General features: G+C 44.0%; 3 protein-coding genes across 3 annotated transcripts; all 3 read right to left on the bottom strand.

The window, feature by feature from the left end:
• Positions 1 to 6,867: 6,867 nt before the first annotated feature.
• On the bottom strand, positions 6,868 to 13,373 carry LOC132572356 (zinc finger protein 436-like). The gene is made up of 2 exons (XM_060239282.1): positions 13,174 to 13,373; positions 6,868 to 9,666 (listed from the first exon to the last, which is right to left on the bottom strand). Exon 2 carries the CDS (start codon positions 9,654 to 9,656, stop codon positions 8,199 to 8,201), a length of 1,458 nt encoding a protein of 485 aa, XP_060095265.1. The 5' UTR covers positions 9,657 to 9,666; positions 13,174 to 13,373; the 3' UTR covers positions 6,868 to 8,198.
• A 15,832-nt stretch (positions 13,374 to 29,205) lies between these two features.
• Positions 29,206 to 38,533, bottom strand: LOC132572359 (uncharacterized). Its single transcript, XM_060239286.1, has 4 exons — positions 38,431 to 38,533; positions 34,347 to 34,379; positions 33,077 to 33,748; positions 29,206 to 31,858 (listed from the first exon to the last, which is right to left on the bottom strand). The coding sequence occupies exons 1-4, from the start codon at positions 38,462 to 38,464 to the stop codon at positions 31,317 to 31,319; spliced, it is 1,281 nt and encodes a 426-aa protein (XP_060095269.1). The 5' UTR covers positions 38,465 to 38,533; the 3' UTR covers positions 29,206 to 31,316.
• Positions 38,534 to 56,516: 17,983 nt separating this feature from the next.
• Positions 56,517 to 61,667, bottom strand: LOC132572360 (zinc finger protein 501-like). Its single transcript, XM_060239287.1, has 3 exons — positions 61,571 to 61,667; positions 60,768 to 61,025; positions 56,517 to 59,005 (listed from the first exon to the last, which is right to left on the bottom strand). The coding sequence occupies exons 2-3, from the start codon at positions 60,856 to 60,858 to the stop codon at positions 57,828 to 57,830; spliced, it is 1,269 nt and encodes a 422-aa protein (XP_060095270.1). The 5' UTR covers positions 60,859 to 61,025; positions 61,571 to 61,667; the 3' UTR covers positions 56,517 to 57,827.
• Between the last annotated feature and the right edge of the window lie 9,849 nt (positions 61,668 to 71,516).

Raw genomic sequence — 71,516 nt, 5'->3', positions numbered from 1 at the left:
ATGCCCAGAACATTAAGGCCAGTGCCTCTGGAAGAGAAAGTGTCCAAGAAAATGGACTGCACGCCTTGTAATCTTCAAATTTAATCCAAATATTCAGAAATCTCCAGCATGCTGGCATCCCAAAGTTCCACTAACAGCTAATCCTTCTCTGCTAGAGAAAAGGCCCTGCCTGTAAACTGCCCTGAGGCTGAGAGTTCTCCTAGATTATAAATTTTTCCTTTGATAATTTATTTTTTTTTTGCTTTACCTTTTGAGTCCGAAAATATTTTTCTAGTAGCTGTTATCAGTTTTCCTTGTACTTAGATTTTGTAGCTTTAATTTTAAGGGGAACACTTTTAAGATATTCAGCTTGTGATCGCCTTTGTTTTAAAGAAATGGTTCACCTAATAGAAGATCTTTTGTTAAATTTTTTAAATCTGAGACAATGGGTTAAAAGTTTATATTTGCAATTCTGGGTTTACATGGAACATCTATTCTGCTAAAGCAATACAGTATCAAACCTCTGAGTGACCTTCCCACCCACACACATCTTCTCTAGATGGAAAAATACTGGGATGTGCCAGTGTGAATGGATAACCCCATCACTGTCTCTCCTCCTCCCATGACCCATCTTTACCCCATCTCTGTCAATATACTATTTTGTTGCCCCATTGTAGTGTCATTTCAGTCTTTCCTGGGAATGTCGAAACCAAATTGTCACCTAGCTGTGTGACAGGAGGCCAAGAAGGAAATATTGGAAAGAGTATTTTAGAATCAGGGAAAGAGGATGTATTAGGATAGAAGGATCAATAGAAAAGAGGCCTGTCAAGACATGTCTGGACTTGTCTGGCCATTGGCTTATAAATGCTTGCCATGCTAAAAGGCTGTAGCTTAGCTAAGAAAAATAGGAGCAAATAGCTGTGATGCAAACGGAGAAAAAGAGGAACTGAAAAGTTACCACAAGCAAGATCAGCAGTAGCTTGTGGTTAAGCACAGATGTTATGTGGTTTCACGTTGAAGGGAACTGGTGAATGTAAAAGGTTGCGAACCACACTGAAGGCCCCTATCAGACCCCTTGAGCAACACGTTGAAGGTCTACTTCACAGTGCTTCAATGTAACCTATGCAAATATATAAAGGATATAAGGCCTGCGTGCCTCTTTGATTTTGCTCAGACTCTTGGGTCTGAAGCCCGTGTGCAGGGCCCATGTGCACGTTAAATAAAGAAAGCTGTTTTCCTGATTTCGCCTCACGCTGCCTCTGTTATTGATCCGGCTGAAATTGGTAATGTATGAGCTTTTTCCTGCTACAGCTGCCCTTCCTGAGTGATCATGCAGAATTAATTTAATGATGATTATGGTCAGTCTCCTTCAGACCAGATAAGTTTTCAGAAGACTGAAAGGGGGGAATGAAGGAGAGTCCCTGAATAATTAATACCTGCAATAATTATAATATTTGTTATATTGAGTAAAAATATGCTTTGTCTTCAAACTAAAGGGGTCTGAATAAAGCTGTCTGTATATAGAATGATTGTAACTCAGTCATTTTGGGGCCCATGCCCAACTGGGTTGTGCTTATGGTACCATAAAGTAAATCTCGCTTCAAACCAGTAAGTCTGTGCGGACCTCGTTATTTCTCTGCTTCACATGATACTCACAGGCATGGAAGTACCGTAATTCTTCATGATTTGCACAGCTGTCTGACCGTGATCAGACTTAGGACAAACACCAAATGGTTTCAGTTTATCTCCACTTAAGAGGGTTTAGCTATAAAACAGCCTGTAAATTTGAAAATAGGTGACTAATGATCTCTGTGCCTGGGTCCCAATGTTTCCCAACCTGTGGGTTGGGACAGAAAAGTGAATTACAAAGCCTCTGAAAGTGGGTTGTACTTGTGGGCCAGCTCTCCCTGACAGCTGCTCCTGCCCTTTCCATTGCTCTCTTTCATATTTTGGAAACCAAGATCTGACCCTGCAAACTGTATCTTCTATGTCATACCATGTTGGTATATTTTCTTCACTGCATATACATGTTGAGCAAGTAAACTGTGTCCGTAGGGTTACTAGAGTGGGTTTCCTAGAACCTTAGGGGGAGTTAAAGGGACTATGGAGGAGAACATGGTTAAAATCTGGAACATAACCTCCATGTTATGTTGGAATGCCAGTTGCTTAAGGTTCATAGTGGGGGAAGGTGCACCTTTTCTGCAGCGTTGCTGGTTTCTCAAAATCATCTGACGATCCTCTGTAGAAAATGGAATGCTGAACTAGATCATTGCCAAGGTCATAGTTTGCGTAGGGTGGCAAAAAACCTTGGGCCAGTCCTGGATGACTCACCATAGGTTGGGAAGTGCTGCTCTAGGCATCCCAAATCACCACTTTCACAAACAAGTCTTGATAATAGCACTTCTATGGAGAAAAAAGGAAAGGAAAGGTCCCCTGTGCAAGCACCAGTTGTTTCCGACTCTGGGGTGATATTACTTTCACAGTGTTTTCACGGCAGACTTTTTACGGGGTGATTTGCCATTGCCCTCCCCAGTCATCTACACTCCTCCCCCCAGCAAGCTGGGTACTCATTTTACCAACCTCAAAAGGATGAAAGACTGAGTCAATCTCGAGCTGGCTACCTGAAAACCCAGCTTCCGCTGGGGATCGAACTCAGGTTGTGAGCAGAGCTTAGGACTGCAGTACTGCAGCTTGAACATTCTGCGCAACGGGGCTCTTTCTATAGAGAAAGCAGGATATATATTTATATCAGGGGAGGGACGGTGGCTCAGTGGTAGAGCATCTGCTTGGTAAGCAGAAGGTCCCAGGTTCAATCCTCGGCATCTCCAAAAAGGGGTCCAGGCAAATAGGTGTGAAAAACCTCCACTTGAGACCCTGGAGAGCCGCTGCCAGTCTGAGTAGACAATACTGACTTGATGGACCGAGGGTCTGATGCAGTATAAGGCAGCTTCATATGTCCATATAGTGCTGGTTTCTCAAAGCAAACACTACTTAAGGAATGAAAATGTAATCTTACAGGCAGGATGCATGGAATCCTAAAAGAGTTTAAACATTTTGCTTTCTCTTTTATAATAGGTATGGATTGTTGTTTCCAGGTAACAGGTGCCAAAAGAGGTTTTGACAAATTTTTATTGAATATCATAAGGAACTGAAATACAATAAATTCAAATTGGAAAATTCCATGTCTACAAGGATAACAGATGAAGAAATAATAACCATACAGACAGAAAGAACAGTAGATAGATATAAATATAACCAAACTCAACAAATTAAAAACACAGGAAGTTTTAAGGTAACTTCTCTGGATTGTAGAAACTTCCAGTGCAATCCTAAACAAAGTTACAGGACTATCTGTTCAATGAAGCTTAAAGACCATTACATTGCTTAGAACTGCACTGTTTGTCAACTAAATGAGAAATGCTAACTCCTTTTGATAGTGTTGGCCAAGCTAAAGAGAAAGTACAATTCCTACCAAACTAACACTAATTAGACCCTTTTTCACAGAGGGGAAGAAGCCTTATCCTTGGTGAAGGGAACAGACATCTCAGTAACTGCTAGCAGAGGCCCTAATTTGAGAAATCATTAGATAACAAGGACTTTGCCACCATTTAACCATAATTAGACTAACAAAGCTTCCAAATTAACAGGCGTTTGACCACTCTCCTTAACCTGTACAGCAGCCCTGATTTTGCATTTCATCCTTAATTTTGCCCAATTTGAGCATAACTTCAATGAATTCTGTGTTTTCCTTCCAATATGCCTACTGCAGTCACAATGTCTACAAAATGACGTTTGGCCACTACCAATAATTCTAACCTTTGGTGGTGTATTTTATATATATATTTTTAAATGGTGGCAGGTTATTCGCAAGAAGTCAACCTACAGTATTTCTTCACGGCAGTTCAGATTGATCTGTGACTGAAATTTTTCTCGTTCAGGCCAATCAAAGCTGAGTAACATAAAAAACACCTTATTCACATTCTAGTTCAGCACGGGGAATTTACATATTTGCAGTATAAGCGAGTGGTGCTCTCAAAATGCGTAATTTACCAACTTGGAATATGCACATATCTCCAGCTGTGCCAAGGATCGGGCAAAAAATTAACCTCCACTCACAACATTGCTTTTGAGCATACATGATCAGTGTTCCACCAGTGTTCCCTCACAGCTGCGCAACGTGGGCAACTGCTCATTAACACAGGAAGCCCTGCTCAGCAGCAATCTGGAGCCCCATAGGGTCTCACACTGCCCATTTTGAGATTACAGCAGTTATATTCTTGCTCAGGATGTGAACTGCTTCATTCAGCAGGGAAGAAAAACTAAGAGGGAACATTGGTTCCAATTAGATGCCCCAAGCCAACTATTTTGCAGGAGGAACGTTCATCCGTTTCCTCTTGAAGTTCTTGGGGATTTTTGTAAGTCATGCAACCAGACAGTGCAACTGAGCAACTTTTTGTTGGGTCATTATCTCCACTGTTTGGGTTAAGAAATTCTCTTGATGGTTCCTTGCAAGTGTTTTATGTGATCCTGGTTCCTCATCTGGATCTAAACCTTTCCCTTGGTTAGGAGAAGGGTAACTTAGTTTTTAGGTGGCTTTCCCACAGGACTGGGATTATCTACTGGGTAGAGGGCAGGTAAAATGGGGCAATATGGTAAGCTGCATAATATGGCTCCACCTCTGGATATACACCAATGCAAGCTTGTTTCCCAGGCACGCTTATACATTCCAAGCAGATTTTGATGATGGGACCCGAATTAAACCATTACCAATTACAGTGAAGATCTGAATTTGGCAGAGACCATTGATATCATTGTATTCATCTTACTCTTAATACTAGGTGATTACCTACTAGTAGAATTTACAACATCCACAGGAAATTAGAATACACTGGGAAGGAAATACAAAAATGAACCCTGCATGAGGACCCCCGGAGGGTTCCTATCAGGCCCCAAGCAACTGGCTGCCATCTGCTTCCTTCATCCTCTCTCTTGCTTCCTTCTGCATCACAGCTTGTTTTGCCAGGCTTGCTCAATCGTACAGGAGCTACAGAGCAAAACCTGTATTTTCTCCATTGGCTGAGGCTCTTCCCTTGGGAAGGAAGGGACGGGGAGGAAGAGCTTGCTTTGTCAGGCTCTCTCAATCACACAGCAGAGCTACTGAGACAGGTCTCTCTTCCTTCTATTGGCTGAAGCTCCTCCCCCTCCTTATCCCCTGAGGAAGGAAAGAGCCAGAACTTCCTTTGCCCAGTTCCCTGGATCACAAGGGAGAGATACAAAATCTTTAGTTGTATTTGCCTGTGTCCTTTATAAAATTTATATCTCTGCTACCTAATCTTAAATAGATACACCGTCCAGCCAGACATGGCCCGGCCCGACAAGGTCTCATGTCAGATCCAGCCCTGAGTTTGACACCCCTGCTTTAGAACATAAAAGATTTTGATTTTAAAGACTATGCCTTCATTCTTTCTTGACAGACACCCTTTTCTCTCTATGCTCTCACAGCTTTGAACTTCAGTTTGGGCAACTGGAAGGCTACAATACTACCTGAGACCCTGCAGGTCACACCACCACAGATGGGACTATGTAATAGAACTAGATTGAAACACACCCACAATTACGCTTGTATCTTTAAGTAAAGGTTAAAAATAACGAACAGACTTCCACAGTGACCTGAACAGCCAGAGATTCTGACCATGGTGGTAGGGTGGAGGTCCTCTACAGTAGACAGATGTTTTTTCTCCACCAGACTGTTTACCTTTAGAGTTTGCTACAGTGACCCTACAGATGAGACCAGCCTTAAGGAAACAGAACTCTGCCCTACCTGCTGCTTTCCAGTCTCTAAAGAGAAGCCTGGACAACCTGAAGTGTAAGTCTCTTCCTAGATTTGATAATGAATCAGTCTCATAGTCCATCTACTTTTAAAAAGCAAATCCTGTTTCTAAACAGGAAGATGAAGTTGGGACACCCCCCCCCCCCGCCACAAGCATTCCCTCTAAGCTGAGTTAGCTCAGGTTTTTATAGCCTCTGGCTCACACATTTTTGTCCTAGTTCAGGAAGGATGGCTCCAGGGCAAACTTTTTTATGCAGCAGCCAAAGTGCTCTCTCATAACTTGAATGCCAATAGCTCACAAAGTTGAATTTTTGCTCACAAGTCTCCTCAGCCTACAGGAGCGTTGCCCCCACTCATTCCCCAGCACATTCCAGTCTGGGTTCAATAATAATAATAATAATAATAATTCAATGATTAAATTCCAGTTTAGAGGAAAGTAACAATTCAGTGTTGTTTTCTTGCTCCTCTCCCTATGTTATCCCTATCAAAGAAAACAGGACAAACAAACTGCGCTGTCAGCTCGAGATTGCTCTTTCAAGATGTGGGATAATAACCAGTTAAAGCACGAGACAGAGATGGTGTGTTTGGTTTGCTGTCTTATAACTTTTTAAAGCTTAATGAGATGTTGGATAGCAAGGTAGTGGTGACTACAAGCATAGACAGCTTCAAGAGGGGATTAGAGAAACATATAGAGCAGAGCTCCATCAGTGGCCATTAGCTGCAAGGTATAGGTGGAACACTGTGTCTGGGGCAGCGATGCTCTGTATTTTTAGTGCTTGGGGGGGGGGCAACAGGGGGAGGGCTTCTGGAGCTCTGGCCCTGCTGGTGGGTCTCCTGATGACACCTAGGTTTTGGTCAGTGTGTGACACAAAGTGTTCGACTGGATGGGCCAATGGCCTGACCCAACACGGCTTCTCATGTTCTTACTATTGCCTCATCTCTCCCCATGGAAAATGGTGGTGAGCCTTGGAGGCAGCAGGACCATAACATCAAAAAAAGACTACAGTGAATACATATGAAGGGTGGAGGGATCAAAGGAAGATGACTACACTGTGACAGACCGTATCATGCTAGCTTTTTAATATTTTTAAAATTTTGGATTGGAATTCCTTGGAAATTCATTCTTTTTTTAAAAAAAAATGCACTTAAAAAACACAAAACAACAAATGGGCATGATATTTTCCTGCTGGGAACAAGTGTCTGTTGGCAGGCATCCGTGGAAGCATGTGCAGGTGCCTATTCCAGATCCACAAGAAATGGGAAGTCTCCAAATTCCCCAAGCCAGTTGTACCCTCCTTGCTAATTCCACTGTCTATATTCCTTAAGAGGACAGGAAAGAGAGTAATAGAATAGGTGGGACAAAAGCTTTCTGTTCCTCTTGGTGGTTTGCAGCACATGCCCCCTGTATGTGCACACCCAACGGGGTATGGGGGAGGGAAAAAAACAAAACAAAACAAGAAACAAGGCTGTGTGAATTTCTCCAGGCACAGACACTGCACCCATACAGGAAAGGATCATGCTCTATAAATTAAATTAAATAATTTTTATCAGTGACTTTAAAGCTCCACACTATGCAGATATAATACTTTTATCTACCGATAGCAATTTAAAACACACGTAAATTCGGGTGAAAACTCTAGAAGACAACAAAGAATAAAGCGCTGCTTCCGTGAAACGATATCTGTGCTTACAAAGAAAGCCTGCAGGAGCCACATTTATATTACAGACTGCAATATAAACTGGCATAACCACCACTTGGGAATAACCCAAGGGGAGGGAAAAAAGTGTAATGGAAAGTATCTATTTTGAGGGCTATTACAAGCAACAACCAGTTGATTTTTCTTGCACCCCGGGTGATTCCCAAGAGATCTGTATAGGTCCAGCTATTCTTTTCAGCCCCCTCGGGTCCTGCTATGTTTCTTATGACCATACTCCCCAATTTGTGCATATTTCCCCACAAAGAACCCTGGAAAGCATCTAGAAAACCCTAACCAAAATTTCTCTGCACCCACACAACAACTACATTTCCAAGGATTCTTTTTGGGGAAGCGACAACAACCAAAAAATTCTCAAGACTGGTTTTTTGACATAGATGCGGCCGGCAGTTTCATGCCATAGGCCCAGTGGACACCCTTTTGGCTGTGCTTCCAAGTCATTTAACGCTTGCCCTACTACGCACAATACAAGAGATAGCTTGTGGACTCCAATTTGGTCAATTTAAGGCGTACCCAAGCCTCCTCTTTAACTTTCCTCAAAAAGCAGTGCCCAACTGATGTAGCAGGCAGATCCCCAATTCAAATTACTGTTCTGCTGTGACTCAGAAAGCCAGCATTCCCTATCTAGGTACTAGGCCCAGTCCATTTGCCTCCCGATTACCATGCTTCAGGAATCAAGGGCACTCCACTTTGATTTCACCCAAGTGGGTAGCTGTAGCTGCATCACTGAGCTGGTGAGTAGAGTCAGCAGGGTCACCGCTCTGCTTAGGGGAGGGTGTCACCCCCTCCTCCTGGCCCCAGCGGTTATCGGGAGCTTGTGACCAGGTTGTCGGTACAGGTGAGGGATTTGTTTCTGGAACAGTTATTCCCAGGCTCCCGTCCTTCATGTGGACTCTTTGATGGGATACAAGGCGCGAGCTCCGAGCAAAGCACTTCCCACAATCAGGACACGTGTAGGGCTTCTCCCCTGTGTGGATTCTCTGGTGGGTAACCAGGTCAGCATTGATCCGGAAGCTCTTGCCACAGATGTGACATTCATAAGGCTTCTCACCTGTGTGGATTCTCTGGTGCTTAATAAGGTCTGAGCTGTAACTAAAACTCTTCCCACATATGCCACAAGGGTAGGGTTTTTCTCCCGTGTGCACTCTCTGATGGCAAATCAGATGCGAGCTCCGCTTGAATCCCTTCCCACAATCAGGGCATTCGTATGGCTTTTCTCCTGTGTGGTTTCTCTGATGGGTAACTAAGTCATAGTTTACTCGGAAGCTTTTGCCACAAATAGAACATTCGTAGGGTTTCTCACCGGTGTGGACCCTCTGATGCCGAATCAGATGCGAGCAGTCACGGAAACGCTTCCCACAGATGCCGCAGGGATAGGGCCTTTCCCCTGTGTGGACTCTTTGATGGGAGATCAGGTGAGAACTCCGGGTGAAGCTCTTCCCACAGTCGGAGCAGATATAGGGCTTCTCCCCAGTGTGGCTTCTCTGGTGGTTGACCAGGTCGTAGTTGGACCTGAAACTCTTCTCGCAGATGATGCATTCATAGGGCTTCTCACCAGTGTGGACTCTGCGGTGAGACATAAGTTGTGAACTCTGGGAGAAGCCTTTCCCACATTCCAGACAGATGTAGGGCTTCTCTCCTGTGTGGACTCTCTGGTGGGAAACCAGGTCTGAACTGAACAGGAAGTTTTTCCCACATTCCAGGCAAGTGAATGGCTTCTCATCCGTGTGAGTCCGCATGTGCTCAACCAAGTCGATTTGCTGGCTGCAGCCTTTTCCGCACACAGGGCATGTGTATGGTTTCTCTTCTGCATGTCCTTTCTGATGCTCAACAAGACAGGAGCTCCCACTGAAGCATTCCCCACAGACAGGACAAATGTACTGTGTCTGCATTGGATAAACTGCTGCAGTTTCATTCACTGGAACGTCTCCGTTGGTAGGGAAAGATTCATTCTCCTGCAGTTGCATGGAGTTTCCCTGTTCTGTCTCTGAGCTAGCTTCACTGCTGTCTTCTCCTGCTACTTCAAGGTCCAGGGAAATCTCACTCTGGCAACTGCCACGTGGCATCCCAGATGGTTCTGCACGCTTAGATCCTCCCTGCTGAGAAGTCCCCTCTTCATCCTCATTCACCATTTTTCCCCTGCTGGACAGAAAAGAGAATCCAGACATGAATAATTTTCTATTCTGGAGAAATCAAATGGCACTCACTTCGGAAAAACTAACATGCTGCTGGTTGTATTCTTCATCACTGCAACCCAAAGGATACCCCCTGGTGAAGGGCAAAGACCATATCTGTGAATTGCACATATCTGGATGCTTGTTTGTTTTTGCCATCAAATCACAGCTGACTTATGGTGACCCCTGGTGGGGTTTTCAAGGCAAGAGACATTAAGACGAAGACTACATTGGATTTATATTTCGCCCTCCACTCAGAGCGGCTCATAATCTTCTTTATATTCCTCCCCTGTGAGGGAGGTGGGGCTGAGAGGACTCACAGCAGCTGCCCTTTCAAAGACAACCTCTGCAAGAGCTATGGCTGACCCAAGGCCATTTCAGCAGGTGTAAGCGGAGGAGTGGGGAATCAAACCTGGTTCTCTCAGATAAGTGTCTGCACACTTAACCACTACACCAAACTGGCTTTTAGAGGTGGTCTGCCGTTGCCTGCCTCTGTGTCACAATCAATGTTCCCTCTAAGCTGCAAAGTCTTGTGAGCAAAAATTCTACTTTGTGAGCTACTGGCATTAAAGTTGTGAGCTACTGCATAAATTATTGTGCTCTGTGGTCATCCTTCCTGAGCTAAGACAAAAATCTGTGAGCTGGAGGCTAAAAATCTGTGCACTAGCTCACACTAACTCAGTTTAGAGGGAACACTGGTCACAACCCTGGTATTCCTTGGAGGTCTCTCATCCAAATGCTAGTCAGGGCCAATCCTGCTTAGTTACCTGGATCTGATGAGATCCAGAGCTACTTCTATAAATGGATGTAAACATTAACAGGAGTCCTTTGGTATCTTAAAGACAAACCATATTTTATTCCAGAGTACACTTTTGCAAGCTTCTGCACTTTCACTGTCCATTTCTTCAAAGGCAGCAACTGGCTCTTGACTATAGAGATATTCTATTTAAGAAGTATGAAAAGATGATAAGCAGCAGGGGGCTTGAAATGTAACTATGGGGAAAAAATCTAGGAAAATACAAAGATAATTTGATAGTTATGGTAAAATAGTTAACAACAGCTGTACAGGGTGGGGAGTCACCGGTTCCTCTGAGGCAGGGGTGGCCAACGGTAGCTCTCCAGATGTTTTTTGCCTACAACTCCCATCAGCCCCAGCCATTGGCCATGCTGACTGGGGCTGATGGGAGTTGTAGGCAAAAAAAATCTAGAGAGCTACCACTGGCCACCCCTGCTCTAAGGGATTTGAGCTTCCTGCATTTCAGGGCTCCTAGATCCTGATGATTATTTTTTTTTATTTCCATATTCCCTATTTGAGCCAGTTTGGTGTAGTGGTTAAGTGCGCGGACTCTTATCTGGGAGAACCAGGTTGAATGAATGAATGAATGAATGAATGAATGAACCGGGTTTGATTCCCCACTCCTCCACTTGCACCTGCTAGCATGGCCTTGGGTCAGCCTTAGCTCTGGCAGAGGTTGTCCTTGAAAGGGCAGCTGCTGGGAGAGCCCTCTCCAGCCCCACCCACCTCACAGGGTGTCTGTTGTGAGGGGGGGGGAGGTAAAGGAGATTATGAGCCGCTCTGAGACTCTTAGGAGTGGAGGGCGGGATATAAATCCAATATCATCATTATCATCATCATCATATTTAAAGTATCTACAGAGAGGAGCCATGCTGCATTTTTCAGGCTCTAGTTATGTTGGAAGAAAAAATTGTTACTCTTTAAGGGGCCATAATGGGGCTATTCTTCTGGAATTATAAATAGATATTACAATACACACAATTTATTTCACAGATAGTATTTTCAGACCTGGGTGGCCCAGGCTAGCACCATCTCATAAGGTTTTGGAAGCTAAGCAGGATTGGCCTTGGTTAGTGTTTTGGATGGGACACCACCAAAAAAGTCCAGGGTTACTACATAGAAGCAGGCAATGACAAACCACATCTGTAACTCTCTTGCCTTGAAAGCCCCACAGGGTTACCAAAAATTGGCTGCAATTCAATAGCACCTGACACCCACACATGATATTTGGCACATGGATCAGTGGAACTCACCACATATATCTGAATGCCAGGATTAATAAAAGTAGGATTTATTTCAAATTGAAATGTCAGGATTGGGGCAGAATCCAGGACATTGGAGGAAGGGGGACGGGGAGCAGAAGCAGACATATGGTGAAGACAGGAAGGTCCACAGATGCTCAGGTTGCAAGCAAAAAATGAGGCCCCTTTAAATATAGTAGGTCATGTGCTCTTACCCCTCCTCTCTCTAGGACAACCCCTCCCTCAACTGCAGTCCAGTATTATGTTGGCAGCAGCCTTAATCATGGTTAAAGCTATCCAAGGCCAAGGATTTGAAACCCCATTCCTTGTTGAATGGGAGTCCCCGGCTTGCTTTGGCCACATGACTGCAGATATCATGCTGAAAAGCAGCTAAAAGCAGGGGAAGATTCTCTCTGGAGAGGACAAGATAAGGGAGGGAGGAAGCTGAATCTTTGCAGCCCATTCCCCTCTCTCTCAACAGTGATTAGTAAGGCTCCTCCCTTACATCTGCCCAGGGCCAGGTAGCGCCTAGGGCTGCCTGCTCAAGGTCAATCTACATTCTACACATTTAAGCACGTTGTGTACAACTAGCTAGGGTACTTGCAGAACAGCTCTCCCACACTTGTTCAAGATATCTGTGGGGGGCATGCCCCCCCTTGCACGTTAAAGGGGAAAGCCTTGCCTTTCGCTTGTTTCACCCTGCAGTCTCTGTGCATGTTCAAAGTTCTCCCTGCAACCATAAGAGCTAAGAATTTGCTTTTTGTGAAGCTCAACTGGCAGACTGCTTCTCTGCAACTGTAGCTTATGCTCCTTTCTCTAGCACAGGCTATGACAGATAATCCAAGCGCTGGTGCAGCACGGCAGCCAAAGACATGAGCCAGGATATCCCTCACCTCTGCCAAGGACTCCAGAAGTGACCTTGGGGCCAGCCACTGAGACTTTCAATGGTAGCAAAGGAACATACAATATGGAAGTTAAACCCAGGCCTCCCTCAAAGGGAGACTGTGTGTACGATGAAACGCGATAAGCGTTCCCACACATAAATGAACTATATATAGATAATATCGTGGGGAGGAAAAAAATACTTTAAACCTATGCAATAAAGAGATGGTTCCTTAGATCCTTTTGTTTTTATGCACGTATTTTGACCCTTGGCAGTGATCCTTTGCAAACAGGGAAAACAATAGATCGAGGCCGGACAGCAGAAACAATAAGGCTAGCCCAAGGCCGGCCACGACCAGAGCAGAGGCAGCGGAAGCAGGAAACTGAGAAAGAAACCCCCCGTTCCCGAACACAGATTCCGAATCCCAGCAGCGGATAAGTGTATACTGGATCAGGCGACAAGCGGTGAGTGCCGCCGCGGTGCTTAATCATTGCTGACGGCCGCTCGCCCCATAGGCCCAACCAAACCCACCGTTTCTGCTGCAGCCCCACTTACCAGAAATAGGTGAAAGCCGCTGCACCGTGATAAGATTCCCTACCGCGCAGACAGCCACGCGCTCGCACACACCCTGGGCAGGCTCCACGACCCGCCCCGCGGCAGCAGAAGGGCGATTTAGCCAGCCGAAGCGAAGCAGACAATTGGCCCGCTTGCTCACCGTGCGCTTCGGAGTGGCGGGTTGCTCAAGGGTTACTGCCGCCTCGTTGAGGCCGGAGCTTTGCCCTAAGAGGCTTTGGGCCAAGCCCGGCGAGCCAATCACGGCGACTCTTCCCCAAATCTAATGCGAGCTGAGTCAGAAGCAGGAAGCACAACCCCGAAAAGGCTCCTCCGCGCAAGAGAACGGCTTCCCTTCGCCTAATGGTGGAGAAATCACCGGAGACCTCTGGTGGCCAGCCAGCACAGGGACGCGCAGGTAACGCCGAGGGATGTCAAACGACGTTTACTGCCGAGCACGCGGTCTGCTGTTTTATGCCCCCTCCGGTTGCTGCCCTTTAGTGGGCTTTAGTACAAAGATTTATTTTTTTAACAAAAATTGCTGTTGCAGTCACAACAAGCAACTTTGGTAATAAATGGGGCTGTCGCTGTAATAAAAAAAGATAAAATCACGAGTCACGCACGCATGGAATGCGAAGGTAAATGTATCAATTACTTCCACGCTCGAAGCTTGTGTCACACAGTCCATAAAGGCTATAAAAGAATGCATTCATGAAAGAGGATCGTGAAAGGTGATCCTCTTTGCAAAAGGCACAGTGAAAATAATAGCACAAGGAATGTCTGGTTGGGTATATATTGGTGATAAGGTTGCCAAGTCCAATTTAAGAAATATCTGGGGACTTTGGGGGTGGAACCAGGAGGCTTTGGGGGTGAAGCCAGGTTGTGACAAGCATAATTGAACTCCAAGGGGAATTCTGGCCGTCACATTTAAAGGGACTGCACTCCTTTTAAATGCCTTCCCTCCATTGGAAATAAGGATAGGAGCTCACAGAATTGGACCCCTGGGCCAATACTTTTGAAACTTGGAGGATCTTTTCAAAGTTAAAACAATTTTATTTGGTAAGATATAGTAACAAATTATATTTCTTGCATCATTAATAACTTTTATATATCCCATATATTACTTTCTACCCCCCCTTCCCCCCCCCGTTACTTGACCCCCGCCGGTGTTATTTACTTAAAATTCTAATGTTTAAAGGTATCCTTAACTAATAAAAACAAATTAATATTTTTTCTAAGACTAAATCATTATCAAAAATTGTCCAATGTCCTTTTATTTTCCACTCTTTTTCTACATATCTTCTGAACTTTTCCACTCCATCTTAAAAACTTCTAAATCATGGTCTCTTAAAATTCTTGTTAATTTGTCCATTTCACTCCATGTCATAACTTTTACAATCCAATCCCATTTCTCTGGTATTTTTTCTTGCTTCCACAACTGCACATATAATGTCCTAGCAGCTAAAAGCTAGTACCAAATTATATTTCTATCTTCTTTTGGAAATTTTTCCATTTGTAGTCCCAACAGAAAAGTCTCTGCAACTTTCTTAAATTCATATTCCAAGATCCTAGAAATTTCTTGTTGAATCATCTGCCAATACTTTTTTGCTCTTTCACAAGTCCACCACATATGGTAGAAAGAACCTTCATGTTTTTTACATTTCCAACATCTGTCTGGCATCTTATTATTCATCTTTGCCAATTTCTTAGGAGTCATATACCATCTATACATCATTTTAAAACAGTTCTCTTTAATACTATGACACGTGGAAAGCTTCATAGAGTTCTTCCGCAAATATTCCCAAGTTTCCATCTGTATTTCTTTATTTACATTAATTGCCCACTTTATCATTTGAGATTTCACTACTTCATCTTCCGTAGACCATTTTAAAAGTAATTTATATAATTTTGAAATTAATTTTTCGTTGTCTCCAAGCAGAACTTTTTCCATTTCTGTTTGCTCTTTTCTTATTCCTTCAATTTTAATATCATTCTCCACTAAGCTCTTTATTTGTTGCATTTGAAACCAATCGTATTTATTATTCAGCTCTTCAGCAGTTTTCAATTCTGTTTTGCCACTTTGTATTTTTAATAGTTGATTATATGACAACCACTTTTCTTCACCCGTCTCAGCTGTTATTTTTATCACTTCGGCTGGCACTATCCATAACGGTTTTCTCTCATCTCCATATTTCTTATATTTTATCCATGTATTTAGCAAGCTGTTTCTTATATAATGGTGAGAGAAAAAGCCATCTATCTTTCCCCCCCCCCATAATACATATAAGCGTGCCAGCCAAATTTATTTCCATGACCTTCCAACGCTAAGGGTTTTTTGTTTAACAACATTATCCATTCTTTTATCCATACTAAGCAAACTGCTTCATGATATAATTTTAAGTCTGGTAATTGAAATCCACCTTTCTCTTTTGCATCTGTTAAAATTTCCATTTTAATTCTTGGTTTCTTCCCCGCCCACAAAAATTCTCAGATTTTTCTTTGCCATCTATTAAATTGTTTACTGTCTTTCACAATCGGAATAGTTTGAAACAAATACATTATTCTTGGTAGAATATTCATTTTAATTGTGGCTATTCTACCTAACAGTGACAAATGAAGTTTATTCCACTTTAACATATCTTCAACCATTTTATGCCATAGCTTCTCATAATTATTTTTGAACAAATCAATATATTCTTCATTGTTATCTCCACACCCAAATATTTTACCTTGGAGGTAACTTCACAGCCCGTTAGTCTCTGCAATTCTTGTTGCTTATTTATTTGCATATTTTTACATAGAAGTTTTGATTTTTCTTTATTAATACAAAGTCCTGCCAACTCCCCATATTCTTGTATTTTGGCTAACGACAAAGGTGTGACTTGTATGGGGTTTTCATTTATAAACATATCATCTGCAAGTGCTCTGTATTTGTAAGTAAATCCTTTTACTTTTAATCCTTCTATTTCTTTATCTTCTTGAATTTGCATCAGTAATATTTCAAGAGTCATTATAAACAACAGTGGGGAAAGTGGACAACCTTGTCTTGTACCTTTACTAATTATCATGTCTTCTGTGAGATCAGCATTTATACATAGCCTTGCACGTTGTTCAGTATATATTGCTTTTATCATTCTTATAAAGCTTTCTCCCAGCTCCATTTTCTCCATTACTGCAAACATAAAATCCCAATTTAAATTGTCAAATGCTTTCTCTGCGTCCGCAAAGAATAATGCTACTTCCTTTTCTGGATATCTTTAATAATATTCTACAATATTTACAATTGATATTGTCTCTTATTGTCTGATATTGTCTCTTATTTGCCTTTTGGGAAGAAACCCCGCTTGATCTTCCTTTATAAAATTTATCAAATATTGTTTAAACCGTTCTGCCAAGATTCTTGTATATATTTTATAGTCATTATTTAATAATGAAATTGCTCTATAATTTTTTACGTTCATGACCTCTCTATCTTCCTTTGGAATCAACAAAATAACAGCTTCCTTCCATGTGTTTGGTATTTTCCCTTTTCTTCTTATCATATTCATCAATTTCTGAAGTTTCGGGATTAACTCCTCTTTGAGGATTTTAAAAAAATTAGCTGTAAATCCATCTGGCCCAGGTGCTTTTCCATTTTCCATTGCATTAATTGCTGCTTCAATTTCTATTTTTTCAATTGGATCGTTCAAAACTTTTTGCATATTTTCTGCTAAGGGTGCTTTTTTATCTTTTGTAAGTACTCATCCATCTTTTCTTTCCTTATTTTAACACCTTTAAATAACTTGGCACAATACTTAAAGAATTCTCTTTTTATTCCTTCTTGATCTACCACCTCTCTTCCATCCACCACAACTTCCGGGGTTGGAAAATGTCGAGCTGAATTGCTTCTCAGAAGGGAAGAAGGCTGGGGCTTCTGTTTGGGGTAGTGGAGGGCAATTTAATGCCTACTGCCTACTTTTCTCAGTCAGAGATCAGTCCAAGATATGCACAGGAAACTCTGAGGAGATTTACCTTGGCTAAAAGGGAGTCCCGGGGGGGGCTCCTTTGAGGCTTTGAGGGATCTCCGGAGATGAGTTGCATATTCATCATCTGCAGAAGTTTCCAGAGTCATTTATTTGACATAAGCTCGACAGGATGCTAACCTTCTTTGAGACTGCTAAACATCTAAAGCTATACAAGACCAGTGTTGGATCTGGATAACTGCAGAAAAAGGTACTGATGACGATCTTCATTCCAGGACTATTTAAAGTTAAACAAAATAAAATCAGAAGGTGGGAAATAGAAATTCAGAAAGTTTGGAAGAAGGGGAGAAGGGGCGAAATTTGAACGTTGTAAATTTAAAGGATAGTGCTAAAAAGTGGAAAGGAATTTATTGTTTTGTCTACTTGCGGTTTTGGTGAAAAAGCCCCATCATCACAGATTTGCAGCTCTCACAGTCAACACAGGAAATACGTCAAACATCGCGAGATCTTTTTACCAGTGAAAATGGGATTTGGTGGCAAGAAAAGCAGGAAGTGTTGGATGGAAAAGGGAAATCATTGAAGCAGCTAGCCTACTCTAGGACTATAATATAATAGAAAAACATCGGCGGCCATTGCTAGGAGGTCAAAATTTAAACAAAGTTTTTAAAGTGTTCGGGACATTAAAAATTGGTGAAGCTGACAGAGGTGACAATTATAAGGTAAATACTATTGGACATTATCGCTGATAATTATTTTAGAAGGCTTTTGAAGGAAATTTTTGTTAAAGGGAAGCAGAAAGTCGTGACCACCATTTTGGAAGAAATAAAAACTTTAACATTTAATATCTGAGCCCAGGAGGCTCTGAGGACGGCAAAATTAGGCTTATTGAAAAGGGCAAGTCTTACTCTATCAAACCTGATAATTTAAATTTAATTTGGAGAGGTTAAAATTTTTGGTGTTTTTTTAAATGTCAGAGCATAAGTTAACCCATGCAAGGACTGCTTCAATGGAGAAAATACAAGAGTAATTAGAAGCAATGGAAGCCAGGATGATGAAAGGGGTGAGAGACATGATAACTGCTTCTAAAAAAGACATTGAAGAGCTAAGGAAAGATATAGAAGATCTCAGAAACGAGACTGTGGTAACATTGAAGAAAGTGCAAGAGGTGGAAGAGAGAGTGAAAGTACATGATTCCACCTTGCTAAAAATGCAAGAAAAGGTGGCAATTCTTGACTGCAAATTGATGGAAACCCAGATATGTCTGAGAGGAGTACCTGAGGATGAAGAGACTGATTTGAAAGGATATATAATAAGAATAATTGCAGAATTTTTGGAGGAAGATCCTGAAGGAACTAGAAGCATGTATGACTATATGTATAGAGTGAACTCACTATATGCCAAGAAAAATAATCTACCAAGGGATGTGGTTATAAGATATATGACAAAAGAAATGGTGGGAAAAATCTTGAATAAAAATTTTGAAAAGACATTGATAGTGGGAGGCAGCAGAGTAAGAATCATGAAAGAATTGCCAAGACAAGTGATAAATGAGAGAAAAGCATACAAAAAATTGACAGAAAAATTACGTGACAATGAAATGAGGTATAGATGGATAATACCTGAAGGTCTGAGCTTTGAGCTGCAAGGAAAAAGGATTACAATTACAAGCACACAGGAACTGCGTAGGTTTTATGAAGAACATAAAGAATTTGCACCATGATGGATTACAAATTATTATCTTGGAATGTAAGTGGACTAAATTCACCACAAAAAAAGAAAGGCAACGTTTCATTGGATTAAAAAGCAAAATTGTAATACAGTTTGTTTACAAAAAGTGTATATCAAACAAAAGGATTATAAATTTTTATGGAATAAACAATTGGGACTAGAATTTTTTTCATTGGCTGAACAGAAGAAAAGGGGAGTGATTTTCTATATTAAACAAGAATTGGAGCCGAAATTAGTGTTTAAAGATAAAGATGGAAGATTTGTAGCGGTAGAAATAATATTAAATGCAAAAAACACGTTGTTATTGGGACTGTATGCACCAAATGGTGCAAAGGATGCTTTTTTAAAAGACATTATACAACAATTTGATGAACTGACTTATGACCAAGTTTTGATAATGGGGGACTTTAATGGAACAATTAAGAACGCACTGGATAGGTCTGGGAATAAAAAAAAATAATGAAAGAAAATTGCCAAAGTCTTTCTTTGAATTGGTCAAACAAGAAAATTTGGAGGATATATGGAGGAAATTTAATCCTGAAGTGCGGGATTATACCTTTTTTTCAGCAAGACATAAAACTTTTTCCAGAATTGACATGTTGTGGGGCACTAAAGACTTAGGCCTTATAACAAAGAAAATAGAGATTTTACCTAAAATTGGGGCTGACCATAACCCAATAATGCGGATTACAAAATTGTCTAAGAAGTTGAGAAGATGGAGATTGAATGAAGATTTACTACAGAATAAAGAAATAGTGACATCTCTAGAAAATGAAACTAAAGCTTTCTTCCAAATAAACGATAAAGAGGATATAGAATTTCAGACGGTCTGGGATGCAGTAATGAGAGGAATATTGATTACATTGAATAACAAAGATAAGAGGGCAAAAGAAAAACAGATGTTGGACATTCAAAATGAAAAAAAGAAAAGGGGAACTGAGAAAAAGGCCAGAGAAAAAGAAAATTATAAGGGAGATTACAATATTACAAACGCAAATGAGACATTTGTTAAATAAAGAACTGGAATGGAATCTGAAAAGACTGTAGCAAAAATCTTTTGAGGGAGCAAACAAACCCGGAAAATATTTGGCTTGGCAACTGAAGAAAAAGAGAGAAAGTAAAATTATTGATAAAATTGTGGTGGATGGAAGAAACTTGGGAGGATCTTTTGAGGAGACACACTGGATGCTATGCTGAAAATTTGGTGTCTCTACCTCAAAAAACAGGCCCCCCCCCCGAAACTCATGGATCAATTCTTCATTATACCTATGGGAATCAATCTCCATAGGGAATAATGGAGTGCCCAGCAGATATTTCCCTCCCCTGCCACATTTTGATGATCCTGAAATGGGGGGAGGGCCTCCAAACCGGGGGATCCCCTGATGCCACCTTGGGATTGACAACTCTAATTGCTGAAGGGAGTTGGCATAAATTAGCCATTTCTTGCCCTGATCTGAGTAGCCCCCAAGTGACTCCAATGGATCTCATCAGATAAGAGAAGCTAAGTAGGGTCGATGCTAGCTAGTAAATGGATGGGAGGCTTCCAGTGAATATGGTCATGGCATGCAGGAAGGCAATGCCAAACTTTCTGTGAACATTGTTCAATTTTAACTGTTCTATTGTGTTGTAATCTGCCCTGAGCCTATAATGGGAAAGGGTGGACTATAAATTTGCAAAATAAAAATAAACATCTTTTGCCTTTAATGCCCTATTGGGCACCATAAATCTGCTGTGATTGGACAGCAATTTCCACCACTGGCAGCCTCTTATTGGCTGCATAGCTAGTAGGGAACCGGAAGAGCGCTGGGCAGCATTCAACTGAACCTTAGGTGTTGTGGATTGGGGGAGGGATTCTGGTGGGGCTCAGCACCTCTCTGCATAATTTCATGCAGGAAACTTGCTTTTAAAAACCCAGTAATAATCAATAAATGGCACTTCTCTTTAAAAAACCCCAAAAGGTGCGCAGAATCTGATGTTCATGCTTATAGCCACCTTTTTATCCATGCCTTGAAGACAAAAGGAAGAGTATCCCTAATTTTGAACACCAGGACTGTTACATGTTGTAACATATAAATCCTAGTGATATCAAAAGGATTTAATTTCAGGTAAGCATAGGTAAATATGTAGCCCGATCCTTGTTTACTTGGAGCAACCCCCACTGATTTTCAGAAAGACTAAATGCCAAGTAACTTGTAGACTGACAGAGCAATCCAGAGGGGGGTGTGTGTGGAAAGTCTTTTGGAAGCAGACAAGCCGGTACGTGAGCGCAGGAAGGGTTTGCGCCGATGTGCGACCGGCGCCACCACAGCGGAGGGGAGTTACGTGGGTGGGGGGGCCGCCTGAATGCTGCTCTGCCTGAGCGCAGTGGCGCCTGAGGGCTGCACCCGAGCGTGGGCAGAAGTGAGGCGGAGAGTGGCGTTCAGGCAGAGGAGGGGGTGGAGCTGGGGGCGCGGCCAGGCTTAGGCGGCTTCCTGAGCAGTTTGGCCCATGATACGGCCCCCCCGAGAGGTGCAACTGTAAGCCTGCAAAAACGGCAGTGTGTCCCATAGGCACTCGAAACCAAAAACAAAGGTCTACTTCGCTGCTGTGGATGCTTGTAAACCCCTTAGGGAGCGGCACGATTGCCTTGCCAATTCCCTCATGCCTTGGGCTGACGAGCCTCCTCCCCAGCACCCAATCGTGGTCGCCCCCCTCCTAGAAATACTTCCGCTCTGGCCTCACACAACTCAGTTGTTAAGGAGAGGAGCACATGGCGGGAAGCTCTGCCGGCGAGCTCCTGGCCATACGGACTTAGAGTGAGGGACATGTAGGCACGTTGGTGATGGGTTTTGCACCTTGCGGTTGCTTTGACAATATCTTTGCCTTGCGAGGGGGAGAGAGAGGTCATTACCCTGGGGCTAACTGCTCTTGTTTCCAGGTCTCCACAGGTTCTGGGCTCCCGGAGGCTCTGCATGCGAGAACTGTTGCCCATGACTGGGTAAGTTCCACTGTCCCCCCCGCCTCCTCCTCCCCTCGCTCTTGACCACTTGGTGTGCGAGCATCTCTGGCATGTGAAACAGGCAGTGGGCTCTGGCAGGGGGCATCTGCTGACCTCGCTCCCCTGTGCTGCCGCCTATTCCCTTCCCTTGGTCTGCCCTCTGCCGCGTTCCCAAACGCTGGCGGGGCACAGGGCATGTGTGTATGGCAGCTGCCCAGTTGCAGGGAGGTGGGTCAGAGACTGTCCCTTTAAAAGAGCACCCGACTGAAACGCAGCCTGCTCTTCCAGGCGCCGCCCCTGCAGGTGCTCTTGATCTCTGTCTCCGTTTTGCAGGTGGAACTCCAACACAGAGGCTTCCGCATGTGCTGCTCCATTGCCCCCCCACACACTCAGCTGCTTCTGCCCGCCGCTCGGAGTGGAGCCCTGCCAACAGCGAGACTGCCCAGCGCGCACCAGGGAAACTGCTGCACTCTGTTCTGGAAAAATAAAGTCTGAGCTGTGCCCTCTGTTGTCTCTCCTGCTTGGCATATGCAGCACGTTCCCGCGGACCAATGGCGTGCGCCTGGGCGGAATCACCATGGCAACTCGTTCTCTCTTCCTCATCGGCCCCTCTTCCCTCTCCCAGCATGGCGTACCGTCTCCCCTTTGGAAGCCAACGAGCGGCGCCGTAGATCCGCCCACGCCCAAGTGGCCGCCTGCCACGTATGTCTGGATTGAGCTGCCCATTGCAGCCTTGTAGTCTTGCCCAATGCTATATTTATCCAGAATTAAATCCAGTAAAATTTACCTACTCCCAAGTCAGTGTGAACACCATCAGTATTCCCTCAAAGCTGTGGAGTCTTATGAGCAAAAATTCAACTTTGTGCTACTGGCATTAAAGTTGTAAGCTATTGCATAAATTAATTTACTCTGGGGCAATTTTTCCTGAGCTAAGGCAAAAATGTGTGAGCCAGAGGCTTAAAAACAGTGAGCTAGCTCACACTAAATCAGCTTAGAGGGAACACTGAATGAACACCATTACCCTGCAGTTCTATAGATTCAAGTGGGTAGACACTGGTCTGAAGTCGCAGAACAAAGTTTCAGTCCAGTGGCACCTTTAAGACCAACAAAGTTGTATTCTGGGTATATAAGCTTTTGTGTGCAAGCACACATCTTCAAACAATAGAATAAAACCCAAATTTCTACTTACAGGAAAAGAGGGTGGCTGGGGGCAGGTGTGAGGAAGGGCCAAGGTGCATAAACTGAGCTGAAATAGGATCACATGGCACCAACTTCGTTGGCTTAAAGGTGCCACTGGATTCAAAATTTGTTCTACTGAAGTTCTATGTATATAACTTCCTTTAAACACTGTTTAACTTCCTTTTGAGACAGCATCAGAGGTACCAGTTAAGTAGTTTTCTATTCCTGCTCTTCCTCCTGTTGAGTAAGTTCTCTTCATGGTGATAAGATTTAGGTCCTAGAAGCTGAGTATTCCTTCTCTCAGCCTTCTAGATGTAAACAGAAAGTACCTTCCTCTTGCTCCTCCAGACCCAACATATGACCTGACAGCAGTCTTCAGTTAGGTTCCCACTGGAGGGATTGGATCTCTTGCGAGTGGTGCTGTTCTGTACAGAAACTTTTCCTCCTCCCCCCTTATAGATGGCAGAAGGCCCGAACATACCATGCTGGGTGTATTATATTGTAGAAAGAGGCATACAGGAACACCAATACAGTCTACCCTCCCATTGTTCAGGTTTCCACAGGAGCTCTTTTTCCTTACTTTCATTATCCCTTTTCAGCCAGAATGATGAATTGCATGTACATGTACTTTACAAAATCTGATTTGATTCAAAATGTAATACTCTGGCTGCCTGCAAGGGATGATAAAAGGCCATTCTTTCTTAGAAGCCAGTCCCCGGCCATGGCTCCCTGACAAATGTATGTCATTTGCCTAGGTCACCCTGATGCTTTTTTAGATTCCACTCCAGTAGCGCTTCAGAGACCAACAGAAGATTCAGGGCATAAGCTTTCAAGAATCAAAGCTCCCTTCGTAGAAATTGAGATATCCATTTATTCTGGAGTAGATCTCCAAGGCCTTTTATTCTTGAGTAGAAATTGAGATCTCTCAAGTCCATTTATTCTAGAGTAAGACGGCAGGAGGTATGTTTTAAACAGCCTTATGACTAGAATAAAAGGACCTGAGATCTCAATTTCTACTTGCATCTGACAGAGCTTTGACTCTTGTAAATTTATATCCTGAAACTCTGTCTCTAGGATGCTACTGGACTAGTGTATCTTGCATATTGTCCCTGTGCAAACTGCCTGATAAGACAAAGTATCTATTTTCTAAATAAACACCTGAATCTAGAGAGCCAGCATTGTGTAGCGTAATCTGGGAGAACCCGGTTTGATTCCCTGCTCCTCCTCCACATGCAGCCGGCTGAGTGACCTTGGGTCAGTCATAGTTCTCTTAGACCCACCTACCTCACAAGGTGTGTGTTGTGGGGAGAGGAAGGGAAAGAGATTGCAAGCCACTCTGAGTGAAGAGCGGGGTATAAACCCAACTCTTCTTCTTCCAGGATGTGTTGTTCATACCACGAATTTGCAGGTGGAAACACTGATCCAGCACTAGTCTCCTCATGACTGTCAAAGTGTGAGGCAAGCAGAAAGTGAGTTGGAACTAATAAATACAGTGCCTCATATGATGAAAACTGTATCCAGGTTGTGTTGCACAAAAACATCATTGCCAGGTAGAATGTACGGGAGAGTTGGTAATCTAGTCGTGGAGCACTCGCATAGCATGTAAAAAGGGCCAAATCTTGGCATCTCCATTTAAGTAAGCCCAGGTAAGCAGGTGTCAGGAAAGATGCTGGAAAACCATTGGAAGTCAAAATAAGACAGTGCTGAGCTAAATATAAAAGTATAAAACAGCTTGCAATGGTCTGAGGTGTGACCCACAGGAAATAGGGTACCAGGAGGGCAGGCCTAGCCCTACCCAGCTTTATGCACTGGTACAAGCTACAGCTGCTATCCTCTTCCCCACATTGCCCCCAAACATGCCTTTTTGGGACAGGAGACGGTTCTTTTTTTAAACAATAAAAAAATACTTGCCCGTCAGCAGTCATAATAATATTCTGCTCACCACCACACAGAACTGTTTGGGATGGGGGAGGGGAAGGAGTGTTACTGCAAGTATTGCAAGGAGCACCAGTAAGCCAATTCCAGCTGAGATTCAGAAGACAAAGATTTTACCCAGCCTGATATTTCAGTTGTATGAAGAAACAAAGAAACCTTTAAAGCCCGAGAAAGTTGTTGGTGTGATTAGCCAATCAGACTTGCTTGCTGTCTGCAGGGGTGCAATCAACGGGTAAATTCACTGCAATTTTGTAATCTCGTTCTTCTGCTGACTCCTACATTGTACTCAAGGATGTTACGGTTCTGCAAGCAGCAGCAGAGCCTAAGCTGGATTCTCTTAAATTCTGTACAAACTTTTAAAATATACTTTTGTGTGTGCATGTGCGTGATCTCTGGCAATGCCTAGTGGGGCCGCGAGGCAAGGATGTACAGAGAAGTGGCTTGCGGCCTGCCTCTGCTTCCCAGCCCTGATCTTCCAAGGTCTCCCATCCAAGTACTTGCCAGGGTCAGCCCTGCTTAGCTTTCAAGATCTGTATGATTGGGCTTGCCTGGGATATCCAGGTGAGGGCAGCTCCATACAAACTTGTAGATCCTCTTCCCCTACTTACCAAAACAGGTTTCATAAAAAGAAATGTTTTCAGTCTGCTGTAACATAAGTAGACTCTATGGAATAAGCAGCCTGGGCAGGTCTTCCTTGATCCCTCACAAAATATGTCTACTTGCCCTCCCCTGTATTTGGGTCCTAGTAAGGATGCCATATTGCTGTCAACACTAATTAATTTACTAACATACTTCATTTATACCCTGCATTTTCTCTCTGATGAGGCTCAAAATCAGCTTATTTCATCCTCCCCTCCGTTTTATTCTCACAACAACCTTATGGGGTAGATTAAGCTGTGTGACTAGCCCAAGGTCACCCAGCAAGCTGCCACAGCTAAGAGGGAATTCAAACCCATGTCTCCCATGCCCTAGTCCAACGTTGTAATCACTAGACCACACTGGCTCCCAATTAAGCTTCCATTCCCAAGAAAATGTGGGAGAGACTGAAATTCTACAGGAATAGCTTCTATCAGAATGGTGGGAAACAACAGTATAGGTACTCACTGGTGTTCTCCTTCTGCCAGTTCCTGGGTGGAATACAGCACCATTGTTCCCATATCCTGTACAACTTCTTTTTAAAAACAGAAATTAGGGACACACTAGTAGAGCTTCAGAAAGTATTTTAATAAGTATGTCGGATAAGAACATGAGGTTATCATTATTGTTTTGCCCTTCCTTTATGGTGTACTAGCTTAGATCACATACTGCAGCCCAGACCACTTCAAAACATATTTTTGGAAGGTATCCTTCAGCCTTACTGGAGATGCATAGCATGAGACTGTACATACACAAGATCCAGAAGACGACGAATTACCCAATACCTTTGGAAATATCTCCAGAGCGTGCAAACGAGTGCTTCAGTGAAAGCTGACTAATCAAGAGGTCACTAAACAAATGGCTACTTGGTAACACAATTTTAATAGCTTTCCAATACTGATGTAATGCTCAGTACAAAGGATTGCAGATGGAAAGGGGTCCTCTCAAATACCAACCTTTCCTATAAAGTTCTCCATATATATTTGTATATCTACATTCCCCACGCTACTGTTTTTACCTGTGGAAGCAGCCCACATTGAGACTGTACTTAAAAAACCCAAAGATAGATGAGGCACAGGCCACCAGTGTTTTCAACCAGCCCTTTATTATATTCCTCAAGTGCTAGAATATGTACATATATTTATATATAAATATACAAACAAAAATTCCCAGCATGTCAAATTAAGACGTGCTTGAACTTCTCATTACTCTTCTTCCTGAGAGGGAAGTGTGGGTCAGAAGCTACTTCAAATGCCCAACAATAGGCTAGTCATCTCCCTGGTTGGGTCCACAACTCGTTCTAGGTGAATAAAAGTACTGTGTTTTTATTACTTTATAAAGATTTATTTTAAAGAAACTATTCCCTATGGTATAAATAGTTTTATACATGGTTATGATAAGCCCCAAATCACTGAATGGAAGAGAACGAGACCCAGCAAAGTTAGGGTTATTTGTATCCACTCTAATACACAATCTTCTTTATAAAGAATTCAATTTTAAAGAAGCTTTAGACTAGCACTAGGGAGAGAAGTGGCAGGGGGAAGCTGACGGACATCAAGGAATAGTCTGTAGTCTTGCCTGGGGTGACATGTTCAGGTTGGTGCTCTAACCTTAAACACACACCATCTTTTCCACAGAGGACAGAAGAGAAGTAGACAAAACACAGACAAATACACACACACAAACCAATGAGAGGCAACCAAATTCACATCAAATAAAATCTGTGCCAGCTTGGATATTCACATAAACAACGGAATAAAATAATATACAAAATGAGGTTCTATACAAGTAGCAGAAGCCTAAGAGCAAAGATGGGTAAAATACAAAACTGCATTAAGAGGTTCTGTAAGAGGCATATGGAATTATGATCAATGGGACGCAATCATCCCAGAGAACAAACCCCACGGGGGCGGGGGAAGGGGCAGAATATGCCATGTTGGAGGTGGTATAGTGCTTTCACAGAAACAATCCAAATATTGCCATCACTAAATCTCTATGAGCAGAATTTCCGGGGGGGGGGGGGGGGGTGTGGCCCAAACCAACAGCAGGGAATATAGTGTCTATTACTGTACCACTGTTGAGACAATGCAAAAAACAGTCATGGGTCAAAAAAACCCAGAAAGTGTACCAATACTGTGAGCGTTCAACTAGCCTTGGGTTGATTAAATAACTGTCAGATTTGGTTATAAGAAACGAATATTGCTGTTGCTGTTTCTCCCCAAAAGCTGTGCATTGTTATTTATGAAACCAAAGGCAGTGTGGTGTGAAGGCATCCCTAAGAAGTGTTTGGAAAGCAAAGAAAAATAGAGTTTAAATGATAGGTGACACAAAAGGTGTTTTACAAGCATCATAAACAGGAGATGCATTTAATGGCTGGTTGGCTGCAACTGAGCCAGCTGAAGCTTAATCCAACCAAGATGAAGGTCCTGTACGTGAGTCGTGGGTGGCTAAGATCGGGTATCCAGCTCCCCACTCTGGATGGCACATCTCTTGTGCCAGCTCAGAAGGTGAAGAGCTTGGGTGTGATACTGGATGCCACCCTTTCCATGGAGGCCCAGGTCACAGCTGTTGCACAATCTGCCTTCTACCATCTTCGGCAGGCCAAACAACTAGCGCCCTATCTGGTCCCTCGGGACTTAGCTACAGTGATCCATACAGCAGTCATTTCCAGGCTGGACTACTGTAACTCGCTCTATGCAGGCTTGCCCTTGAGGCTGATCCGGAAGCTCCAGCTGGTGCAGAATGCGGCAGCACGATTGCTGACTGAATCGCCTGTACGGGTGAGCAGTTGGCCGATGCTGCGCAGTTTGCACTGGCTACCAATCGAGTACCAGATTCACTTCAAGATTCCGTGGTCTGGGACCAGCATACCTATGGGACCGTCTCTCCCCATAGGTCATTACGATTGGCCAGTCAACATCTGACCATCCCTGGCCCAAGGGATGTCCGGCTTGCCTCGACCAGGGCCAGGACTTTTTTGGCCCTGGCCCCAACCTGGTGGAATCAGCTCCCTATGGAGGGTCGGGCCCTCCTGGATTTGTTACCATTCCAGAGGGTCTGTAAGATGGAGCTGTTCCACCAGGCCTATGGCTGAGGCAGATGGACATCCTTACCCTATTACACCATCTAAACTGGCCTCCCTGCACTGATTGCTTTAAATCGATATACCTGACATCTTAGACATCTAGGTTGGGACAAATATGCCTTAATTGATCTGTCCATACTATCCATGCTGCCTTAAACTAACTTGAGCTGTGGCTTAATGGTTTTAATCTGTTTTAGCTGTTTATTGTTAGTTTTAATTGTTTTTATTATGTTGGAAGCCACCCTGAGCCCACTATGGGAAAGGGCAGCCTATAAATCTTCAAAAATAAATAATAAATAAAAATTAATGAAGTGAGTTCTGGCTCACAAAAGCTTATGCTGGGAGCAGTTTTGTTAGTTTCTATGGTATCTCTGGCAGGCCTTGAATTCAGCAGGAACTCACAGGAGCACAACTCCTGAACCTTTGAGGGTTCCCCCTCCTCCTGCCCACCTTGCCCATTGAATAGAAGGTGCAGCTGCATAACAATCCCTGGATGAGCTCCACCACCTATTTTTCTACAAAACAGTCTGGACTCCTGTTTTATTTTATTTAGGTTAAACCAAGAAAGCAAAGGAATGACACAGGAAATGCCAGATGATTATTTTGAGTTAGCAAGCCTAATGGGACAAGATGAAAATACTGCTTAACTGAACAAGATACTCTCTGACAAATGAAATCATAAGGCAGGCGAAGGAGAGCAAACTGCTAGAAATATACAAATAGATAATAAAAATACCTTACATTTAACTGAAGCGGGAAGCTAGTAAATGCAACAATAAAGCAAACAGCAAAAACCTGCAAAAAGTATTTCCCCCGCAAAGAGGTTGCTGGGCACCTGAACTTTTTACTGCAAGCTGTGCACCAGAAGAACCATGTCAAGCCAAGGTGACAAAGGTAGTTTCAGAAGTAAAACAAAACAGTAACAAATTGCCAAGATCTGAAATGATCAATAGCTCAGTTTAAGAAACACCAGAAAAATAAATAATATTTGTAACTGTACTTTTGTAATAAATAACTGAAAGACAGAGTGGAGAATATATTTTTTTTCCAGTCCAGTAGGAAAGTTCTGAATGCTGATGTGTGTTCCGTTGGGCCCCGTGGAACTGCCTGAGGTTACTACCACATGACTGCAGCTGGGTCTTTCTCAGAAGTGTAGTTTCAGGAAACTGCAGGCTTGTAAAGCCTCACTTCCTTTGGATCTGAACTGGCAGAAACAGCTCACAAAAGTAAGATTAAAACACACAGGTGTGGGTGCAGTGCTGAAGAAGAGGCAACACCACATCTGCAAAAAGCAAGTTACCGAGCTGTCAGAATAGCTTCAAAATGTTAATAAGCACGTGAACGTATAACACTATCATACCATGATGCTACGTCCCCATTCAGATTATCACACATAATGGTGAACCATCTCCTGTCGAGGATACAGAAAAGTTGAGAGACTGTGTGAAAAGCGGCAACTTTGTCTGGGGGGGGGGGGCAAATTAGATGTGACAACAGACCCAATTGCTTTACAAGCCTACCCTAATCCAGTATAAAACAAGGAGTGGATGTTACTTTTTCTTTTTTCGTAAAAGGGATGTTGAGGAAGGGGTTGATGAACCCTTCTTTTGATGGTGCCTTACATTTTATGCAGTTTCTCCTCAGTAGAGCTGCAGTACTAGGAGCAAGCTTGGTTGGGAGAAGCGTGTGTATACATGGAGGTAGGTTACACACAAGGCACCAACAGCTCTTCCCAATCATGTTTTATTTTGGGGTATATTTTTTAAAACAAATGGTTGGGTTTGTTTGTTTACTACCATATCCAGTCTGGCCCTGAAATAAATTTTCAGCACAGAAAACGTGGGTGGGAGGGGACAAGGATAGCATGACAGAGACATAAGGCCTTGCACAGTACTGTGGGCACAACATGGCAGAATTTTAGCACTGCTCGAAATATGTGATATTGATGGGCAGATGAAATGCTTCTGAATACAATGCATACTTATGAATTTTGTTGACAATCATTAGCCTTTTTAGTAGGACGAGATTGATGTGTGAAGGCTAGATCCTTGGGCCATGAGTTATCAGAGTTGGTTTGTCCTTGATTACCAGATCCTGAGGGCTAACAAGGGCAAAAGCTACTCTTGCTCCTCATTTGTGAACTTCTCCATGGCATCTGGCTAACCATTTGTAGAAGGCAGAATGCTGAACTAGCTAGAAACCTGATCTGACCCATTATGGTGAATCTTATATAATATGGTAAAACACAAATTAAATTATTCTGGAACAACAGTGTTGCTTTATTACTTTAAAAAGATTGCCTTTTTACAGGTACCCAGTAATGTGTTAAGTGTACTGAAGTTCCTTTTACAGTTGTACATCAAACACTGCATTCCTCTGGGAAAACAGAGTAGAAGGGAAACTAATGTACGTACACTCCAAATCAAGAGCAAATCTAAATGTACACTGCTGGCAGCTCTTTCAACAACAGAACGTTGTGTAGACGCACATAAGATATGGTGAAAACACACCCTAACTATGCAATAAGAAAGGCGGTAAGAAAAAGGAATATATATGTCATAACAAGAACAAACCATAGCTGGAGGGATGGTTTCAACACGGATACTAAATAAGCAGTACAGAATGCCTCTCCATTTCAAGACTTTCATTTCATTCGCTTCCTGGGAGAGACATCTCCATTGCTGGTAGCAGACTGCTGCGAAGGGAATGCAAGGCCAGAGGGGGAAGGGCACGGCATCTCCTGACCATTTGAGGATGTACCCGCTGTATGCATCATGCTAGGGCCTGAGAAATCATAATACTGTGACGGGTATGGAGGACTGTAAGAAGTTCTACCCCGTATGTCTTTCATGACTTCCAAGATGCCCTGCAGTACGCTTGTCTGGCTACTCAGCTGCTCCTTCAAAGTTTGATCACTGGACTCCAGAGCGCTTACAAGCCTCCCAATGTCCTCTGCGCTCTGCTCCATCTCGTCTTTGCGTGCAGAAAGGTCCTCTTTGTAAGCACGCTCAAAGGAAGCCACCTCTTTGTGTGTGAGGTCGGACAGTGTCCGGACGAGTTCACTGGTGGCCTGGGAAGTGACTTCCATCAGCTCCTTCAACGTATCTCCCCTCCTCTTTCTCTGCCTGCAACGGAGATTGCGCATCCTTTCAGCGGCAGTCAGCGGTCGAGGGCGCAGATTTGGTGCTGGACAAACAAACAGGACAAAGACTTTTAAGCAAGGAACTTCACTGGCCGCAAAGCATTCTGGACTTTAGAGTGGCAATTTGTGGATGAACTAGAAAAGCTAAACCAGTTGACTCAATAGCTAGAGTATGCTCTGAAGTCAATGCCATTGTAACTATACCCATAGGAAGAGAAAAGACCAGGGCTTTTTTTTGGAGCAGGAACGCAGTTCCGGCTGGCTTGGTGTCAGGGAGTGTGGCCTAATAAGCAAATGAATTCCTGCTAGGCTTTTTCTACAAAATGCCCTATGTGAAACAATGGTGGCATAAGGGGTGTGGCCTAATATGCAAATGAGTTTCTGCTGGGCTTTCTCTAGCAAAAGAGCCCTGGAGAAGACCAATTCTGCTAACTGAAGGCATTATTTAAATTATACAGATGTACAGATTTGCTCAATTTACACAATTTATTCTGTTGGCCACAGAAGCAAGGAGAAGCAATATTTGAAGCTGCCCTAGAGTGAGTCAGGCCATCACAGTTGGTACTGTCCGCTTAGACTGGCAGTGGCTTTCCAGGGTCTTACGCAGAACTCTTTCAGATCTCTAGCTCCCTGAGATCCTTTACCTGAGGACTGAACCTGGGACCTCCTTCATGCAAAGCAGAAGCTCTTCAGCTAAGCCACAGCCCTTGTCCCACATGGGGAGTCATCAATACCTGGCTCGGGCCTGGTGCAACCAGTGATATTCCATCACAGTTTGCTCTCACACTCTTATCTGGGAGAACCGGGTTTAATTCCCCACTCCTCCACTTGCGCCTGCTGGAATGGCCTTGGGTCAGCCATAGCTCTCACAGGAGTCCTTGAAAGAGCAGCTGCTGTAAAAGCTCTCTCAGCCCCACCTACATCACAGGGTGTCTGTTGTGTGTGTGGGGGGGGGGGAGGTAAAGGAAGGTATGACAGCTCTGAGATTCACGGTATAGGGTGGAATATAAATCCAATATCATCACTCTCAAATCTTAGCTCTACTGCCAGAAAGAACAGAGACTGGATGCCCTCCTGCCAAAGGAAATCCAACAGTGACAGTTCACTTCTCAGCATTCAGAAATGGAAAGGCCTCATTAAACATCCACTTTCTACTTCAAACCACCCAAAGTTCTCCCTAAATCAACAAAGCACTCAAAAAGAATCCCAGATATTCCCCCCTTCCCTCCCCAGACGCATCCCAAGCACCAACAAAAACTCACCGGAGATTGAGTCATTGGATGGCAGAGGATCAGTGGGAGTGCCAGGGCCAGCGCTCCCATCCATGGATATATCAGAGTTTGCTGCTGGTGATGCCACTTGGTTTTCCATGTTAGCTTCACTCTGCTGTGACCCAGCCGATTCAGGCAACAGTAAGCAGTCCCCATCCGGCTCTTCAAAAGTCCCTTTGTCGCTCTTTCCTACGGAGAGTGGCGGTTCATAGGGATCTTGTGTTTCTCTGTGCTCCCGGCGTCGGCGGTCAACAGGCGGCCTTGCGTTGCTCCCTGAAAGCCGTGGAACGACCAGATTTTGCTTGATGCAAAGAAAGCGATTAAGTTCTTCATAATATGGCCATACACGGCGCCCATGACCAGCATTGCTGTTCCCATCCACTATCTCTTTGAAACCGCGTCGAAGCACCTTTGCACGTTCGCGACACTGCTCCCAGTCCCTGTTGTAGCCCCGGGCGCGCATTTCGTCAGCTATCCACTGAAACTGTGCAACTGTGCGATAATTGGAAGCCAGGGCACTTTGCACAGCATCATCACCCCACACCTGGATGAAGGCCCGCGTCTCCTCGTCGGTCCAAACTGGTTGGCGCCTTGATTTTGTAGCGGAGGAAGACCCCTGGGAAGAAGGCGTCAGCGTGCCATGATTCGGCACTGGCACGGTCTCTGGAAGGGTATCAGACAACATGGTGTGCTCCGAGGATGACACGGTGATATTGGCAGCAGGAAATTTTAAAATGGCAGCAGGAAACTTTTCAATGTTTTGGGCGTAGTAAAAGGAGTGCTAGTGAGGGGGTGGGGGTGTAACAAAGAAGCTCCTAATGATAGAGTGCGGATAGAGAGATGGGATGCTCTGTACAATGCACTCTATGATCACGATGGCAATTCCCCCGCTGAGACATGTGCATCTCACACAAACATTACAAGAGACACACATCTCGCATCTTTGTTCCCGCAAGTTGGCCTGCAAAGAAAACACGTGTAACCTCAAGAAAATGACACGGGAGTCTGCATTCCGACATGCGAAAAAAAAGATACGTGACAACGGTGCAATACACGTGTCTAGCATAACGCCTGAAGCAGCCTTAAGTTCCATCTTTCTTTAACTCTTACTATTCTATGCTCCTGACAAAAATATTGTTTTTTAAAAAGTTGAAAAAAGTCTTGCACCATTTATCCCAAGTACATCATTGTTTAAAGGCACATTTCTAAACACACCTGGTTTCACATGGGCTAATTTACGTGCAAATGAAGAATTACTCACCTGTGTAGCTACCATCCGTTGAAATGTAGGCCGCTCAAGAAGAAAAGGAAAACAGACAAAATTAGAGTTGGAGATGCAAAGAGCAAAATGAACATTCTGATGGGAAAATATGACTGAACTTTACAAGGCAAGGACAACCAGCCATCCAGCGCACTGAACATTCACTCCATGGAATTGTGAGGTCTGGAAACACACTTCAACAACAAAAGAAAAAAATTCTTAGGGATCCTATTACATGCCCTGCTCATAAAAAAACCAAAAAATAAGCCAATGAACCTGAATAGTAGTTCATGGGTCATTTAGAAACTGAATTTTGCAGAAAGAGCACTTAAGTATAAGGGTTGGAGCTTGGTGCAAGCAGTAGAAGACTTTCTAGTATAATATGAACACAGTATACACCTCCATAAGTTTTCTTGGCTCAGCAAACTCTGAAGGGTCAGAGAGCACAAAGACTCCCACCTGTAAAAAGTCTCCCACCTGGTCTCCTCCAGGTAACTAGGCAAGGAATTTCTTCGTTAAAAGGCAGCCTACCTCCTTTGTATGTGGCCATGAACTTTGTCCATACATGGTAACAATGCATGGCCTGACAGGCTAGGAACCAACTTTTGTGGGCTATCGGCCTTTGCAGACTTGCATCCCTTCGTGCACACTCACTCTCAAACCATCTTGTTCTGCACTGCTGGGGAAAGCAGCCTCTTAACTGTTATCTTCACTGGTCAACACCCTCGCCATGTCCCTGCCACTTCTCTTATGTGCTTCAATATAGCTACTTCTCCTCAAGCAAATGGCTTATGAACAGATGTTGACTGAGGGAAAAGGGACCACCCACAAGAAAGCAGTTGCCATTAGAAACAAAGAGAAGAGGACCAAGATGCTGACGCCCTTTTCAAGCATATTCCCACCATTGCAGAATCTGACTTTTAGAAAAACAAGTCTACATGTAATTAATTCTTCCAGATTCTGTGTGGAGGTAATCTTAAAGTACTTACCGGTGTTGCACAGATTTGGTTCAGGGATTAAGTCACTGCACTCCCTGTAACTGTGCAGAAGGTCAGCTCAAGCAAAACTTCAGCCCACACAAAGGTAAGCATTCCCCTCTATGATTGCAGAGTTTGGGGTGTTACCATACTGGGTTTTACTTTGTTTACACATGCAAGTTTTGGCAATGCCTACCTGAAGCCAAGCTAAATATTTCGGATGGAGGGGAGGGAATAAATGTGAATTAGAATGTTATCAGTTCTGAGCTCAATTTACTATGAAAGTTAAGGGAAATAACTAAGGAGGCTGCCACTTACTCCCAATGACAATACGGTGCTAAGAAAATCTTTGAGGATGAGAACAAGAGGGATCAAAGCATCCTGTCCGTCATGTTTAGGCCTTGGTTTCAATCAGTTATGTTCAAAGGCACAGTAGCCGCATGTGGCTCTTTGACCTATGGCTACTCTGAGAACTGTTTCCCGATGCAGCATCTGCCTGGTTTCCAGGAAAGCAGGTAGGGCCACTGGCCTGGTAGTACTTGTGGTTGGCAGATGGTTCATACCATGTCACAGCTGCTGCTGTTGGAGGGACTGGAAGATGGGTAAGCTGCAGGCTTCATGGCTCATTCTCTCCTACAACACCCCACCCTTCCTTGCAGCCTTTGTCCTCTAATTTCAGCTGCCAAGTGGCTACCAGGAAGAGAACAAGTTGGCCCCAGGAGCCACCCAGGAAAAGAGCAAGCTGTCCACAGTGGGGTGGGATGGTTTTACTCTCCACTCGCCAAGGCCAGCTTGTTCTCCACTGGGTGCCTTGGCAATCTCTGTCACCAGACCTGCTATGCTGAGGAGACAGTGGGAAGCTTGAGAAGGAAGCCCACACTCTCGTTATATAAGGTTCAACAGTGACTTGAACAGAGAAAGAAGAAGATACTGGATTTATATCCCGCCCTCCACACCGAATCTCAGAGTGGCTCACAATCTCCTTTATGTTCCTCCCCCACAACAGATACCCTGTGAGGTGGGTGGGGCTGGAGAGGGCTCTCACAGCAGCTGCCCTTTCAAGGACAACCTCTGCCAGAGCTATGGCTGACCCAAGGCCATGCTGGCAGGTGCAAGTGGAGGAGTGGGGAATCAAACCCGGTTCTCCCAGATAAGAGTCCGCACACTTAACCACTACACCAAACTGGCCCTCAGTTTGTAAAAACCTACAAGCTTGTAGAAACCTACAAACTCAGAAGTGCTCTGGTAATCAAAAAGATTACAGGTATATATTTAATATTAAATTATTTTATGCACAGGCCTAAAAGTCATATGGCTCTTTTGGTTGATGGTAACTGAACATGGTTCTCTGTGGGCTGTGGAGTACAGTATCACTAGTTTAAATACACTTCAAATCAATATTCCTGGACAGATGTCATCTACTTTTACAATGTTTTATCTCTTTAAGAATCCCCCCCTCCCCAAATAATATGTAACTACCTCTTATTGGCTGGGATGAACTACAGGGGAAGGGAAAGCAATGTAATTTATCACCAGCTGCCCAGTTAAGCAATACATATTATTATTAAAAGAACCAAAGAAATGTAGGCAGGACTCCAATCTGGCTGGCAAACATAATCTGGAATGAATAATAGCTCAGCATGCCTGACAGCAAGAAACATGGAAGTTGCAAGAATTATCCCAGACCCAGCATCTTTAAAAGTGTAGTTGCCAGTTGATTATTAGTTGTCCCCTTTAAAACCTATCCAGTCTTCCTGGAGGGGAGGTGAAGCCTCAGAACAATATATTTACTGCACAGCTTTATGGATTCTAGCATGAACCTCCCTTCCCAAAGCTATTTCAAGGGGCAAGGCAGATTTCAACTAGTTTAACCATGCTTTCAGCACCCTGCTCATCAGTAGTGCCCCTTTCCTTCCCTAAATCCACCAGCACTTTATGCAGGAATCAGCTTGCAGAATTTGGAAACATCGGGAGACTTATGCTGGCCAATCCATCCCCAAAAGCACAGGCTAGGTGATAGGGGAAAACAACTTTAACTGTGGTCCTTCAAGTGAATAACTGGGTCTGAGCCACAAATACTACAGATCTGCTCCTATTTTGCTGAAGCACTGCTTTGGCCAACTAGTGGTTAAATGGGCACAGCCAAAGTAAACAAGGGTTCACAGGCTAGAACATTTTCCACTTAAAGACAAAGTCCATATTTATACAGTCCAGGAACAGGGCGAAGGTCAAAACTTTCCACATAGGTAACAGATCTGTGAAAAACTCAGGAACTGGCAGGACACAGAATCCAGGGTCCAAGAAAGCAAATGAGGAGTGTTCTGCAGTGGTCAAAGTATCAGCCTAGGACCTGAAGACTCAGGTTCAAATCCCCTCTCATCCAGGAAGCTACACACACCCTCTGCCAGATCTACTGCACAGGGCTGTTATGAGGACAAAAAGGAAGGGAGGTACCATGCATAATGCTCTCAAATTCCCAATTGCAGGGACTGGACACGCACTGGATGTGTACTTTGAAATGATCACCATTGACTCCTAACAACTTAGTACTAGAAATCGGAAAGCTCTCTCCAGCTTTCCAGAATGCATATGTCAAGGAACTGAGTCCTGAAAAGCAGATGGTACACAAACATCCTGAATCAGGGCACATCATGAGCTTCTGGGCACATTCATCAGCAGTGTTGCAGTGCATGCTGTCCCTCACTTCACACTGGCACAGTGTTACAAGCTGTATTGGCCTCCTGCCAGTTCACATGGCTGACTGGGATCATCTAGGAACAATAAGACATTGTGCAGTTCTTGTGATTAGATTCGCCCTTTCAGAAATGGGTTGGCCCTGGGGAACAGTAAGTAATTTTTCTTCCTCCCTCAGGAACATTTTCTGTGCTCCTAGTTGTTTGCTAGAACACTGAAGCAGTATTATGAGATTCTGCCATGTAAAGACCTCTCCTCTGAGTGACCAGCAAACTGGAGCCAGTTACAACAGATAAACTGTGCCTACTGCAATGGAGGCCAGTGCTTACAGCTGGCACTAACAGTCCCACATCCCCTGCAAGAACTGTTCCTAAAACCACCCAGTCATCAGAAAACAAAGAAGAAATTCTTACCCAGTGAACTCACATCCTCACCGTTCTCTTCCATGATCTTTCTTGAAGCCCCTTTCCACTTCTTCCCCCCCAGACCTTGTACCCACTTTTTCAGAAAAAATATCAGCCTCTGCAATGAACAACAGAGAACTCCAGTCAAATGCAACTTCTCCACTCACCATAGTTCAATAAAGCCTGGTAGAAAAGTTAATAGGTAGGAACATGAAACTATCAGATGTGAATTCTGAACGATAAAATGCACCGGAGAACCCAACTGACTTCCTGTGGTAATAGGCATTGCCTATTAAAGATCCAATAAATTAGGTGTCGCTGAGTGTTAAACTGTTGTACTAACTTTCTCCTACTTTCAACCCATAAATTCTTTGTACAATTAGCAATGCATCCATTGAAAAGCTTTAATATTCATCTTTCACAAATGTTTGCAAATGGTTTAAGAGCTGACTATTAAAATTCATACCATTACAAAATGAATTACACACTATACTAAGGATAAACAAATTAAAAGGGGATAAATCAAGATAGGTAAAGGATACAAGGGTACAAAAGCACAAGGTAAGGAATACAGAATGTATAAAAGAGCAAAGTAAGAAGAAAGCAGAGGGCAGCAGCAGTATGTTATTTTAATGAAGCACTTGTCTTCTAACTTCCTGTTTTTACATGTCTGGTTTATGCCTTCAAATGCCTGTGATTGTTTACACATTATCTCTGCCTGTTCCAATGGAACTCAATCCTTTCGAGGGGGTCAACTGTTTTATTTGTATCACCTTCCTCCTTTATATACAAGTGCTTCACCAGCCAGTTTCACTACGCTCAGCACCAGCGCTGCATGTTTCAACCTGCCTGTTATCCACATGTTTTTCTTCTTATTTGCCAAGTCCTACTCATCTAATGCTGGTTACAAGACAATCCAGACATGACCCCATCTTTGCCGACATCAACTGTCTATGTTTACCCAGTTCCTGTACTGTTATGCTAACAAATTCATAGTGGGGGAAAAACTTGTTAATCAATTTTTAATATTAGCCAAATTCTAGGCTTTTCTGTTCCCTTTCTTTCTGTTCCATTTAAATTTTTATTAAATTTTTCAATTATACATAACAAAATCAAAAGAAAAGAAACAGTACTTAACATTTGAAGTATAGAGTATTGCTTTTTAGGAGATCTTATACATATATCATGATTTCTTAAAAGTAAATAAACTTTTCATATAACGGATTATTTGGTATATATTCGTTCTGCAACAAATAATCAGTTACTGAAAACCATGGTCTTATGACTTTATTTTCATAGGTTTCAGGAGAACAGTTTTTCTGTTCCCTTTCAACTGAAGCAATTTCTTCTTTCCCCAAAATGCTCGGCCTTGGTTCCTCCACTTTAATTCTAGCTAGCTCTCAAATTAACTTCTCTAGTAAAGCAGAGGTTTGAAAATGACAGTGTCATGTTCCACTTTGGACTCACTATCTCTAAAGTTCAAGGTTTTAAGTGGCTTCCTTTTATTTTATGTGCAACAGTTTTACTATTGTAAAGGTTGATTTTGAAAGTAGCTTTCAGAACACTTCATTGAGATGCTTTATCTAAAAAAGCAAATTAACCAATATGTTTCCCTTGTAACAGACTGCAGGCTGATTGGCGTTACTTTCTTTAACGCCACGAATTCACCCCAGCAGCCTCGCGCCGCTGGCTCTCAACTTCCTCCTCCACGTGCAAACGCTGGGATAACATTTGACCTATTTACAGGGTTGTTGTAAAAGTTTCTCGAGACACGGATGAGAGAAAAGCAACGAAGTTACCAAATGATGGCAAAGTATCATCACGGTGGGCAAAGTATCATCACCAGTGCGTTAGGAACAGTATCTCAGAGTCTTATCTGCTATTCTGACGTTTATTACTGTTTTTGTTGTTTTAGCCCCGTCTACACAGACTGGCAGTCGCTGGGCCCCAACTTGCGATTCTTTTAATCTGCTAAAAAATATTTCCATGATTTTGCATACTAATTCACCGCCCGTTTTATATTTAGGACTGCTTGCCATTCCGTCCTACTGTCTGATGAAGTATGCTTCTAGCACACGAAAGCTTTACATTCTGAATAAAACTTTGTTGGTCTTGCAACCCGTCATTTTCGAAAGGCCAGCGACTCTTCAGCCATTACCCGGAGGTGGGACAGGGGCGGGCGGGCTCTGATGCCAGGGCATGCAAGCGTTGCAGCGGTTGTTATGACTCATTCCCTCCCCCCCAACCAACTTCCCCCGCGCGATGGGAGGAAAAGCAAATATGTGTCTCCAAAAACCGGAAGTTGCTGCGGCGGTACAAAAGCCTGACCCCCACCTTCTCGTCCCTCCCGCCTTCGCCCCCCTGCTGAATGACTCTCTTCCAGGAGCCGATCTAATCATATAAAAAAGCTCCCTTGTCAATCACGGACCCGGACCCGGACCAAGGTCGCTTCCCCGCCCTTTCAAAACACCTCTCTCCTGGGTTCTCCTTCCCTTCCTGACACTTTCACCCGTCCAATGGGGGCAACTGCAACCCCAAAGAGACAAAGGACGCCCCAGAGCGGGGGCCTCCGGCTGCCCCTGCCTGCGCCCCCCTCCCCATAGCCCCAGACCGCTCCGCCCTCCAACCACACCCATTGCTTACACTTTCCCAAGGAGGGGGTCGGAGCGGACTGCTGCGTTCTCAGCGGGCGGCTCCGCGTCCCGAGGGCGGCCTGGCTGGCGGAGTCTGGAGCCGGATCCAACCCACCCCCCTCCCCTCCTCGGGCGGCCGCAGGGAGAGCTGGAGCCTCGGCCTCCCCGTTTCAGCAGATCCCAATATGGTGGCGGGCAGAGCAGCTGCCGCCGACCGGATGCAGTCGTTGAGTCGGGCCTCGGAACAAAGGGAAAAGAGCGCACGAGGGATCTGCCGGGCTCGAGGATCAGAGCCCTCTGGCGGCCACAGCCCAGGAGACGCCGGCCGCTCGTGTGAAGGAAGGGGGCGCGTCATAATCGTGACACGGGGCAGGCCTTGCAGAGTGCAGAGCCAGCGGCCGCAGAGGAGGGGGTTCCGGTTAGGGAAGGGGCAAGCGTTTGGGTCACCCGAACGTTTATCTTCAGGCCCAAACCTCTTCTAAACCTTGGCTGGAAAACGGTGCGTGCAGAAACAGAAGATAAACACATAAAGGAATATTGTGCTAGAATATTATACTCTTTCTATTACTATTATTGCTAATAGTAATGCTATTATTATTATTATAGTGTTATTAATAGGAATATTATCTTGCCATAGGAAAGTTTATAATCCTAGGCATACCTGTTTGGGTACACATGAGTCATAGAGTTGCCAGCCTCCAAGTGAGGCTTTTACAACTGAACTTCAGCTGGCAAAGATCAGCTCCGCTGGAGGAAATCTCAACACTAATACACTGGATAAACAGCGACACATTCACACATATATAGTATGTATAATCTTTTAACATGCATTCATTATACTTCTTCAATACATTCAACAGATGCCCACTCAAAACCTAAACACTTGGATACAGTTTGTCCCCCCCCCCCCAAAAAAAAAGAGTTGCTTCGCCTAATATGATGTACCCAGGACAAACGCCTCTCCGTTGTAAAGAATGTGTCCAATATCTGGGGTAGAGCTTTCCAGCTTCCAATGTCCAAATAATATCCAATGGCAAAATGATGTATCCAAACAAGAGGATAAGGGACTGTCCATGGTTCCGGTCCTTCCTCAGCCTCTTTCTCTCATAAACTTCTGGAGCCACAGTATGTCTAATGTAAACATGGATCAACGCATGTCAATTACAATCTCTGTTTCCAGCTATCTTTGGCTGCTTTGAAGAGTGGACTCTTTGGAATTGTACCTTGATGAGGCCCCTCCCTTCCCTCCCCAAACCCCGCCCTCTCTCAGCTCCACCCTCAAAGTCTGCAGACGCAGACCTGGCAACCCTAGTCCAGCAGCACCTTGAAGATGAACAAAATTAATTCCCACATAATAAGATTTTGTGGTGCATCTGATGAAATGAGGTCTGACTCGCAGAAGGTTATGCTGGAGTACATTTAGTTTGTTTCTAATATTTCTGGACTCCTCTTTAAACTTGGTACAATGGAGTAATCCTGCCACTGAACACACTGGAACTTATTTCTGCATGAACAGAATGGGACAGTAAAGACCTTTCAAGATGAAGTCAGTATTCAGATGTTGACTTGTCAGATGTTGCCAACTCTGGGTTGAGAAATTCCTGGAGGTTTGGAGACAGCATCTGGGAGGGCGGAGTTAGGGGAGGAACCTCAGGAGTAATATGATGCCATAGAGCAGGGGTCCTCAAACTTTTTAAATAGGGGGCCAGTTCACTGTCCCTCAGACTATTGGAGGGCCGGACTGCCGTTACTGTACAAGGCTGCAGGCCGTCAGTTCTCCATCTTCTTCATCTCTCTCCCTTCCCCACACCACACACCCCGGCCTGGGAACTCACCTCACCTCGGTATCACCTCACACTCTGTCTCGGCCGCCTCAGCCCAGTGCCGGAAGTGTGCGTTACTAACGTGAGTTTAGGTCGAACGTCACTTCCGGTCTGATTTTGCCATAACCCAGTGGGCCGCATAAATGTCCTCAGCGGGCCACATCTGGCCCGCGGGCCATAGTTTGAGGACCCCTGCCATAGAGTCTACTCTCCAAAGCTGCCATTTCCCTCAGGGGAATTGATCTCCATAGTGTGGAAGATTGCAGTGATACTTTGTGTGTATGTATTTTTAACAGGGGTCAAAAAGAAACCTGGCCAATAACAATAAGGCTACTTGTTCCTTGGCATTACCTCGCAGTTTTACAAACATTTTTCTCTCTCTCCTTCCTTGCTTTCTTTTTTGAGAAATGCACATCTAGAAAGAAAAAGACAAAGAAGAGCTGCTAGGCAGTTCTGCCTGCAACAATACAATCACCACAGCAGTTCTGTGGGGATGCCAGCCTCCAGGTGGGGCCTGGGGATCCCCTGAAATTCCAGCTGGTCTCCGGACTAGTTTCCCTGGAGAAAATGGATGCTTTGGAGGGTGGACTCTGTGGCATTGTATCCCACTAAAGTCCCTGTTTTCCCCAGGCTCCACACCTAAATATCATTGCAGGAATTTCCTAAAGTGGATCTGGCAACCTACCCGTCCAGGTGGCCAGGAGGGCTGGCAACCCTATTGTCCTGGCATCTCTCGCCTGGAGACAGAATATTGATGCTTTAAACAGATGGGCAATGCAATCCTTCCCGGGAATAAGCCCCACTGAAGAGACCTACGTAGCATTCTAGGTTGGAGCTTGGAGAGGCAGGGTTTGGGGAGGGGAGGGACCTCAGCACGATCCAATAATAAAGTCCACCCTTCAAAGCAGCCTTTCTCCAAGGGAACTGTCTGATCTCTGTTGCCTGGAGATCAGATGTAACTGCAGCAGATCTCCGGGTCCGACCTTGGGGTTGGCAACCCCCGTTATGTTCTTTACTTCCGTGTCATGAAAAGTGTCACCCTCCCAATTCCAGACATTAAAGCATATATTGGGGCAGGATATTTCCACACACCCCCTCTGTTGGCAGCTCTAGCCATTCCTGGCCAAAGCATAAACCACACTAAACATAGAGCACGCAACACACTCAAATAAAAAGCAGCTCCAATAAAATGGAAGCAAAGAACAATCTCTGCTAAAATCCGTTCGACTTTGTAACGCATGAAACTTAAGAGCAGGGATGGCCAAACTGTGGCTTGGGAGCACATATTGTGTGGCTCTCAAAGCTCCCACTGCACTGTCGACCGGCTTGGAGAAGGCATTTCTCTCTTTAAATCACTTCTCCAAGCCAAGCCACTCGGTAGATTGGGGAATGCATTTAAAGTTGCTTTCTTTCCACCTCCCTCCCGGCTCTCAAATATCTGACGTTCATGACCTGCAGGCTGCAGCTCTCAAATATCTGATGTTTATTCTACGTGCGGCTCTTATGTTAAGCAAAATTGGCCACCCCTGCTTAAGAACGTGATGGTTGCACTAGTGTCCAGCAGATGGCTCTTTATTTCGTCCGCTTTAAATTCGTTAAAGGAGGAGGAGCCGATATTCTCTGACTCCTTGCGCTCTACCGACGAAGGTGGGCTGCGACTTTTATGGTGGGTCGGGCCACGCTGCAGCGGGGGCTTCGCGAAGAGGTTTGTGCCTGCGAAACCCTCTTGGATGCGAGCTTCTTGCCTTCGCACCCTGAAAAATCGAATTCGTCTGCTTCCGACTGGATTCGTTCAGGCTTCTGTAGTTGTAATTCGTGTGAAAAGAGACTCGGGTAAAAGGGAAGGGAAGGACGGAGGGCTTGGAAAAGTATCTACGTCCGATCTTTTAAGGCTCTAGACTGTAGGGTCTTCTTTGTTGTAAATGCCTGAGCAAACTCTGTTTAAGGGGATGGAGGGGTGTTGCCTGGGTAATGAAAGACAGGACTGGAGAATGATGGGGGTGGGGGGCAGGTGAGGTGACACACACTAGGATTTTTTTTGTTCCTTGCTTGCTATTCTTTTAGTGTTGCTTTAGTTATTGCTATTATTCTTTTCCTGGGCTGGCTCTGCAAAGGCTTTCAAACACTAAGAAAATTTCTTGATAACTGAGAGCATAGCTTGCTAATTTTTTTCAGCCACAACCACATGGTAAGGTTAAGTATTTCAAATATCCATGTTGCAGTATGATGGGCCGTAGCTAAGAGAGGTGGTGGTTTGTGTAATCCAGGGGGGGGGGGGTTGGGGGGGGAAGACTTCAGTGTTGCTTTTGTTGGAAGTGAACAGCTTTTGACTCTTTGTTTCTCAGCAACATATAAGGAGAGTGTGATTCTATCTGCTTCTCTTGGACCTCTCAGTAGCTGTGCAGTGATCTGGCCTCTTTGAAAGGTTTTTCAAAAGGAAACTAAGAATGAAGCCTCTCTTGTCATCCACAGGTGCTCTTCTGACCCTGAAAGGCAGCCAAAATGGTGTCACGGTTTCCTATGGAATCCCAGTCCTCTAGGGCCCTGGAGTTTCCTCAGGTATGTAGCTTATTATGATAGTCCTGCTTGGGATGGGGAGGCAGGAAAAAATATGAAAAAATTGGGTCTCAGATTTCACTTTATCCTATAACATGACGAATGTAATGTGGGGCACCAGGCTAAACTTCTGAGGGCTTTAGTATGCTGTAGATTCAGCCTTGGTGTTGATGCTGTTTACCAGTGTCAACATAGATGTGATTAGCTTGCAAATTTAAACCACTTTGAAAGAACTGACTGGGAGGGTTCTTTTCTAGTCGGTAGTGTAACAGGCTACTACTCGGCAGACCAAAGACCCCTCCCGCCCCCCCCCCCCCATTGCAAACAACAAATGAAATTTTTTTGCATTGCTGATGAAATTTGATCTTCGCTTACCAAAACATTGCCAGAGGCTAGAATTTGGGTTACTTAACAGCCATGGAAAGAACCACCCCGGATAGGTATTGAAATGAGATTTGTGTGTGTGTGTAAAATACAGAAATATTGACTAATACCATAACTTTTCCCCTGAACTACTAGTGTTTTTAGTGAGAACAGCAGTGGCATTTTCATTTACTCTGCATGTTTCAGTTGTGTCAGTACCCCCACCAGCTCACTAAGGTATAGAACAAAACTTTTTTAAAAAGTGTTGTGTGTATGTGCTTGTGTGCTTGGAAGCCATGGTGATTTCTGGCAACCCTATTGGGGCCTAGATGTTTTTCAGAGAATTGGCTTGATACAGCTGCCTCTGCCTCCTGGTATTCCTTGGAGGCTTCCCTTTCACGTGCTTTCCAGGATCGGCCCTGCTTAGCTTCTGAGATCTGATGAGATGGGCCTTCCTTGGGTTATCCAGATCAGGGAGCAGAACAAAGGCATTTTGATCATGGCCCCAACCTGGTGGGATGCTCTGTCTAAAGAGGCTCATGCCCTGTGGAGCCTGTTCCACAGGGCTTGTAAGACAGAGTTACTCCTCCAGACATTCTGTTGATGCAGTCTTACTGGCCTACTATCACCTTCTCTAATTGTCATGCCAGAGGGCCAGTGCATTAAATTTCTATAATATTTTTATTTTTGTGTTTCACATTGATGCTGCTAACCGCCCTGAGCCCCAATTGCTGGGGAAGGAGTGTTATAAAAATCTAATGAAGTAAATAATAAAATAAATAAGTTGCTACATCTTTCAGCTGGTCTGTAGTTGTCTTCCCCAAGCTCTGCTGAGATGAGTTAATGGAAGTTGCAAAGGAAAGGGCAAACATGGAAGCAGAACCAGTGGCTATGTGCAGCTGTAATGATTTTACTCACTGCCTGGGCAGCTCCCAGTACCGTTTTTTAGAACCTCAAGGCTGCATTAACCCTTCCTGTCTGCTAGTACTAGATGCAGGAGAGAACAAATCCATTACCGTTTAAGCCACTGCCCTGATTTGTTGGAGTGTCATAGTTCACATACCAAAGCTCCTCCCCATAGTCCTTTGGGGAGGGATGGTGGCTCAGTGGTAGAGCATCAACTTGGTAAGCAGAAGGTCCTAGGTTCAATCCTCAGCATATCCAACTAAAAAGGGTCCAGGCAAATAGGCGTGAAAAACCTCAGCTTGAGACCCTGGAGAGCTGCTGCCAGTCTGAGTAGACAATACTGACTTTGATGGACCAAGGGTCTGATTCAGTATAAGGCAGCTTCATATGTTCATATATACGTTCCTTTTCTTAGGTTCCAGAATTTTTGCCAGAATTGTGATAGTGATTTCCATGATTGTCTAGGACCAAGAATTGTGGCCAAGACATTTAGTTTAGAATTAAATGCATTGGATGTTTGCAGATTGTGTTTCGGGACATGGCTGCATATTTCACTGAGCAAGAGTTGGCCTTGTTGGATGGTCAAGAAAAAGCCCTGTACTGGGATGTTGTGCGAAAGAACTACAAGCTCATGACTTCACTGGGTGAGTATCCTACTTGCCAAAACCTTGTTGACTGAAAGTGTGGGCTTCTTAGATGTTCCCAGACTTTTCTTAACAAATTAATGTGTCCCCTTCTGTCTTTAAAATAAGATGTGGTCTCCTGATCTCTTGGGGTCAGATAATAGCTGTTATTAATCTTGTTCTGTGGCCCCCTTATTTCTGACTGTTTGGCAGGCCTTTTAACCAATGTTGTTTTTTGCTTAGTTCTACCATACGGACTCATCAAGTAATATTCAGGAGGGCATTTTAATGAAGTGAGTAGAACTGGAACAGAATGCAACAGTCCAAGATGGCGCCTTTATAGTGGAGTAGAATTGTTGCCTACGGCAGTGATTACTCTAGGTATTATCCTGCTTTACTGCATTGTCTTCTACCTTTGTAATTCCACTTCCTATGTTGATTATAGTATACCTGAGAGCAGTACAGAGAGAGTGATGTTTATGGACACTGACCAGTGTTCAAAACAGCACCAAGACTGGGAAAAATTTTGTCTCTCAGAAGTGAAAATGTGGTATCTATTTGATATGCTAGTGCAGGGGTGGCTAAACTGTGGCTTGAGAGCCACATGTGGCTTTTTCACACGTATTGTGTGGCCCTCAAAGCCCCCACCAGTCATTGGCTTGGAGAAGGCATTTGTCTCTTTAAAACACTTCTCCAAGCCAGCCAACACCTCATATTTTTCTATGCAGCTCTTAGGTTAAGCAAGTTTGGCCACCCCTGCGCTAGTGCTTCTCAATTGGCTGTGTAGGTTCTGGCAGACTGCTGCTGCCACACCCTCAGACCCAGATTGATTAAGACCATTGTACACATGTAGGAGAGAAGACTGTAAAGGAACTATGCCTTCTGCATATGTGCATGTGACCATGGCAGAAGTGAGACCATCTGAAGGACGGCATCCTCTTTACTCATGCACCAGTTTGAATCTCCCAGCTGAGAAGGCGAGATCAGATGCCAGGATCTATAAGTTCTAAGTCAATTTAGCAACTTTTCTCTGTTTCATTTCTGAGTCTGCACCCTAGTCCTGTAATCTTTATTTACTCTAGAGTTTTGCCAGCATAATAAAAGCTTGTTTTAGTTAAGAGAAAGCAATTGCCTTAGTTCCTACCTATGGACCTTGCTGTGGCTCACATTATAAAAGTAGCACATGCCCCCCCACTCCCCGGCAACACACTAGTGAGGCAGACGGATCAGGAGGTGGTGGTGGTCCGCCAAAGGGAAAGGCTCTGCACACTACTTGAGAGAAGGTTGGGGAGCAGCAAGGGATTCCTGCTGGGGAAAGTGGGTTTCTGTCACCAAAATGTCTTCCTCTCTAGCTTCTGAAGAGGGCTGCACCTCTCTTGCTTGCTGAAGGGCTGTTTGCTTGAGCACAGGGGTGAGGGTGGCTTTTTGGGCGCTGGGGGGTGGAAATGTCATATAAATTCACCTTAGGCAGTATGTTGTTCACGCTATATTTTAGTTCTGTGTTATGCCATTATTCATTGGTGATTGTTTCAGAGGGGAGCCATGTTGATCTGCAGTACAACAGCTGCATTTGAACCCAGTAGCAGCTTAGAGACCAACAAGATTTGGTGGGGATATTGCTTTTATTCTGTCACCTGCCTTGAGCCTCAGTAAGAGCAGCAGGCTATAAATAAAAGGAAATAAGTAGCATAAAATAAATTGTTCTTAAAGCTGGAGACAGGTAAGAAACAATGAGAAAGGGACATCCTGAACTCTTCCACTGAAATCAAAAGGATTTAAATGGGTGTCTCTTTGAAGCTGCCGTATACTGAGTCAGACCCTTGCTTAGGTCAGTATTGTCAGCAATAGCTCTCCATGGTTTCAGGCAGAGGTTTACATGTAACTTACTACTTGATCTTTTTAACTGGAGATACTGTGAATTGAACCTGGGTCCTTCTGCAGGCAGAACAGATGCTCTACCCTTGAGTCTCAGATTCCTCCCCAAACCACATCTTCAAAAACCTCCCTTGTCCATTATAACTAGGTTGCCAGGTCCTACCTGGTCTCCAAGGGGGCTCCTGGGTCCTTCCTGGGATCTTCTGCCATGTGCTCAAAGTGATGACATCACCTAGAAGTGATATCATCACGTCGCCAACATTGGGACTGATGCTCTAGTCTTTGGGCAATCAAAACCATAGAGTTTCCCCAAAAACTAGAATGTCATAATGTTGCCGCTCAGGGGTGACATCACTTGCAGGCGATGTCATTGAGTTGGAGACGTCACCCAATGATGTCCTTGTTCAGGGGTGGGGCTTCCAGATGGCCAGATCAAAGCCCTGAAAATGGAGAGAACCCTTCTGAGACCTAAGGGTTGGGAGTCCTAATGATAACAGTGTTTTGAGATAGCGAATGATTTGCTCCATTTTTTGCAAATACCATTGACCACTCACATACAATAATTCTTTGCCATTCCTTTACAGGCTGTGGACTGTCTGTGGCCGCTCCACCCGCTGCTGATGCCAGCACACAGGTGCAGTTTCTTGATGTGTGTACTCAGACTGTCTCAAGAGAAGAGGTTGCCAAGAGAGTGTAGCAGATGGAATGGGCCCAGTTCCAAGCAAGTAAGTGAACTTTGACCTGTATTGAGTGGTTGCTGGGAGCATGTCCAAGAAACAAAGAATTGCAGAAGAGCAAGCCCATATATAAATGCAAAATACTTTAAAAATATAGAGTAAAATACTCAAACTTATTCCTGGCCTTATGGATTCATCCCTCACCCCCAAGTTTATGTACATTTCGAAAGCAGAAATATTAAAAATCAGAGCTTTTTTTTGAGCAGGAACTCACAGGAACAGAGTTCTGGCTGGCTTGACATCAGGGGGTATGGCCTAATATTGAAACGAGTTCCTGCTGGGCCTTTTCTACCCAAAAAGCCCTGGTAAAAATAGTGCATGTATAAATAAATACAAAATACCCCTTCATTTACAAAGTATGAATAAAAGGCCAAAAGCATTTTGACTATTGTCTTCCACAATGGTTATAAAATATATAACGCACAAAGATAAAACATCACCAAAATGCATAATAAAGAAAGGGCTACAGCAGGCCTGTAGCTATTGTTAAAACCTCATCCTGGAAGCTTACATATTGTAAAGCAAGTTGCCACAACAGGAGAGGGGAAAAAAAGATTGGCAACTGCAAATAAATTGGTATGTAATTCCAAAAAAAGAGAGAAAATTAAAATGTAAACATCATCACATGTATATACATATACGGAAAATGTGTTTGAGAGAGAGATCCCAACTGGCCAATTGACCATATTAGTTCGGCCAAAAAATCCCCCATGTAAACATTTGTTTTCAAACCCCAAGTTTCACAAAAATGCTAAAACAGCCATGTGTTGATATAGCGCTCATAATAACCTCATCACGAACACCTGTGGTAGCTGTAGATAACCACAATACTGAGTAAATTAACAGCGCATACAACGTAAACTAAGAACAATCACATTGTTTTATAATGGCACTGTTTTCATCTTTTATTCACACTTTGTAAATAGAGGGGTATTTTGTATTTATTTATACATGCACTATTTTTACCAGGGCTTTTTGGGTAGAAAAAGCCCAGCAGGAACTCATCTGTATATTAAGCCACACCCCCTGATGCCACCATTTAGCACCACAAAGATATTAGAATGCCACCATCCGATCTAATCCCTCATTCAAACCCATGGGAGCCATAGTCTTGAGGGTAAAAATCTAAAACTCCTCTCTCTTCCTAAGCTGCTGGTAAAGCTGAAATCCTGAGACTGAGGCTTTCTCAATTACCCAGAATTGAAGTTCCTGCCAGTATGTTTTGCAGCAGAGAAGTGTTTCACCAGAGGTGCTGAAATCTTGCCAGTTTTAATGCAGCTTTTAAATTCTATAATCCTCATTCTAACTGATCTTGCAGTCATACATACCTATGTAAGTTTTAGTCTACAAGGAAATTGCATGGCATCTGTTACTTCTCTAATGTTACCATTCTTGAATTTTTTTATATATATCTCCTAGTACACAAAGAGTTTTCAAAGAATTAATCTTCAAACAATTCTGGAAGCATGTAACATGTATGTTGGGAGAACTCATGCATTCCCTTGTCAGATCTCTCATGTTGAGCCAGGGATTTTAACTTGCGCTGAAGCTGAGAGGGTTGTTGGCCATGAATGATGCTAATTCATGCATGTACTCACTGTGATTTTTTTCCTCTCACACAGCAAGGGATTACTTGACCTGAAAAGGAGGTCTGCAAACTGTGATTGTTCAGTTTGTTGAACTGCTGATTCACGGGCACCCATGAAAGGTCTCACTACTTTCCCCCACACACACATAGTGAAGTGGATTATGTACTCGGAAAATGAATCTCATAAGCTTTGGCATGAATTTGGGAGACAACATTGACTCATAAGAACTTCTGCATGCAGGCCGAAGCATAACATTCAACACAGTTCTACATTGTCAATAGTTCCTTGTTCCAGCATTTCGTAGTTAATATTAACAGTAGTATGTAGTTCTTGGTGTTGTATAAAATCTTGAATTTTGTGTTGATACTTTTTTTGCCATTTTAATATTTTCATTTTTCTATTTATAAATTACTGGACAGGACCCTATGTGCTCTGTTTGCCAGCCATAGATAATTTTACTTAGTTTTGTTTTACAGGGGTTCTTCCCCTACACGCTCTGTGGGCTAACCCCCAAAATGGTATCTGGCTGTATTTCCTTCCGGTAAGAAGTGTTTTTAATACACTTCCTCCTGCCCCCCAAGATCTTCCCTTGCTATTTCCTATTCCAAAGAACATTATCTTCAAGAAGGCCTCTTAATTGGCAAATAGTCTGAAGGAGGGGATTTTCTTCAGTCTCCCTGTCTGTGCTGTGTCTACCTTCTTGACTTCTAGAGAGTAAACTCACTTCCACCACAAATTGCAAAGAGATGCTGTGGAGCTAATCTGGGCCAGGATATTCTGATTCTATTTTTGGCACTGTAGCTTTCACAATAATCTTAAAGCTAGTGGCCAATTTTAAAAATCCTTCCTTTGATTACTGAAAAAGTACCCTTGCTACAAAAAGGTGGATGGACAGACAAACCCTTTTATTAATCTGCAGTGCAAACTATGCATATTATTCTACAACCAGTTGTTCAAGAGGGCATTTCTATATCCATAGTAAAGCTATATATTAATTGTGAACAGTACTCCCTCTAAGCTGTGGAATCTTGTGAGCAAAAGTTCTATTTCATGAGCTACTGGCATTAAAATTATGAGTGAGCGATTTGGCTACTGCATAAATTAGTTTGCTCTGGAGCCATCTTTTCTTAGCTAAGACAAAAATGTGTGAGCCAGAGGCTAAAAAACTATGAGCTAGCTCACACTAACTCAGTTTAGAGGGAACTGATTGTGAATGGTTCAGAGAGGTGCTTATAAAGGGAGAGGGACTGTGTATAGGGTGTATACTCTGTATATATTATCTTGCTATCGCTGCATTATTTTCTACTTACGTGCTAGCATTTTGCTCCTTTATATTTAATGATGTAATACATTTTCTGCTTTGTATCTGCATTCTGTATCATATCTGATACCTGCTTGTTTCAGATTTCTGTAGTCTTAGTACATTGTGTCTCATGCTGTTGGCATCAATTTACACTGCATAATCTCTCTTGAATTATGCTTGTCACAGATGGGCAGACAGCCATGCCCATTCTTTTTATATTATAGATTTACTTCATTTAGAATCATAAGAGTTGGAAGGGACCTCCAGGGTCATTTAGTCCAACCCCCTGCACAATGCAGGAAATTTATACCCCCTTTCTCTCCCCAGTGCCTTTTAAAGCATTCTTTCCCCTCAGCATTTTACTTTCACAATAACCCTCACTTAGGCTGAGAGGGCGTGACTGGCCCACAGTCACTTAGCAAGCCTCTGTGGCAGGAGGAGGATTTGAACCTGTCTCTTACAATCATCCTGAAGCTGGTGGCTGTTTTTTTTTTCCTTTCCTGATGAGTTATATCTGCCACAACTGGAGCTTCCATTGCAAATAGAATGAGGGATGGACAGTGGTTCTGGTGATAATCCGGGTCAGGCTTTTCTGATAACCTTTGTTTTTGGCACTACAACTCCCATCACTATCTGGAAGCTGGTGGCCAGTTTCTCAATGACTAGCTTTATTTTTTCTTTTGGGTTTTTTTTTTGGCTGAAATTGTGATGTTCACAGGCACAGAGCTGAGCTGCTACTGGATCTGACACTGCTTGCAGTGTTCTCCATTCTTTAACAAAAAATGGTTCCTCTACAACTTGCGGTCTTACCTGTGGGTTTGGGATGTATAGATTACAGCACTTGCATTTGGGGGAAGGTACTGCAAACAGCATCTCGTGGAAAAAATATCAGCAAGGCCTAAATGCCATCCAAGAAGCCATGAGAGGACAGAACTGATGGGAATACATGGTAGGCTTTATTTTAACAATGGTTGAGATAAATTTGTGCTGGTTTACAAGGTGTATCAGTTTGAAGTCAAATTGGGGCATTTATCTTGTGTAAGTAATCTTCAGATTATCCTGTACTCTTGACAAATCCCCCTCTTTCAGCTGAAATTTGGTGTCCATAAAGTTAAAAAAAAAAGTTGTAAATAAGTGATTTGGGCCATGATTCTTCATTGTTTCCTTCTTCCCAGAATGCCAGTACTGTAATATAATGTCAGCAGAAATTAAACCTGTGGGTGTAGCCACGGGGAGGGCTGTGCATGGCTCACATTGGACAAGGGCCCTTTTAAGCTCTACACACACCCTACCTACTCCCTTCAAGCTGAAACAGTTGAGAACCTCAACTGCCACTGCTTTGGTTCTAGGCTTGACTCTGAAAGGCCCAGAATACCCTCCCCTCTCCAGCAACTCCCTCTTTGGTCAGGGTACATGGTTCAGAACATCTTGCAGCTAATAGATCTCTAGTTTTTGTTGTCTAGATCAAAAAAGAGTATGTTAGTTGCAGCAAAAGAATCCAGAGTTTTCAGCTCTTCAGAAACTTAACATCATTAATTTTTGTGCATCTTCAGTCCACTTTGTGTTATCTAACAAAGAATTCGATCAATAAAATGGCAGTTGGTGTTACCTGAGGAAAAAGCAGGTGAGGTACGGCAGGCGACCTGAAGAAAATGGAACAGTGTGAGACTCTGCTTTTGGCAAGGAAGCTGCCCTCTGCATAACGTTTGGACTTGTGTTTGTTCTGGCTCGGGTTGCTTTGCCCTTGCCAAGCATTGCTGAAGGATTTCATGGTGATATCAGAGAAGATTAAATTAATCCTTATGGATCTTGGGGGATCTTCTTCGTGGTCCCTGTGCAGTCCCACACTTGGGTTGACCATAGCTTTTGCAGACTTATCCTTGAAAGAGCAGCTTCTGTGAAAGCTCTCTCAGCCCCACCTGCCTTGCAGGGTGTTTTTTTTTGACAGAGACTAAATGGAAAGAATTCTGAAGAGATTTTTGTAGTTACGAGGTGGAAACGCTGAGGTAAAAAAGTGGATAAAGCGCAACGAGGTCCATTCAGGGCGGCGGTAAAGAAGGATAAATCTGCAAAAGCTATGGTCAACCCAAGTGTGTGATTGCACAGGTGACCACTCGAAGATCATCAGTTACAGGTAAGCAACCTGTTTTCTGCCTCCATTGGATGCACTTTTTCTCTGGGGAACAGAGGTGGTGCTGGAGATCTGTCTTGAACTTTCACCCATGTCAAGTGACATAAGGCTACTAGCAGCTGTTTTTGTCTCTGTGGAACAGCTGTTATACTTCATCCCCAGCTCTGTAGGTGTAGTCCTCTTCATGACTGGATTTGGATTTATGATGAGCTTGGCCCTCCAGGATGTTGTGATCAGCTGTTTAGCTGCTAAAAAAATCTAAGGACATGACTACTTATTGGACAGTTTATACAGAGGGGAATAATTTTGCATTTCACTGTCTTCACGTTGGCTCTCCTAGACGCTGACTTTTTGCACTGTGAATTCGTTCCTTAGTCTTTTCTGAAACCAACTTTCAGGCAGTTATGAGGTACATGTCGATATTACTGCTCCTTGCTGGCTCTTCAAAATGTTACATTCCCATCAGGGGGGAAAGTAGGCTGCGTAGAAAATGTTAACTTTTATTTAAGAGGACACTGATGAGCAATAGTAACACCATTTTGATAGACTCTGCAGAGCACTGCAGGCAGTTAACATTAAGTTGGGTCTACTCTGCACCCAACTTTGTTATTTTTAATACAGCAAGAGACATTTAATTTTCCGGGGTGGGGGGGGGGAATACTGAACACAGAGGAACTAATGGTCTCTGTGTTTCAATAAATAAAAAGGTTATATTCTGGCTTGCTGACTTGTAACTAGATGATGTAACATGAGAATAGAATGACCCCATGTATGAAAATATGCTGAAAACTGAAGCTATTGTTCTCTGGTAGATGTGTTCTCTCACCACAGTGCCACTTGCTCGCTAAGCACAAGAAAAGATAAGAGAACAAAGGTAACTTTTGAGGGGCCCAAAATAAGAATGGAAGAAATATGTGCTTGTTATTTGAAGCTATAAGGTGCATGTTTATTTTTGTGTACGTTTGTTTGTTTGTGTGTATGCCTGGAAGTCATGGCAACTTCTGGCAACGGGCATGGAGGATGTTCACAGAAGTGGTTTGATACTGCTTGCCTCCTGGCCCAGGTATTGTCCCATCCAAGTATCTGCCAGTCAGCCCTGCTTAGCTTCCAAGATCTGACCAGACTGGGCTTGCAGGTCAGAGCTAATGTGCATGCTTGCAAAGTTGTTTATTGCATACTATAAAAGCTAACACCATAATGTTTTCAGTGGACCCCCTTGGCAATTCTTCTGCTGGGGTCTGCTTTTATTCAAATAAAAGTTTTGCTGTGTTCGGAAGGAATCTCTCCTGATGTGTTTTTATTGAAGTGGAGCACCCTAGGTGAACAAACCTTTTGGCTTACAGCGCCAAACATGAGCTAAAACACTTTTGAAATCAAATCACTCTTGTACTGAAGTCTGCTAATTGCCATCTCTAAGTGCCATCTCTCCTCCCCCTCCCCCCGCCACATGGTTCAGTCTTAAAGGGGCAATGGCATATAAACATAAAAATGTACATCAGCTATTACACTGTCTTCTTGAACAGCCAAATATGAGATGTAAAGGATCCAGGCAGAGAGAACAAAAAAGACAAATTTATTAAATAGTGTGACAATGGATGAAGTAAAAGAACAGTTACAACATAAGGCACATTAACACAGGGTGTACCATGGGGGAGAGAGAGAAAAATCAACTGACTGGAAAAGAAGTTCACAAGTGTTACTATCCAGCTGGATTCCAGTCCCTGCTTCAATACCTGATGGAGACCAGAAGAGACTCACCATAGCTAGTGTTGCCAATTCCAGCCTGGGAAATTCCTGGAATATGTAGAAGTTGGATGCCATAGTGTGCTCTCTAAAATTGCCTCGAGATTAACTGATCTCTGTAGTCTAGAGATCAGTTGTGATTCTGGGAGAACTTCAGGCTTCACCTGGAGATTGGCAGCCCAACCACAACCTTGGGGTAAGGGATCAGCTCCCTTCAAAAGCAGCCTCACTCTCAGTTTCAGGGAGTAAACACCCTTCCTCCTTGTGCAGGGCCTTATGTGCTTTTTTGTCAAAAGGCCTTCCTCTTCACTGGCAAATAATCCAGGGATTCCAATCCTAGGTTGGGAAATATCGGGGGATTTGGGGGCTGAAGCCTGGGGAAGGAACTTCAAGCAATCCAGTGAAACCTGCTGTAGGAGAGGCAGCACAGCCTGGAAAGGAATTGTTTGAGACTCTTAAAGCTGTTCTGCTCCCATTTGGTTTTGCTCAACTGTTAACCAGCTTTAGTACTAGAGATTTATCAGTGTGCGATGACCTTATCACCAATCTGTGTTGCACTCTGGCACCCCGTGCCTTCCCCTGCTCCCCTCCTTTCTACTCTCTTATTTTGCTCCTTGTCACAATAATAGTTTTAAACAGAACAAAATATACTTAATTTGCATAACTTGTTCTGAGATAGTGTGTTTTTTTCCTTTGTAGATAATTTGAATTTACTATACTTATCTGACAGGCAATTCTGAAAATGACTATCCCCTCAAAAAGGTCATAAAATTATATACAGTAATTCAAAAAGTCTTGACTTGTACACGAATTTAAAACTTTCTCCCATCTCCTGATGACACATGTAGAAAGAAGGACCCTTTCTTCCTTTCAGGTAAACAGAGTACTACAGATCACTCCCCTACTCTGCCAAGCCCATTTATTCATCAGGATTTCCCAAAACTAGATCCTTCTCTATTAGACTTTGCATACATAGTTTGTTGTTTTGAGTTTACATCTGTTTCAGCCATTCTTTCTTGCGAATAAATCTGATATTCAACTAAGCCTTCCTAGAATATGGATCCTATTTCCAGATAATGAGCCACAAGAAATTTGTTAAGGACGAACATCAGTGGCTGCTGTTTTCATTCAGAACTTGAAAGTGACGCATCTCGTTCTCGTTCATGGAGTTTTCGATGCTTAATAAGGTTTGAACTCACGCTGAAACTTCTTCCGCATTCATGGCACTCATAAGGCTTCTCCCCCGTGTGGACTCTCTGGTGTGTAATAAGATGTGAATTGTTACGGAAGGTTTTCCCACACTCAGCACAGACATAAGGCTTCTCCCCCGTGTGGACTCTCTGGTGTCCAACAAGTACTGAGCTGTAAGAAAAACTTTTTCCACACTCAGGACACTTGTAAGGTTTTTCTCCTGTGTGGATCCTCAGATGTGTAACCAAGTGTGAATTTGTATTGAATTTTTTCCCACACTCACTGCATTTATATGGTTTTTCCCCTGTATGAATTCTCTGGTGAATAATGAGATCTGCACTCCGACAGAAGTTTTTGCCACACTCTAGGCACTGATAGGGTTTTTCAGTCATGTGGATTCTCTGATGACTTAGAAGACCTGATTTCACACTGAAGCTTTCAGGACAGTCAGGGCACTGATAAGGCTTCTCCCCTGTGTGAATTCTCTGATGCATAATAAGAGTAGAACGCCTGCTAAAGCTTTTCCAGCAATCCTGACATTTATAGGGCTTCTCACCTGTGTGGGTCCGCTGGTGTGTTATAAGAGTTGAACTCCTGCTGAAACTATTTCCGCAGTCCAAGCATTTGTAAGGCCGTTCTCCTGTGTGTGCCCTTTGGTGCATTATAAGATTGGAGCTGCGGCTGAAAGTCTTCCCACAGTCACTGCATTTGAACGGTGGCTCCGTTGAGTGGGTCCTCTGGTGCCTAGTGAAATTTAATATTTGGTTGAAGCTTCTCCCACAGTGAGGGCAGATGTAGGGCTTCTCTTTTGTATGGCTTTTTTGATGTGCAATGAGGTGGGTGCTCTGAACAAAACTTTTCTCACACTTGGTACAGGCAAAAGGTCTGTCTCCCGAGTGGAGCTTCTGGTGCCGAACAAGGTCAGAACGGCGACAAAATGTCTTCCCACAATCAGTGCATGTGTTTTTTCTCTTGAGTATATGTTCTCCTGACACTCCAGTTTTGCTTAGTTCCAAAAGGCCCTTCAAGCGGGGGGAATACCTGGCCTTGCCTTCCTCCATGAGGTCTTGCTGTTTAACTTCTTTGCCTGGGGTCAACATTTCATCCACATCTAAAAGAATAGAATTCAGACACAGGACATTATTTTCCCAGTATCTTGAACGGGAATTATTACGTCAAATGGTACAACATTTGTTTGAGATTGGATTATAATTCAGGTGTATGGGCACATAGCAGTGAGATTATGTTAATGTTCTTGAGAGCAAGTGAATGGGACTGTATCCAAGATGGGTTGCTCAGTGGTAGAGCATCTGCTTTGCATGCAGAAGGTTTCAGGTTCAATCCCTGTAATTAAAAGGATTCAGTAGTAAGTGATGCGAAAAAAACTCACCCTGAGACCCTGAATATAATAGAGACCAATGGTCTAATTCAGTATATGGTAGGTTCATGATTTTATATATTTGCTGACACCACAGATTTTCTATCCAAAACTATAATGCAAATAGTTCACCCATAAGCTTGTAAAGAGAGGATAGAAAAAGAGTTACTGTATAACTATCCTGAGACGTGATTGTGTATACAACAGAGTTTAAAAGGTGTTAAAGGGAAACTAATTTATGTCAACTGATGTTTAGTAAATACACTTAAAGACATGTCTTTAAAAACACTTATAAACTGTTTTTATTATTAGCTTTCGCAGCTTGATCTCTGTGCTTAGAAAAAGCACAATAGAGCTTTTCTATCTCGCATGAAGAAAGCCAGCATGCCAGGGGGGAAAACTGGTAGGCTAGAACCATTCATCCTGCTCTGCTGGCTTTTTAGGTGCCTAAACACAAACCAGCTGCACCCACACAGACTGGTTTCTCAGACAGCAAGTCATCATCCAGCATGACAAACCACTTTTGAAACAGATGAGTTTCAAGGCAGTTTATGACATGACAGAGCCCCCCTGTTCAAAAAAATAAATATTATTTCTGTTGTAAATATGCAGCTTCTTTCGTTAGCAAAAGGTTTCATTTTGGATCCTAGCCAACACATTTGCTGTATGAGAACAATTCAAACACCTGGTCTTCTGCTAGCATTCTGAATTATTAGAAACCCAGGAAGGTTGAACTAAATGCTTTTTGCAAAAGTATGAATGAGCTTTTAGGTAATTTGCCCACACAGTGCTAAAAACTGGCTTTACACAGTAATGCCATGTTAGCCTATGGGGGGTTGGCATTTGAATGTCAATGGTGGCAGCATTGAATTGCATCAAACAGTCTGCAATTCATTTAGGCTGAATATTATTCATGCAGGTGGCCTTTGGGACCATCACCACAGCTAAGTCCTCACCTACTTCCCATGGCCTTTGTGAAGAAAAAAACAAAAACACCAGCACCTGCCATCCTGGGGCAGCAGGGGTGGGTAAAAATGACAATTGCCTTAATAGTTAATCATGTTTTTACACAGAGAGAGCATAAATAAGCCAGGTACATTTATCGTTCTAAAGAGCCAACCCCTGCAGCAGATGGTACACGTAGCTAAGGAAACTGGGAACCACGGCTCCTTCCTAACACTCCATATGGATACACATAGATCCACTTCTAGCTCGGTACTGTCGACTCTGGACAGCTCTGCGAGGTTTCAGGGAGAGAGGGGGCTTCCCCACGTCCCTAATGTTTCAGCTGTCTGGATATGTCACCTCTTAACGCTCTTCTACCTGCGACGCTTGCATGTTACAACCAAGCCATGGTCCCTCCCTCTGTAGGGATGCGGCTCCCCCTACAGAGTATCCTCGAAGCGCCCCGGCTTCCTCACCTAAAACGTTTGTTCCAGTTAATGGCTGCCGCGGCGGAGGGGAGGAAGGAAAAATAGCCTGCACCAGTTCTCACCTCGGTCGGGCATCGTGTATGCGGCAGGAAGCCCAGCGCCACTGCTTCCTGCCTCGCTTTCAGAAGGGCAGGCAGCGGATCCAGCTACCATTCAGTGTCCATTCCAGACTTTTGAGCGTAGGATTTCTAAAGCTCGGCCGTAGGACTCAGTAGCCGAATAGGGTAGAGAGGGACTCGATGGTCTTCCTTCCTTGTTGGGAAATAAACGGAGCCCTCTGCTGGTCGCAGACGAGCTGTATAATCTTGTGCTGCAAAAGTCTGATTCGACAGGAGAAAAATAGTTGCCAAGCAAAAGGCAGTGAGGCATTGGAAGGTTAGGTCGGACTTTGGGCAGGTATTGGTTCTCTCCCGTGTTAATAGGGTTACCGTATTTTGAAAAGCAAAAACGAGGACAGATTTCCCGACTGAGTACTTCAAACCAGCGCTAACTAAAGTTCATTTTACAAAGCTCATTTTAAATACCCTACTATTAAACTGTGATAATTACCAATTAGGAATAACCTTCCAACTCAAAAAGAGGACATTTTCATTAGTTTATTAAAAGAGCCCAAAAGAGGACAAACATCAAAAAGAGAGGATATGTCCTCTAAAAAAAGAGGGGGGGGGCATCTCTTACTACTGTGTAACACTGTAGACAAAGCCTAGTGTATCCCTGAAGTGGAATGAGATGGGGAAATCCTGATCTATCTGAAGGGCTGGCATCATTTTGCAGGTGGAGCATATTATTATTTAAATACAGTCTCATATTTAAAGCACAACCAACTATCCAAGTTCTATACAGGTATTTTAAAAGTAAAACTAACCATATAGCGCATTTCATCAAGGCCAACCAAAATAATGGTAGTGTGCAAGCTTTGAGTTCTCTGAAACTTTTGTTCAGGCTTAGAGTTGTCAGCTTCCAGGTGGGGCCTGGAAATCTCCCACTTTACAACTGATCTCCAGCTGGCAGAGATCAGCTCCCTGGAAAAAATGGCTGCTTTGAAGGGTGAATTCTATGGCATTGCACCACGTTGAGGCCCCTCCCCTCCCCAAACCTCGCCGTCTCCCAGATCCATCCTCAAAGTCTCCAGGTATTTTCCAATACAGACCTGGCAACCCTATTCGGGCTAGATGATTTTTTAAAAAGCCATTTAAAGGTAGGGTTGCCATGCCAGGTCTGTGTTGGAAAATAGCTGGAGACTTTGGGGGTGGGTCTGGGAGAGGGCGGAGTTTGGGGAGGGGAGGGGCCTCAGCATGCTGTGATGCCATAGAATCCATCCCTCAAAGCAGCCCTTTTCTCCGGGGGTTGAATTATCACTCACACACAAAAAGTGTAAACAAACACTTAGTGCACACGTCGTCAGTCTTCTCTCAGTGCTGTTTTAACTGGAGCCACAGTACAAAGAATTCAATCACAGATCAACGGGTACATGCTCAAGTCTCTGGTACCGGCTCTCCAGACCCCACCTGGAGGCTGGCAACTCTAATTAAAGGGGAGAGGATAGAGGTTCTAGGCCTGGGTCTTAAACCTTTAATTTTGCATCCTGTGTGAAATGATAAAATAGGTTTGACCAAAAGAGTACTAGGTGGTGCTGCTGTTGGGTTGCACCTTAGACATTCCAGGCAGAAGAAGTCAGTGTAGTATAGCAGTTGGAGTGCTGGGCAAGAATCTGGGAGACCAAAGTAGAGAACTCTTTTCAGCCACAGAAGCTTGCTGGATAATATTGGGCCAGTCACACACTCAAACACATTTGTTGTGAAGATAAAATGGAAGGAGGAAGAATGATATTTTGAGTCCCTTTTGGGAATAAAAAATTGACTGAAATATCCAAATAAGAGGGAAAGTGGCCACTTCCAATTGCGCCACCAGTATTTAATGCGTGCAAGCAGAAATCTAGCACATCAAGAAGGAAACTTCTAGCTACCCTGACCTGGACAGCTGAAGCAAGCCCAGTCTCACCAGATCTCACCCTGGTGAGTACTTGGATGGGAGATCTCCTACTAGGAATACCGGGATGCAGATGCAGATGTTAGCAAGTCACCTCTCTGAACATCCAAACCCCGCTAGGGGTTGCCAAAAATCTACCATGACATCCAGGCATTCACGCACACACTTAAATACAAAAAAAGAAGGAAACTTCTAGTCCAGACCTCTTCCTAAACAGATGCATTTCGATGTTTTCCTTAATTGCATGGATTTTTGTTTAGGCACTGGAAAAAAGGCAGCCCGCCCCACAGCTGTCTGAAGTACAGGCCGCAGCATTTGATTTCCTAATTTTGCTGTCTACACAGAAAGCAGCACAGAGAGTGGACATCTGTGCAATCAGGATGCACAGAGGTTCCATTTTGGTACTGTTCTAATTCTACAATGCCCATACCAGTATATACCCCTTCAACTTGTCCCATGCTGAAGAATGCCTTCCAGAATTTAGAAACCTTCAGATAGCACCCAGGGCTTTGTAGAAAAAAACCACCAGGAACTCATTTGCATATCAGGCCACAACCTGACATCACCATTGTTTCACATAGGGCTTTTTGTAGAAAAAGCTCAGCAGGACCTTATTTGCATATTAGGCCACACCCCCTGGCGCCAAGCCAGCCGGAATTACGTTCCTGGGTGTTCCTGCTCAAAAAAGCCCTGATAGCACCATCCAGAATTTAGAACCATCTATATGGATGCAGGAGAGTAGAGCTGCCAACCTCTGGGTGGTTGCTGGAAATCCCCTGGGATTATACTTGATCTCCAGGCAACAGAGATCAGTTGACCTGGAGAAAATGGCCACTTTGGAAGGTGGACTCTATGGCACGGTACTCTGCTGAGGTCCCTCCCCTCCCTAAACTCTGCCCTCCTCAGGCGCCACCCACCAAATCTCGAGGCATTGCCCAACCTGGAGCTGGCAACCCTATAAGAGAGGGAGGATAAGGATTCAGTTCCATAGATTATTAGTACTCATTAACAGGCTAACTGATTTGCTGTGACATAAGCTTTTGTGGCCTAAGGCCCACTTTCTTAAATTGGTGAAGCTATTCTTCAATCAATGTATAATGTAATTTACCTATGATATAAATACAGATATAATCTATAATATAAATATTGACATTATACAATATGATACTTGTATGTACTGACTGAGGACTAAATTCTTGCATTTGACAAAGTGGTCTCTAGCCTGTGTAGCAATAAAATGCACAATTTAAAGATGTGTCTGTTCTACTTGCCAGTGTCCCAAGATCAGTGTAGGAAGGAACGCAGCATTATCTAATCAGATTTTGTCAGATCTTGGAAGTGAGTTGGGAGACACCTCCCCACCTGCCTCTTCAGCAAAGCAACTTGTCTCCTTTCAAGGGTGAACCTATTCCAGCTTTGCAAGTGTTTGCAATTAAGCTGTTATGTCCACAGACTCTTAACTCATTGAAGGCTAGAACCAATGGTAATTAGGCTTAAAAAAACAAACAAACCTCAGGAGCTGTGAAATGGGAGGGTCATTTAATAGAAAAAGAGGTGCCAGAGCTCATTAGCACAACTCATTTGCATATGCCATTGCCACACACCTCTGACATCAACGGAAGGTGTACTTAATTATATCAGCTCAGCATCTACTTTAAATGCTTCTTAAATTACAATTGTCATAATAAAGCCTTACTCCCATCATATTTTTAAAATTACTTTCTCCTATGTGGCCATAGTGGCATGATGAAGAGTTACATCTGTCTGTTTATATGTTTTGGTTATTTCCCCCTTTTTTGTGGGAAAATATTAGAAAGTTTATCAAATCTTCAGCAAAGAGTTCAGCAAAATTCTCACAGGGGGTTTGAACAATGGAGGCCAGAAGCAAGTATTGGGGAGGGGGGGTAAGCAAGAAAGAGCACAATAAAATTTAGAGGTTCCGGAATTCTGCTCCTGCCAAAAATGAGGCCTGAAGGAGAGGCGGGAGTAGGAACAATGATGTAACTTTCTAGAGAATTCCTCTGAATATGAGCTCTGGTTGGATCTGAAATTTCATCTGACACTGTGGGCGGGGGGCGGGGGGAGGTATAACTGGGCTAGAGATTAACCAGGGGGAGGGGATTGTTGGTTTACTGGAAGCATTCGCCAAAGGCATACATAAACTTCTGATTTTGGACAATGAAACTCTGCAGCTGTGTCATCCATCAGGTATTAATGCATATGGCATGGAAGTCAGCTTTTATTATTTTGGTGTTGTTTGACTAAGTAGACTATGCTGCCCAGTAGTGTTATCTATTCCTGTTAAGCACACCTATTTCCTATTATTTTAAGAAAAGGCCTGGTTTCTTGTGTGCACTAGCTTCAAGGACCCACAAATATGAGCACTGCTGGCTAGTCAAAGGCACAGTGACTCAGAGGAGGCCCAGGTCTGGGTCTTGACAGAGGCAAAAGGCAAACCACCTCTGCTTCTCACTTGCCTTGAAAGCCCCATAAATTGGTTGGGACTTGTCTGCACTTACATGTATAGGTAAACTCAGTGTCCTCAGACTAGCCCTAACATGACATGAACTTTGTTTATTCTAGAGCAGGGGTGGCCAAACTTGCTTAATGTAAGAGCCACACAGAATAAACATCAGATGTTTCAGACCTGCAAGACAGTAAGGCAGGCAGGCAAATAGATGGGGGAGGTGGGAAGGAGGAAAGGTGGTAAGAAAGCAACTTTAACTTTAAATACGTTTTCCAAGCCACCAGCTGGTTTGGCTTGGAGAAGTGATTTAAAGAGAGCAGGGCTTTTTTTTTTAGCAAGAACACACAGGAACACAGTTCCAACTGGCTTGGTGTCCAGGGGTGTGGCCTAATATGCAAATGAGTTCCTGCTGGACTTTTTCTACAAAAGCACCCTGTGTAAAACAATGGTGATGTCAGGGGGTGTGATCTAATTTGCAATTGAGTTCCTTTTGGGCTTTTTCTACAAAGCAAACCCTGAAAGAGAGAAATAAGGTCTCCTAGCTGGCTGAGGGTGTGGTGGGGCCTTTGAGAGCCACACAATATGTGTGAAAGAGCCAAATGTGGTTCTAAAGCCACAGTTTAGCCACCCCTGTTCTTCTAGAGCAAGGCTTAGAGACTCTTGTATAAGATGTTTTAGTATATGAGATGTACATATTTTTAAAAGTATTGTTTGTATGAGGTGCTACAAACTCTGCTTCACTTGCTTTGGCTTTTAATGGGGATTGAACAGCAAGCGTTTTATTTAGATTTTTTAAAAAAAATCTGAATTATTTTGCGGCTTTAATTGTGAGCCACAAAGGGGAGTGCTTGTTAAGTATGCCCTTCGATCCACGAATAAATTAAAATTTAATGTGCCGTGAGAAATTAGGCCCTAAGATGCTTCATCTTGTGAATGGCTCATTCCGACACGGCAAACCGGCCTTAATTGAAGTAATAATACGCCTCTACAGTAACTGCCTTCGTTGTCGAATAAGACACGTGCTCGAAGGAAGGCGGTTTTATTCTCGTCCGCTCTCCTTTCCCATTCGACTACCGGCTGTGGTCAGCAGAGGGCTCTGTACAGTTTTCGATCAGCTTTGCAAGAGGATGAAGGGGTGGCGGAAACTAAAGAACTCTCTTGTGCTTCCGGATGGAGGCGTTTCCTTTTCTTCGGGTACTGAGATCTGCTTGTGCGCTCAACGAAGATGAGAAGTCTTGCAAGACTACAGGATTGGCTACAGCGATGGTCAGAAGCAAGAAGGAAAACATTTGCTCCTTGCCCGGATGGCTTAGGGAAAGGAGAAAAATTGTCCCTTTTAAGCACCGCATAATCCCAGTGTCGGGTAGAAGGCTAAGCGGAGATGTTAGACTACTTAGAAGCCATAAGGAGGAGATATTTTTGATCAATGAGAACCGGTTCCTCTTTGGACCACTAGGAATTCACCGGAACCTGAGCACAGTGGACTACGGAGGAGCTACAGAACAGGAAGGTTCTTTGAAATCAAGGCGCCATCTCCTATAAACAAAAGGAGCGGCAGAATTCTCTCCAGGCTTCGTTGCTGCGTTGGAAAGTGTCAGGCACGCTGGTAGTGCAGTTATTAAATACGTACTACTGATTAGGAGAAGCACGGTGCTTCTTCAAGTACGTTGCTTAAAGCCTGCAAGAGATAGCAATTAGCATTTATATAATACTTTCGGGTAGCTCATGGAATCTTCACAGCCCCCGGGAAGGGGAAACTAGGATTATTAAAATTGGTTTATTTACATATGGCGCAAGATGAAGAGGAATGGAGCTCCCTGTAACAGTACTTAGCATTTATAGAGCATTTTTTCTAAACCTGCAAATCACTTCACTTAAATAATCTCAGCACAACAGCCACATAAGGTAGGGGCAGTGTTATTATCCCAGTGCTGTAGGCTTGAGGGGAGCTGGTTCTGATGGTTGGCGTAGTGCTGTCCAATGGCTCAGCTGAATTTTGGACCAGGCTGTATTCATTCCCTGCCTCCTTTGCCCTTGCATCAAACTGGCTGTGGGTGATTTGATTCACAGAGAAAGCCATGCCTGCACCCCAAGCCAGTGCACATGCAATATACTTAGCTCTGATCTGCTTTCAGAGGTGAGGTCAGTGGTTAACAAAAACGGGGCTTTCTCAGTGGTGGCTTCTCTCCTTTGGAATGCTTTTCCCCTTGTGGCTCACCCTACTATCAAGGCTGACCTTCCTCGGTCTGAGAGTTTTGTTCCCTTGTCTCTGACCTGAGTCTGCGGAACAAGCCCCTCTGCGGAACATAGCCAAATTTACCAGGGGTTTTGCCTGAGAACTCACAGCAACACATCATAAAAGAAAACTTTATTGAAAAGATTGAAGAAAAAGATTTTAAAAACAATATAGTACAGTGGCAGTTCTAAGTACACCGAAAACAAGAAGATTAGCTCTCTTGATACACAGCACCATCCACAGCTTTAGTCAATCCAGTTTACAACAGCATAACTCCATGAAGCAAAGCAGGTAACACAAATATGAGCAGGAAGGTAGAATGCGGTAAGGGGGTATGGTCTGGCATTGATTGTAGACCAAAGGTGGCCAAACTTGCTTTATGTAAGAGCCACATAGAATAAATGTCAGATGTTTGAGAGCCGCAAGACATAAACAAATATACAGACACGTCTTTATTAAAGCTCCTAATACTTTCTTTGCACAGAAAGATAAAATATGTATGCACTTTACAACATCACCAAGCTAGGAGGAGACTTTTTTTAAACAAAAGCTGGGAAGGGCAGCCCCCATAAGACTAACATAAGGAAAAGGTTAGGGATTATTTTTGCCACTGGTGGGAGAAGGAAATGCATGTACCATATAAATCACTGACCACCATTTGCATTATTATGCATCTTTCTTTGCCTTGACACCAGGGTTAGTAAATACAGCTCCTACAAGAGCTACGAAACTAAGAGGGGACACTGCACTGCCCTCTTTAATTCCACCTCTCCTTCCAGTGGCTCCCTTGGTTCTTGCACATCTTTCCCCACTCTAGATCTGTGGCCAACATCAGTGGTGGAGGAGAAGAGCTTGCAAGTCTGCCTATTTTTACCTTCCTTTCCCACCACACACACAGCGGAAGTAGTCACCTATCTGGGTCAGCACTTAAGACTCTGGGAGCTGCACAATATGTGTAAAAGAGCCAGTTTGGGCACTGGTGGAGACTATATTTTATAGAAATGCAGGCCATAGACCTCGACCCTTTCCAACCAATCAAGAGGCTGTGTCTGAGGAAGATTCTGGATGACAGCAAGCTCTCTTCCCACCTCACATCCAGTTGAACCAGGTGACCCTAGAGAAGGGGTTTAAACTTTAAATCTTCCCATTCTATCCTATGGGCCCATAGGAGACAATGGAGATCATTCTGTTCTATGGGCCCATAGGGTAGAATGCACTCCATTGTCTCCTTAGTGCTCATAGGACAGAATAGGGAGATTGGGTGCTGCTGCATCTCTGTGGAGCCTAGGCTGGCGCTCTTAGACCAATTTTTTTTTTAAAAAAAAGAAAAGCAGAGATCCTGTGCCAGCTGGCAAAAAAGGGTGCAAAAACCACTGGCGCTCCCGGAAGTACTATGGGGCATTTCTCAGCCTGCTGTAGCAATTCAGATCTCAGAGAAGGCATTGAAAACCACATGGAAGCAGTCTTCAATAATGATGCCTCAGGCACGCCCCGCTACTGGGACAGCTCCAGGGTAGTCTGAAAAGGTAAAAGTATTCCAGCAGCAGCCAGTTACTATAATGGGTCTGTCTGAAATGACAGAAGAAACCCGTTACTGGGCAGTAACTGGCCAGCAGTCATTTTGGAATACTTACCCTGTGTGAAAAAGACCCATGTTGTTATGTATGTGCCTTAAAGTATGTACTTCCTGCCGGCTCATTGGAGCCAGGAAAGCAGAGCTTGGGGACTGTATAACAATGGGTAGTGGGATCCAAATACCTGCTGCCCTGCACCAATCACAGACCCCTGCCTGTTTGAATGAACCAATGGCAAGCTAGCGTGGGAGATTAGAGCTGTATATAGGTTTGGCCCACAAGTCCTTAGTCTTTTGTGGAAGCAGCCATCACCATGCTGCCCCTAATAAAGAACTGTCCTCACTATGATCTCCTCTCTGCAATGTTTTAAATCCACTATATTATAGTAGGTACGAGGATGGGATCCTGGTAGGCAACCCGGCAACTGGCATGCACCGCACCTCACAGCTGCTGTCCAGCTCCACGCATCGCACCGCCATTGCTAACGAAGGTTGCCACACCAGGACAAGAGATGAGTCAGACCCAAGCTTCCAGCTCCGCCAGCACCACTGAAATGGCTCCTCCGAGGGCCAGCCCCGACCAGGCTGTGGCATCTGGCCCCCATGGGCAACTACCGGAGTTCGATCCCAACCAACCGGAGAGATGGGAGAAAAGGCTCAACTTCTACCTCCTCCACCACGACATCACAAACGAGCGGAAGCAGAAATAGCTTTTGCTCAGCCTCTGCGGAGAAGACACGCTGGCGCTGGCTGAGAACCTGATGTCACCAGTGCGGCTAACCGATGACGCCACTACATATAAGGTCATCACAATTGTGTACCGAGTTCGTTACAAGGTGCTGGTTATTACCTTTAAAGCCCTATATGGCTGAGGACCTGCCTACCTTAGGGACCGTCTCTCCCCCATATGTTCCCCAGAGAGTACTGAGATCTAGCTCACTAAATCTGCTGAAAATCCCTGGGCCAAAGGAGGCCAAACTAAAAGTGTCAAGGGAGCGGGCCTTCTTGATTACAGCACCCCACTGGTGGAACCAGCTACCAGAAGAGGTGCGGGCCGTGCAGAGCCTTAATCAGTTCCGCCAGGCCTGCAAGACCATCCTCTTCCAGCTGGCCTTTTAAGATGGAACCATTGTATCATCGTCATGAAAACTATGTTTATATGCATATACCAAGACTGTAGCACCATATCATACTGTGGGTTTAAATTATTAGTTTAAATGCTGTTTTAAATGTAATTGTACTTTTAATTGCTATGAATTTTATTGCTGTACTACTGTAATGATGTATTTATGTCATGTAAGCCTCCCTGAGCCTGCTTCGGCGGAGAGGGCGGGATATAAATTAAAAATTATTATTACTATCATGGAGAGGCTCATCGAGCATTTCTCACCCAGAACTACGCTAACGGCCCTGAGACTAGAATACCACCAAAGCGCTGCTGTGCTGTTTCGTGGCGGGCCTCCGCAACGAGAAGCTACAGGCCAAACTGACAAGACACAAGAAGCTTACGCTGGCGAATGCCCTGGATGAGGCGGCCACCTATGAGAAGTGGCATAGGGAGCGGCGTACCACTGCAACGAACCAGGTCGCCAGCGGGTCCAACTTGGAAGACTCTGGCAAGGAAGATGCACTTCAGACACGCCAGGCCCCGAAGCGCCAACAGCCACGTGCCACTGACCCTACCCAGACGGAAGGATGTGCCAGCTGCGGGGAAGCCCACAAGTGCCGTTCCTGCAAGTTCCAGAACACTGCCACACGTGTGGAAAAACAAAGCACCTCGCACGGGTGTGCCAATCGAAGTTGCTGCGCCCTGGCGGAAAACCGCGACAGAAAGATGGCCGCCACCACGAGGTCACACTCATGGAGGACATCCAGGCGCTCACCGAGGTGAGGGACCAGGTATGTCAGCTTCCCATGCCCTCTCCGGGCAAGTACAAGGTGACTGTGCTCATAGTGGGCAGGCCCTGCCAGATGGAAGTTGACTCGGGGGCAGGCCAGACGGTAATATTGGCCCAGAAATTCAGGGAACTGTGCCCAGGGAGGGAAGCCCATCCCCCTTCATAGTCTGAGACTTTTAGAAGAGGGAGGTCGCAGTACTGGGAATACGAAATGTCCATATCAAATATGGCCAGTTTCTGGCTGGCTGCCCCTGATAGTAGTTGAGGGGGACCTGTGCAGTCTACTGGGGCGGTCCTGGTTCAAGGCCCTGGGAATCTGGGTAACCGGCATCCATCACACACCCACGCCCTCCCAGACTAATTACCAGAGGGTGTGCGAAGAATTCCCCGCCGTTTTCGATGGCAACCTGGGTACATACACGGGAGAACTAGTGACCCTACAAATGGATCCCAATGTGCAGCCTATTAGACTGAAGGCCCGGCGGGTGCCCCTGGCGCTAAAGCCCAAGATAGAGGAGGATTTGGACCGCCTCGTGGCTCAAGAGGTACAGGAACCAGTGGCAGACGCACAGACTATCGTCACACACGGGGGGCTTTCAGGGTCAAACGGCTGCAGTTCGGCGTCAGCATGGCCCCAGGGATCTTCCA

The sequence above is a fragment of the Heteronotia binoei genome, chromosome 5 (assembly GCF_032191835.1).
Source record: "Heteronotia binoei isolate CCM8104 ecotype False Entrance Well chromosome 5, APGP_CSIRO_Hbin_v1, whole genome shotgun sequence".
Classification (NCBI taxonomy): Eukaryota; Metazoa; Chordata; class Lepidosauria; order Squamata; family Gekkonidae; genus Heteronotia; species Heteronotia binoei.
The sequence above is the reverse complement of the archived record's forward strand: the minus strand, read 5'-3'. Positions and strand labels throughout refer to the sequence as shown.

What these genes read in the sequence shown, in the direction of transcription:
- LOC132572356 (XM_060239282.1), bottom strand. Translation starts at nt 9,656, where the DNA reads ATGGTGAATGAGGATGAAGAGGGGACTTCTCAGCAGGGAGGATCTAAG.
- LOC132572359 (XM_060239286.1), bottom strand. Translation starts at nt 38,464, where the DNA reads ATGGAAGAGAACGGTGAGGATGTGAGTTCACTGG. An exon ending in TGAGGATGTGAGTTCACTGG is followed by an intron (nt 34,380 to 38,430) that starts GTAAGAATTTCT and finishes TTTCTTCTTGAG; the next exon opens with CGGCCTACATTTCAACGGAT. An exon ending in ATCCAATGACTCAATCTCCG is followed by an intron (nt 31,859 to 33,076) that starts GTGAGTTTTTGT and finishes TTGTTTGTCCAG; the next exon opens with CACCAAATCTGCGCCCTCGA.
- LOC132572360 (XM_060239287.1), bottom strand. Translation starts at nt 60,858, where the DNA reads ATGGTAGCTGGATCCGCTGCCTGCCCTTCTGAAAGCGAGGCAGGAAGC. An exon ending in ATACACGATGCCCGACCGAG is followed by an intron (nt 59,006 to 60,767) that starts GTGAGAACTGGT and finishes CTATTCTTTTAG; the next exon opens with ATGTGGATGAAATGTTGACC.